Raw genomic sequence first — 72089 nt, forward strand, 5'->3', positions numbered from 1 at the left:
TCAAGAGGATTTTTTTCCAGTCTGACCCCTATTATTTTGCAGTCACTCTGTTCAAGGTCAAGGTCACAGGGGTCTGAGCATGGAAAACCATTTCTTATCAATAATTTGAGAACCACTTGACCAAGAATGTTCAAACTTCATAGGATGGTTGGACATGTAGAATAACTAACCCTAACCCTTCTTGATTTTGGGGTGACTGTATTTAAGGTATGGAAATCAATTTCCTGGCAGTAACTTGAGAACCATTTGACCTAAAACCTTCAAACTTCATAGGGTGGTAGGACTTACAGAGTAAATGACCTCTATTGTTTTTGGGGTCACTCAATCAAAGGTCAACATCACAGGGGCTATCTCTCTGTCACACTTAATTCTTTCAATAACTGGAGAACTGTTTGACCTAGAACCTTAAAGTTTCATAGGGTGATAGGGCCTGTAATATTTTAGGGTAGTAGATCAAAGGTCAATGTCACAGGGGCCTGAACATGGAAAGCTGTTGCTTATAAAAAACTAGAGAACTACCTTATTGCCTGGGCAGGTAAAAGTGGAGTGTGGGCAAGCAAAAAATTATACTCAGTTGCCCATGGCATCACAAGTGAAATGTTTGAAAGATCCCCAAAAATTACCCTATGGGCAAGTGCTCAACAGAGTTAAGCCGATCCCTGAGGTAGAATTTTCTTACTACATAATTTCATGTTTACAAAATAACTTTCTTAAATTATGGAAAAAATACTATGCAGAGATCAATATTTTTGATACAGTGTAAATAATCTGCAGAACTCGTAATGAAATTTAACGGATGCACGTCTTTAAAATTATTTTAGACGTGATCCAACCAAGAAAAATACAGAATGAAGAAAATTGTCTAAATTGAATTATAAAATACAAGAATAAGCCTATCAATGATTTTGATAAAAAAACCAATAGATTTAAAAAGAATAAAAACCGTTGACCAATCAGAAACGATGACACATAAGACGATTAACTTGATTTACAGACGCGAAAAAAGTGCTGTTCTCAATAATTAACCGATTTTATGAATACAGAAAATCGCCTAAATTAAATGATCACCTTTTTTTCTTTTTTCTTTTTATATAAGAAAAGGCCAAAATTTTTGATGATAATAAATATTTATTAGGTTACATATAGATCACGTTTTAACAATAACACAACATACATATATGAACTAACCAAATTTTATGAGTCAGAGTAGTACAATTCTCATATAAAAGGTTAGTTATCATTCACTACTGACTACTGTCAACTACAAAATAAACTTATTCAGTATAAGAAAACTGAATATCTACATAAATAAGACAGTAATCATTATAAATATTCAACTAAACGCCAACCCACAGGCCCAGCATAAAAACTTAATACATTATACATTTACATAAATAAACCAAGCAATTGCTACATATAACAAAACTTCAAAGAAACATATATGTAACCATCTACAGATACTATATCTACAGATACTATATATACTGTATTGATAATTGTAAATTTACATCTAACTTCCTATAAAACTGAACTCCTAATAAGAATGTCTGTCCTTTATGAGACTGTTAACAAAATATTCCATAAATTTTAATGCACAAAAACAACCATATTACTACTACAATAACCAACCTTTTTCTAGGGAAACGTTACATACCATTTCCTCTAAAATTATGTTATTCCAAAGTATGATATACTACTTTGTAAACTGAATCAACTTCCTTTGAATAAATTTATACAAAGTGAAGTTATTGCACTTAATGCATTCCATTTTTATTAAAAGGTATTTGTTCTTATAATTACGACAACTACTAAGGTTTACTTCTAATCACAATGATTCTTTGAATAAATATATAAAAGTAAAGTAAATGTGTTCAGTTTCAATCTAAAGGTATTCATACCTTTAAAGTAAGTATAAAGAAACTACTATGATTCACCGCAATGAAAACAATGTCTTTTCTTGTATGAAATGAATTAAATAAATAATTCCCTAAATAACAAGTCTATAATACAACTGTCCTTTTTCTAGGGAAACGTCACATACCATTTCTTCTAGAAAAACCTTATTCCAAAGTATAAGATACTACTTTGTGAATAGATAGACTTCCTTTGATAAATTATCTGAAGTGAAGTACATGTTGTTAGATCAATAAATTTTTAAACAAACAAGTCTATAATACCACTGTCCTTTTCTAGGGAAATGTCATATACCATTTCCTCTAAAAACCCCTTATTCCAAAGTATAAGATAGTACTTTGTGAATAGATAAACTTCCTTTGATAAATTATCTAAAGTGAAGTATATACTGTCAATCACTATTTGTAAAGGAATATAATCCCTTAAATAACACATAAATGTAAAAAAAAATTTTTAAGACATTCGAGTCTTAGACTGTTAGTGTACTGTCCCTTTTCTAGGGAAATATTGCTTACTACTTCCTCTAGAAATATCATATTCCAAAGTATAACATACTACTTTGTGAATATATCCATCTTCCTTTGATATATTATATACAAAGTGAAGTGAAACTCAGTTAAGCAGTAATAAAAAAAAATTATTTTCTATGATGAGAATAGAACAACTTACAGAATACACAGATACACAATTATAACTGAATAACAATTCTAACAAGACCATATTACAACCTTCCATTCATATAGTGTTTACATATGTGCTACTGTGTTTATAAAAAATTGCTTTAGCCTTCTAGTACCCTCTAAATTTAGATGTAAGCCGCCATCTTTGATGGCGTAAAGCTCTCTACGAGGCTGATTGGCTTTGAGAAAGGGACGAAAAGATTTTAGAAACTTAATCTTCCTATCCTTACAAATGGCTTCAAGAGATAAATTTATCTCTTTGACTTTCGGTCCTGTTTCTGAGAAATCTACTGGTCTAGGCAAGATAGAGGACAAGTATATTGTGACAGAACTATCTGTGAAGGTCTTGACAACTGAGCATACAATTGTAAAGTGTAAGTTTCAGCTGGAAGATACTGTAAATGAAAGTATAAACAAAAAAGTATAAAAGACTCCCATTGAATTTTTAAATTCTTCCGTGAACCAGATGCATATGCAGACAAATTTGAAACTTTGAGGTCCTGCTTTAATTCCTTAAACTGTTTATCTGAAATTAAATATCAAAATGTTACCAAATATTTAAAAATTTAAACATTTTTTCTGATATAAAACATTCATATACCTCCTGTTCATGTGTTAATTTTTTAAATTCATCCTGGTAATGAATATCTAAATGCCACCTAGAAAGACAATCTGCTAGCCTGTTCTCATTACTAGATAAATGAATTGTTCTTATCTCACATTCATGAATAGCACACAAATAGCTAACCTCTCTTAAGCCATCTTGAAAAGTCTCTGACCTTGACCTACCTGTATTTAAAACTTGGCACACTGATTGATTGTCGCAATACACTAAAATTCTTTTTCCTTTAAATTCTTGTCCCCATAATCGAAGAGCTATTATAATAGTAACCATTTCTAACACACCTATATCTAAGTTTTTGCATTTTACAGCTTCTGGAAATTCTGAATGAAAGTAAGCTCCTTGGAAATAACCTCCACATCCAGTTAAACAACTGTCTGTGGAAAAAATACCATCTGGTTTTGACCAATCTTTATATAACATAATAGATATTCCATTGTAACTCACAAGGAACCTATCCCACCAATTCAAGTCCTTTTTAACATAATCTGGGATATCAACTTCCACTGTAGGATTTAATCCATGTATGGCTCTTAACCAGTTTAATAACCTATTTATGAAAATGCGTCCTGGTCTTACACAAGCGGCCACAAAATTTAATTTTCCAATGAGAGACTGTAATTCTTTTAAAGAAGCTTTAGTTTTATTTAACCAAAAAACGACTAACTTCTTAATTTCGTTTAACCTTTCATTGGTTAATTCCATTGTCATGGAGTTAGAGTTAAACAAAATGCCTAGAAATATCATTATTTCTGATGGTGGACAAGCTTTATCAATTGATTCTGACAAACCAGCCTTATAAAACCTGCCTTAAGCAATGAAAAGCAAACCATGCTTTGTCATTTTTCTCTACGCCTGCTAAGTCATCTAAATAATTTAAAATTGCAATTCCTATTTTAAACATCATAAAAGCTACAGCATTAGTTACTCTTTGACAGATAGCTGCAGCATTTCTTAAACCCATTGACAAAACGGTATCACAGAAGATATGTTTTTTCCAACGATAAGCTACTAGATTATAATCACCTGGACAAATACAAATTTGTCTATAAGCTTTCCTCAAGTCTAATTTAAACATCAAACAATGTTTACCTTTAGCTTTTATCAAATGAATAAAATCATCAACTTTTGGGAAAATTAATTCAATATCTTCTCCTAAATAACAATCTTTTTTAATTGAATCATTAACTGCATTACCCTTAGGGAAACTAAGGTCCAGAATAATCCGTCTTTCTAACGTATCTTTTTTAGGAACAGAATTTAACGGAGAAATCTTTAACGGACTGCTAAAAGGATTTTTCTTAAAAGGACCAATAATACAGTGACTTTGCTTTTCTTTTTCCAAATAACTATTAATTTCTGAAGGGAAGCTTTCTGCTCCTTTATGATTTTTACATTTCCATAACTCTGTTTTTTCAAAAGAAGATATATTGCCTTGAAAATCTAATGGAAAACCATACTTAAGTAATTCTATAACTAATATATCTTTATAACCAGATAACATTCTGTTCCAAAATTCTGTGTCTATTTTTTCATTCACTACTACTTTACAACTTAAAAAATTTGGTTGACCTGAATTTTTAACCTTTTCATGCAATTCTATTTTACTGAGAGAGTCTTTATCATGACTGATTTTTGTGACTTTACAAATATCACATTTTACTGAATGATGACAAAAACAAGTATTTATTTCGACTTCTTTGTCACTAATGATTTTTTCAATGTTTCTCAAACAATATTTTGGCAGAAACAAATTTTCCAGATGTTCCTTGGACGTACTAGCTTCTGATAATTTTGAAAAACCATTTTTAAGTCACTTTTGGGCATGTGGACATGCACTTGAGCATTCTGGATGTTCAAGTTTTTTGTTGTCTTTCAACCAGCATGTTGCACAAACATGTTGTGCCCATCGTTGTTTCCCCTTTACAACCATCATGTGCGAATTGGATTTGTGTAGACATTTATTTTTCTGATATAAAGGGCAAAACCAAACTTTTTCATTAGAAATTTCTTCTCTTTTTGATTTTAAACCAAATTTGTTTGATGGTAAAGATTTTTTGACTGAAGCCCTCGCTAAAATATTTGTTTCTACATAATTGAAATCGCTGCCCCATTTTTTGTGTCCCAATTCAATTTCTCTCAAAATAGCTGCATACAGCGATTTTATGGTACTGAAATCATAAGTACCGCTTAAATACATGAGCCGTTTTAAAAGTTCTACACGTGCTTTTCTTTCTTTTTCTTTTGTAGAAGAGCTGGATATAATTTCTAGTTCTCCCGCTACAAATAGATTCATTTCTAGAGTATCAAAACTTAACTTTGCATTTACATGTTCAAATCTTAAATAAGCATGTGGATATTTTTGTCTGTATTTTACCTGATCTGACGACTTTGCCGAAATGCCAGATTTATTTTTATGTTTTTTATGTTTTCTTCTGGATTCTTTAGAACTAGAGCTATCAGAGCTTGATGTTTCGTCACTACTAGACTCATCTTCATAATGATTATTTTTGCTAGAGCTTTTCTTACTTTTCTTTTTATTTTTCTTTAACTTCTTTTCTTTACTCACTTTTTCAGAATCTTGTTTATCTGATTCAGACCCCGAACCATCGGAACTGCTGTCTGACTCTGAATTTGATTCTGAAACTAATCCAGTCTCCTTCAATTTTTTACTTGCTTCCGAACGCAATTTTTTGTCATTTCTCAAGTCTTTCAAAGAAACTTTACTGTCTTCAAACTGAATTAAAGTTTTTATTCTCACCTCGTAATTCTGCTACTGACTTTTTCTTCTGCTCAATCCTTTTCTGCAATTTTGTAATTTCTGCATCCTTCCTCAACTCCTCCTCTTCTTGATCCAACGATTGTAACTGGCTTTGCAGAAGAGCCAAAGTCTCATCCTTCTTATTTTTCACTGGGCTGAAAACGGCGGTAGAAATGCCGGTAGCGCCATCTTGGTTGTCCGAATTTTCGGAAGGATTTCCAGTGTCATCATCTCCGAATCCTATCTCGTTGACCTTACCGTAGTCATGGCGTGTTGTTGGTCTACCAGACTTCCTATTTTCAGACCCCGACATATTGAAATAAAATTTTGAAAACTACGAAATGTTCCAATAACAAATAATTAATACTTTGTATTGTCCAAATAAATTTCGAAATTCCTTTCGTTTCTACATGACTGTAAGTTGTATAAATTATAAAAAATTTTGCCAACGAAAATACTTCTGTATTAAAAACTTTTCAAAATTATTTTAGACGTGATCCAACCAAGAAAAATACAGAATGAAGAAAATTGTCTAAATTGAATTATAAAATACAAGAATAAGCCTATCAATGATTTTGATAAAAAAACCAATAGATTTAAAAAGAATAAAAACCGTTGACCAATCAGAAACGATGACACATAAGACGATTAACTTGATTTACAGACGCGAAAAAAGTGCTGTTCTCAATAATTAACCGATTTTATGAATACAGAAAATCGCCTAAATGAAATTTAACGGATGCACGTCTTTAAATTCAGATAGGACATATTGTTATTCTGAGAAGGAAACAGTCTTGACATTGTACCAAGGAGTAGTCAAGAAGAAAGATTTTAAAAAATATATATACACACAGTGCTTACAGCTGCTATATACAGAAGAATTTCCATTATAGACCTCATTACAGATACATCAATATTGATGAACACAGAACATCAGACCTCTACCACTGGCATCCTGTACCTTCACCAGAACAGACCAGATACCTCACAAGACAGAAAGTGTGTGTCCAGCAAAGCATTCAATGGTTGAAGCTCTAATATCAGGTAACTTATAAAGCATTTTGTTAGATCTCCAGCACGTAATCAGGCAATCTAATGTATGTCTGCACTGCCAAAAAGCTTGGTCATCTCTCCTTCCTGCATTATGCTGAATGGAAACATTCTGCTGCTGAAATGCCAAGCAGGAAGGTGGTTCTGGATCAGACTGATGTGAAACCTCCAGAGCTTTTGTCAGTGTATGCAAATATATTGCACTGGTCGCAAAGGCAGATTCACTTGCTGCCAGCAGGCTAAAGGTTATAACACAAATGGAATTTAAAGGTGGATAATCAGATTTTGGCCATGTAACGGATTTGTTCGAAACTTTAGCATCTGATCATTTACACTCATTTATGTTCACTTAACACTTAATACAAATTAGATTTTCACTGGAGGTATTTTTAAAATTTCATTTTCCTATCCTGGTTGCCCAACCAAGATAGAGTTATTTTATCATAAGTATAAATTTGATAAACATACTTTGCCTAAGGAAATGTATAAATATTAGACATATTGTAATATATTTGTAAAATATTTGCATTAAAAATTATGTATTTAGATGGAATTCATTAGAAACGCAAGTTTGAAAAATTATTATTACCTCCCTTTGCCTATCTTGGTTGCGCAACCAAGATAGATTGGAAATAAACGAATTCAGAAACTACACACAGCTTTTAAACTTGCATTTTGGTTCAGATTGTTCAATAGTTGATATGTCTATCAAATGCAAATGTAAAACTAGACATTGTATCGAAATAAAAAGAAATACCCAGCTTTTTATATACTTTCATATTAAAGGGGAGTAATTACAAAATTTTATAAAAATAATAAAATATACATTTCAAATAGGAATCTAACTCTATTTAATCGGTCTTTTTATTCCTTAAATAATTCTCTACCAGAATATACAAAAAGTAAAAAATGTCATTAAATGTTGTTTAAATGTGATTGACCACCTTTAAGGGTAAGTAACTGCTGAAGTGTCAAGTGTCACATATACATGTATACTACACTTGGGAAAATAAAAATAAAATGGAATGAAAGGAAATTTGTTTGTTTCATGTGAAAATGTTGTATCTGATGTTCTCTTGATGAAAGATATTTTGAACTTACACACTGAAACAGTCAAATTTCCTGTAAATACTTTTTCAAAACATTTGATAAATTATGTTGCTACTATAACCTAACGTGAAGAAAGTGGGGGTTTTATAAATTGTATTTTCAGGTTGTAATGGTTTTAGTACAGACACAGAAGAGAGAAGGTGGCTGGAAAACTGCAATTCAGGTATGAGCTGTTACAGTTTGAAGGATTAATATGATAGAAAAGTGATTGTAATTTGTTCTGTTTGAGTCTGCTACAGTTTTGTTAGTTCCCTACTAATTCCTAGACAGATTATTAGGATCACAGGCACTTTTCCATCCATCAATTATCAGCCACACTGGGTCAAGTCCCATAACTCTGTCACGTATTTTGGGCAAATTATGCCCCCTTTTCTTTTGGACTTAGAAAATCCTTGTTAAAGTTTTACATGCAAGTTACTATCTCCAAAACTAATGCAGATATTGAATTGAAACTTCCCATGTGTCTTCAGGTCTATAAAACTATTTGATAGCATCCAGTCCCATAACTCTGACCTGCATTTTGGGCAAATTATGCCCCTTTTGGACTTCAAGTACATACAGCTATTACTTAAAGGCATATATATTTGAAACTTACTTTTTATTTTTATGGAGCAATTACTAACCTCACTGGATCAAGTCCCATAACTCTGACATGTATTTTGGGCAAATTATGCCCACTTTCAGACTTAGAAAATCCTTGTTTAAGTTTTACATGCAAGTTACTATCTCCAAAACTAATGCAGATATTGAATTTAAACTTCACGTGAACGAAAAGAAGAAGAAGAAGAATTTAAACTTCACATGTGTCTTTGGGGTTATAGAACTGGCTGATAGCATCAAATCCCATAACTCTGACCTGCACTTTGGCCAAATTATGCCCCGTATGAACATAAAACTTCCTGTTAAGTTTTGCATGCAGTTACTATCTCCAAAACTAATGCAGATACTGGATTGAAACTCTATAGATATTTTAACTTTGGAGTAACATTTTCCTGCTTCTGGGACAACAATTCGAATAGTTGAGCATTGGCTGTCTTATGGACAGCTCTTGTTGTCTTTACTTTTAAAGCTACATACAAACACTGATTGACTTAAAAACGTATTTAACACTATTACGATTATTGTGAATCTGGGTCATTTTCAAATACATAATATTAGACCATTTACCGTCATTTTCAAATAGACCATTAGCGTCGTATAACTAAAAAATCTTAACAGAGGTGAATATCTAAAGTCTTGATCCAGAGCTTCTGTTAGCTGTCTTTGCCTTGTGTTTCCAGTACATCCAACATGTCATCAAATTTCTGTCATTTTCATTGAATGTTAGAAAATTAAAAACATTCAAAATGAAGTAAAACTAAAGAAAAAATACTTAACCACATTTTACTGTTGCATAGATTTGGATCAAATGGTGAATAATCAGACTTTTTAATAAACTGTTTTTTTGCATAGAAATTATTCAAGTGAACACTTAAAAGTCAATATTTTGTTACAAAAAATATACTTTTGTCTTATTTTCAGAGGGATGAAAATCTGATCTGATAATTTGTTGTGAAACGGGTAAAATTCATATGGAACTCTGAAGAAGACAAATACCAGAAACTTAGGTAAGTTGATTTTTTCATGACTTCAGAATATGAATTTTTCAGAGAAATATAGTGTTTCAGAAAATTTTTCACTGCAGTGCAATTTTCCTATTTGGTGTTCTAAACTAATTAAAAGTGACATCATTACACATATGACGTAATGCATGTTGCTGAAAGACACACATCTGTAATTATGCAGCTCTATTAGTTAATTTTGAAACGGTGTTTACAAAGTATATTTTTGGAAAGTCTAGCATACTGTTGAGCTGTTACAACATGTTGCTGTAAATCCTGAGAATATAATCTGACTGCAAACAATGGTTGTAACTAGTTTCCCAGCAACAAACGTATTTTGTTCTTGTCTATTGCTAAATCTGGATTTAAATATAGATTATTATTATCCAGTTATAGATTTACTCCTCTGTTCTTGTATTTCAGAGGGTTAGAAGTTAACAGTACATGTTCATATTTCCATGAGGCGAAAGGTTTGAGCTGCGAACACCAAAGCAAAAGGTATTATTCCTCAATGTCAGTTTTTATTTTGTTCTAAAGTAGTAATAATAATAATAACGACTTTATTTTACGTGGATAACATATTTGGTGTTTAACCAATTTTCAATATGGTCCACATTATCAAACAAAAAATACAAAATTAATTACAAAATTTACAAATCAGAGAACAGTAATGATTGATAAATATACAGCTATACAGCTGAGAAACAAACCTGAAAAGAAAGTTTGATAATGAACAAATGTAGCATAAAACACAAGAAGATAATAAAAGAAACCGCGAAGGCATGCATATATACATATATATTACAAACTTAAGAAAATTTTGCTTAAACCATAAAATTACATATTAAAATAGGTGGTCCCAGCCTGAGAGTACTTCCATTGAAGGTATGAGTTTTTGAGTTTTTGAAGTGTATCTGAATTTCGAATATATGCTGGAATAGCATTCCAGATTACAGGTCCAGAGTATGATAGGGATTTGTGAAAGAATTCCATGGCGTGGTTAGCATTATCTCTGGATCTAAGTTCAAGCTCACATGAATTTTGCAGGTACTGAAATTTAGGTTCTCCATAGTTTCTTCAAAGAACGACACCAAGCCAATTTCAATCATGCCTCCCAAGAATGTTCCTTTGATTGTCACATTTAAGATTCCTTCAAATTTAAGTCGGCCTTTGAGAAGTTTTGTTGCCATGGCAACCAAAAGGAAAGGTTTTAAAATCTTTTTTTGCCCAAAAACTGCTGGTACGATTTAGAAATAAGTCCTCAGAAATGTTCCTTGGGTGACCCACTACTAAATTCCTTCAAGCTCCCACCCACATTACCCCCCAGTCTCCCAAACCATCCAAACCCAAACAGAGCTTAAGATAGAAATGCATTTAAAAGACTTCTTCTCATGTACTGCTTGACAGATTTTTACCATCATGATAGGGTCCTCTCCCACATTTGTTCAAATGGGGGATGAGGTGCTAGGCCCTTTTTAGGGGACCACTAAAGCTAAAAATAGAAATATCTTTTCATTAACGGCCTGATGACCCTTCATCAAAACTTGGTCTGTAGCATCTTTATAAGTTCCTCTTCAAGTTTGTTCAAATAGGGTCCATATCTCCTTTAGGGTCGCCAGAGCTAAAAATAGAAAAGTGTTTAAATGATTTCTTCTCCTCAACTGTTTGGTGGATCTTCATGAAACTTGGTTTGTAGCATCATTATAGATCTTCTTCCAATTTTATTGAAATGGTGGCACTTGGCCCCTTTTAGGGGCTACTGGTTTATACAAAACACATTTATTACCATTTATGATTCAGTAAGTCATACATGTATTCAAGGTTAGCAACCAGGGTCAGCTGTGGCTCTGTTATTTTTTAGCTCACCTGTCACAAAGTGATAGCGCGTTGTCCATCGTCCGTGCGTCCGTCCGTCCGTAAACTTTTGCTTGTGACCACACTAGAGGTCACATTTTTCATGGGATCTTTATGAAAGTTGGTCAGAATGTTCATCTTGATGATATCTAGGTCAGGTTTGAAACTGGGTCACGTGCCCTCAGAAAATAGGTCATTAGGTCTAAAAATAGAAAAATCTTGTGACCTCTCTAGAGGCCATATATTTCATGAGATCTTCATGAAAATTGGTCAGAATGTTCACCTTGATGATATCTAGATCAAGTTTGAAACTGGGTCACGTGCCATCAAAAACTAGGTCAGTAGGTCTAAAAATAGAAAAACATTGTGACCTCTCTAGAGGCCATATATTTCACAAGATCTTCATGAAAATTGGTCAGAACGTTCACCTTGATGATATCTAGGTCAAGTTCGAAAGTGGGTCACGTGCCCTCAAAAACTAGGTCAGTAGGTCAAATAATAGAAAAACCTTGTGACCTCTCTAAAGGCCATATATTTTACAAGATCTTCATGAAAATTGGTCAGAACGTTCACCTTGACGATATCTAGGTCAAGTTCGAAAGTGGGTCACGTGCCCTCAAAAACTAGGTCAGTAGATCAAATAATAGAAAAACCTTGTGACCTCTCTAAAGGCCGTATTTTTCATGGGATCTGTATGAAAGTTGGTCTGAATGTTCATCTTGATGATATCTAGGTCAAGTTTGAAAGTGGGTCACATGCGGTCAAAAACTAGGTCAGTAGTTCTAATAATAGAAAAACCTTGTGACCTCTCTAGAGGCCATATATTTCATGAGATCTTCATGAAAATTGGTCAGAATGTTTACCTTGAAGATATCTAGGTCAAGTTCGAAAGTGGGTCACATGCATGCCATCAAAAACTAGGTCAGTAGGTCAAATAATAGAAAAACCTTGTGACCTCTCTAGAGGCCATATTTTTCATGGGATCTGTATGAAAGTTGGTCTGAATGTTCATCTTGATGATATCTAGGTTAAGTTCGAAAGTGGGTCACGTGCCTTTAAAAACTAGGTCAGTAGGTCAAATAATAGAAAAACCTTGTGACCTCTCTAAAGGCCATATTTTTCATGGGATCTGTATTAAAGTTGGTCTGAATGTTCATCTTGATGATATCTAGGTCAGGTTCGAAACAGGGTCATGTGCTGTCAAAAACTAGGTCAGTAGGTCTAAAAATAGAAAAACCTTGTGACCTTTCTAGAGGCCATACTTGTGAATGGATCTCCATAAAAATTGGTCAGAATGTTCATCTTGATGATATCTAGGTCAAGTTCGAAAGTGGGTCATGTGCCATCAAAAAGTAGGTCAGTAGGTCAAATAATGCAAAAACGTGACCTCTGTAGAGGCCATATTTTTCACGGGATCTGTATGAAAGTTGGTCTGAATGTTTATCTTGATATATAGGTCAAGTTTGAAACTGGGTCAACTGCGATCAACAACTAGGTCAGTAGGTCTTGAAATAGAAAAACCTTGTGACCTCTCTAGAGGCCATATTTTTCATGAGATCTTCATGAAAATCAGTGAGAATGTTCACCTTGATGATATCTAGGTAAAATTCAAAACAGGGTCACGTACCTTTGAAAACTAGGTCAATAGGTCAAATAATAGAAAAACCTTGTGACCTCTCTAGAGACCATATTTTTCAATGGATCTTCATGAAAATTGGTCAGAATTTTTATCTTGATAATATCTAGGTCAAGTTCAAAACTGGGTCACATGAGCTCAAAAACTAGGTCACTATGTCAAATAATAGAAAAAACGACGTCATACTCAAAACTGGGTCATGTGGGAAGAGGTGAGCGATTCAGGACCATCGTGGTCCTCTTGTTTACTTTTAGTTTATTATGTTTATAATAATAATAATAATAATAATAATAATAATAACTTTATTTTATGAGGCTACACATTTGGATTATCTAATATTCAATTTAGGCCTCAAGATATCGGTACTTGATATGTTACAGTATTTACAAAGGATGTACAATGTGGTAACACAACCTTGACATTGTCTATAATTACCATATTATCATTCCCTGTACCCACATTATCCTTGTACATCTAGAACTTTTTAGGCTTTAATAAACACTGAAAAAATGTCTTTTTGAAGTGAAATGTATGAAGTTCAGCTGTAATGGTAATGAGATGCAGGTCTTTGTCCTACATGGTGAGGGAATCGGTGCATGGCATTTTTGGAAAACATGTAATAGGTAAGTAGATCATTAAATTTTGTATTTAGAATCATTTTTCACTAATCCAGCTGCATTAAGAAAAAAGTAAACTTAAAAAAAAACAAACAAGTAAAACTTTATATAAAACCCGTTTTACAATTGAAGGGAGGTAACTCAATTTTGAAAAAGAACACTAAAATTCCCTTGCTAGTTTGATATGTTAGTAAACTAGTTTTTAGCTTGGCAATAGAGCTGTTTCACTGACCTGTCCATCAATTTATGTGACAGCTTCTGTGTCCATATCTTTGATTTAGTTAAGATTTTATATGTAAGCTGATGTCACTTTTGGGAATTGATAATACTTTGTCAAGTTGTTCACTCTGATAATCTGACATGCGGTACTCAGGTAACATAACTCCCTTTTGTCTTTAATAAGTGCAGATCTATGTATAGTGAGGTTATATGTTTGATCCCCAGGCTTTTTGTATGTTCTCTATGACAATTTGATAAAAGACATTGTGTCTGAAGTCATTCTTACTTCACCTCTTATTATGTGGGGAAGTTGTCCATTTTCTTTTAGAGAACAGATTTGTACTGGTACAGAAAGCCTAACTGCCTGCTGTTACATAACTGAAATACTGTTGAAGAAATGCCTTAAACCCAAAACAAACACACAAACACATACATGTAAGTAACTTATGCTTCAGTTTTTAGCTCAACTATACGAAGTATAAAGAGAGCTATCCCACTTGACCTGGTGTCGGTGTCTTTCAGCGTCCCCACCTTGGTTAAAGCTTTTTTACACTTCCTCTTTTCATCATATCTCTGTAATTACTTAATGGATTTGATTCAAACTTTAAATAGTTATTCGTCATTGTCACCCACATCATCTGACATAGGGCCATAACTCTTGCCTCAATATTTCATGATTTTCACTTAATTTTTCAGGTTAAAGGTTTGATGCACTTTCACTTTATCTCTGTTATTACTGAATGGATTTGATTCAAACTTGAAATAGTTGTTCAACATCATCACTCACATTATATGACACAAGCTGCATAACTCAGGCACAAATTTATCATGAATTATTCCCCCTTTTTACTTAGAATTGCTGGTTAAAGTTTTGATGCATTTTCACTCTATCTCTGTCATTACTGAAAGGATTTGATTCAAACTTAAAATAATTGTTTAATGTCATCACCTACATCATATGACACAAGGTGCATAACTCTGTTACCAATTTTTGAGTCGGCTAAAGGCTGAAAGCCTTTTGACGAGTCCTTGCTATCCAACGATTCTCTAAATGGACCGAATAACATGTGAAGGGATGTAGTTCCATTAGATTTCTCAAATTTCAAACAGTTCACTGCATGAATGAAGTTAAGTTGTGTCAATTCCCTTTGCTATGACCAATATACGATGTAATCTGTCATATTTATGACTTGTAATTGTGCAATTCTCGAATGTAACTCATTAAGCATAAATGTGCATTTTAAGAATTGCTCAGGCTTACAAAGCTTGGGTAACATCCAGCGAAAGACAAAAAATAGTTCCAGCAGGGCTCCAGATTAGATGCGTATTAGCGTAAATTACGTATAGAAATAATGCAAATACGCATGTCTAATAATTTCTAAGCGTATAAAAACGTATATAAAATTACAGAAACGCACACAATGCTTTTTTAAAAACAAAATCTGAATCGTCTGGATGCGTTAGGTAACATAGCCGATCAGCCTTAATTCTCCCACATTGAATGTAAACACGCATCATATGATTTCTATAAACTTTGCGTGGGTTGAATTTTGCAGTCAGTAAACGGATAAATTATCGGAAGAAGAAGCTCTTACTGGTTTGTTTAGTTACTACTGATATTAAAAATGGTTTTAATTCTTATTTTTCGAGAAATAAACAAATCGGCGAAACATTAAATTGTATTTTCTTGTAGTTTTTGAAATCGAAAGTAGATCGTCTATGTTTGGCGAAATGAAACAACTTTTTTATGAAAAGATTTAAATAAGAGGTAATTTAACCGTAAACTTCAATGTCAGATACTGCCAATTGCTGCTAAATGTCTTCGTATCATCACAATTTGTAAAATATATTGTTCAAACTGGAGAAAAGTGTAATCGTATCCGGATATAATATTTGGGGTAAATATCGAGCTGTGTTATGAAATTTTAAGAAAAAAACTAAAAACAAACTGAAACTGGTAGACTATACTGTCAGTACATCAATCATTAGCCGACTCAGGCCATTCAGGCCTTTGATTTATGAATTATGCCCCCTTTTTCCTAAGAATTTCAGGTTAAAGTTGTGCTGAACTTTCACTCTATCTTTGTTATTACTGAATGGATTTGATTCATACTTAATGTAATTGTTCAGCATCATCACCCACATCATATGACACAAGGTGCGTAACTCTGGCACTAATTATTATGAAATTGGTGCCAGAGTAATGCACCTGGTGTCGTATGATGTGGGTTTATCGTACTAAGCCGGAAGCCACAGCTTAGTCAGAAGATTTTGTAAATGGAGCAAAATTTTTCATAATTGTAATATTTCTCGAGTATTTTGTTGAAGGCAGTGAAAATAACGTATTATCATGAACATCATCTTGAAGAAAAATATTTATTGTATAAAAGAACACCAAAATTCTTGGGGAAAGTTGTTAAAATAGTAAACATGAGATGATTTTTCAATGTAGTTGTGCGAGATATTTCTGGTGAACATTTATATCTTGTGTATTTTTAAGCTAGTGAGAGATTATTATACAGTTGAATATTGTTACCTCGATATCGGTTAGCTCGATACTCCGGTTAGCACAATGTGTTTCAGTTGGTCCCGATTTTCCCCTATTTATCTTAATGTAATTATTTATCATTTCCTCGATATGATTAGCTCAATATTTTGTTTAGCTCGATGAGATTTTTCAGTCCCGTCAACTTACCTGTACAGTACTGTTTTTACACCAGGATGTGTCGATATCACTGCTTGTCAAAAAATATCCATGCTATTTGTAAGGTGTGAAAATCAACCTATTGTTGTCTGGCGTGGTATCAATCATATACAAGTTAGTTTGTATGTATGCTTTGTTTGTTATTGAATCTTTAATCCAATTTAAATGTCAGGAAGTTTGCATTTAATTCTCAATAATTAAGTGTTATAAAACACCGAGCAAGCAGGACAGCTGTTTTCAAATATAACAACTAATTTGGATGAAATATTTTCTGTTTGACGGAGTAAAATCTGCCATTTAATTAGGACTAAGTAACAATATTTAACTGGCAAAGTTTCATTGTTTAAACACAGTCAAAATAACTACTTACTCAACTAGGAACATTATCGCTGCATTCAGACTTGTTTAGGGAAGGAATAAAATGCTAATGTTTAAATGTATATTTTGAAAAATTAAAAGTTGTATGTATTTAATTAAATGTTTTATTTGTAAATAAAATTAAAATCATATTTATGTTTTATATTATTTCTTTCCCCTTTCAAGCCCTCTGAAAAAAAAGCATTGGATATAATGACAATATAGACGTCTGACACAAGTACAAAGTAGTCCCAGATAGTCGATATCGTTACGTCGAACTTTGGATATGTCGATGCAATTTTTACAGTCCCTTGAATATCACGGTAACGGTATTCGATTGTATTTTCAAATTAGTTCAAATAAGTTTAGGTCTGGATATACAATGATGATGATAAAAATATACACAGGTGTGTAGTAGTTTGGGCTGGAGGGGCTGGGGGTTCCAGACCCCAAGTGTCTGTGATATTTATGATATAAAATGATAATCCAGTAAGTCTTCAGCTGTATTATAATAATTGTATTAAATGTATTTTTGTTAGCTCCCCTGTCACATAGTGACATGGTGAGCTTTCATGATCACCCTATGTCTGTTTTTCTTGTCTGCACGGTACTGGTTTCATTTATGATTTCATTTTAACCAAACTTGCACACAATTTGTATCACTATAAGATCTTGGTTTCTTTCTTGAACTGGCCAGATCCCATTATGGGTTCCAAAATTAGCTACTTTGACCTTGTCTGCACAATAGCAGCTTTATTTATGATATGATTTTTATCAAACTTGCACACAACTTGTATCACCATAAGATCTTGGCTCCTTTTTTGAAATGGCCAGCTTCTGTTATGGGTTCTAGACTTATAGCCCTGGAAAGGGCCAGAATTAGCTATTTTGACCTTTTCTGCACAATTGCAACGTCATTAAGATTTCATTTAACCAAACTTGCAAAAATTTGTATCATTTATAAGATCTTGGTTCCTTTCTTGAACTGGCCAGATTCCATTTTTGGTTCCAGATTATGGCCCCTGAAAGGGCCAGAATTAGCTATTTTCCCTTTTGTCTCCCAAAAATAGCAGCTTATGATTTGAATTTAATCAAACTTGCACAAAACTTGTGTCACCATTAGCTCTTGGTTGCTTTCTTGAACTGGCCAGATCCCATACAGGGTTCCAGAGTTATGGCCCCTGAAAAGGCCAGAATTAGCTATTTTGACTTGTCTGCGCAATACCGGCTTCATTTATGATTTGAGTAAACCAAACTTGCACACAACATGTATCACCATAAGATCTCGACTCCTTTTTATACGCCCGAAGGGACGTATTATGTTATCGCTTCAGTGTCCGTCTGTCTGTCTGTTGTTAGCATTTTCCCTTCCGCTCTGTAACTCTTAAACCCCTTAAAGGATTTCAAAGAAACCTGACACAAATGTTCATCTCATCGAAACGATGTATAGAGCACATGTTTCAGATGGCTCCCTTCAAGGTCAAGGTCACACTTAGGGGTCAATCATAATTCTTTTGATTGATCTTGACTATGATTTTTGTCGAGCCCGCTTGCGGATGCAAAGACATAGTTGTCCAAATGGCGGTTTGGTGTATGTGCGTGCGTCTGTGGGTCCGTCTGGATTTGTTTGTGTGGACCATAACTTTGACATGCATGGAGCAATCTTGTTTATATTTGGCATGAATGTTAACCTCAGTGAGACAGAGTGTCGTGGCAAACCCCAGGTTCCTATCTCAAAGGTCAAGGTCACACTTACAGGTCAAAGGCCAAATTAAAAAATGACTTTGTCCGGAGCATTTTTTCTTTGTGCATGGAGGGATTTTGATGTAAGTTGGCACAATTGTTCACCATCATGGGATGGAGTGTCGTGAGCAAGAACCAGGTCCCTAGGTCTAAGATCAAGGTCACATTTAAGAGGTCAAAGGATACAAGAATGACAACTTTGTCCAGAGCATTTCTTCTTCATGCATGAAGGGATTTTGATGTAACTTGGCACAAATGTTCACCACCATGAGACAGAGGGTCATGTGCAAGAACCAGGTCCCTAGGTCTAAGGTCAAGGTCACACTTAGAGGTCAAAAGTCAGATACAAGAATGACTTTGTCTGGAGCATTTCTTTTTGATGCATAGAGGGATTTTGATGTAACTTGGCACAATCATTCATCATCATGAGACGGAGTGTCATGCGCAAGATCCTAGAATTACTTCCCACTTTGTTGTTACTATAAATAGCTTATATTCGTAACTTTTTTATTACTGGTTGTAGGGGAAAATCAAGACCTCTTTTCTGTAGTACAACATGGATGTTACAGCCAATTTTCAGACTTAGAATTTTTTTTTAAAGATTAACGTCCCTTAGTTGTTACTTTAGGTAATTTATATTGTAACTTTTTGCAATCTTCTTTTTATTTGGCATAAATGTTTGCCTCAGTGAAACAGGGAGTGTCATGTGCAACTCGCAGTCCTTTTGACAGCTGGCGGGCTCGACATGTTGCCCGTGGGCATCTAGTTTTACCTTCTTCTCCTTAAGTGCAATGATAATAGGTGAGCGATATAGGGCCATTATGGCCCTCTTGTTGTTTTTTTTTCAGCAGAAAAGTTGATGCCATTGCAAAACTGACCTGGCAAGACCTATATGTAGGACTATATGCAGCCCAAATACCCAAACCTATTCACCTGGATTGAATTGCTGTTAACTCTCCTTTCTAGCTCTGTGGATGCAGAGCTAGGATTCTCAAGGTATTTCAGTGTTTAAAGTTTATCCTTTTTTAGTCATTATTAGTTGAAAAAATCCTAGTCTTCTATTTTTTAGGATTAAAATTACAAAAAAAATGACTGGAGGTCTTTGCTTAGTTGTAGCTCTCTGAGTGATTTGATGTTATTCCACTCAGAGACTGAGTCTGTTGAGAAGTTTGGTCCATTGGATTCAATATTATTATGGAATTCCAGTGGTAGTAGGGCTAGGAGACCATTCTACAATGATAAGCAAGATGGCCCTAGGTCGCTCACCTGAGAAACACACCATAACAGTGTAAACATGTTTGACCTAGTGATTTCATGAAAAAAAAATATTCTGATCAATTATCATTAAAATTGGAGCAAAAATCTTCAGTATAAATAAGTATTTTCTTTGATTCAACCTGTGACCTAATTTTTGACCCCAGAGTATGAGACCCATATTTGAACTTTACCTAGATTTCATCAAGACTATCATTCTGACCAAATTTCATGAAGATCAATTGAAAAATACGGCCTCTATCGCATACACAATGTTTTCCTTTGATTTGACCTAGTGACCTAGTTATTGACCCCAGATGACCCGTTTTCATACTCGGCCTAGATGTCATCAAGGTTATCATTCTGACCAAAATTCATGAAGATTAATGGAAAAATACAGCCTCTATCGCATACACAAGGTTTTTCTTTGATTTGACCTGGTGACCTAGTTTTTGACCCCAGATGACCCATTTTCGATCTCTGTCTACATTTCATCAAGGTAATCATTCTGACCAAAATTCATGAAGATTAATTGAAAAATACAGCCTCTATCGCATACACAAGGTTTTTCTTTGATTTGACCTAGGGACCTAGTTTTTGATCCCAGATGACTCATTTTCAAACTCTGCCTAGATTTCATCAAGACTATCATTCTGACCAAAATTCATGAAGATTAATTAAAAAATACAGCCTCTATCGCATACACAAGGTTTTTCTTTGATTTGACCTAGTGACCTAGTTTTTAACCCCAGATGACCGGCTTTCAAACTCGGCCTAGATTTCATCAAGGTAATCATTCTGACCAAATTTCATGAAGATCAGTTGAAAAAAAAAACAGTCTCTATCGCATACACAAGGTTTTTCTTTGATTTGACCTAGTGACCTAGTTTTTGACCCCAGATGATCCATTTTCGAACTCGGCCTAGATTTCATCAAGGTTATCATTCTGACCAATTTTCGTGAAGATCAGTTGAAAAATACAGCCTCTATCGCATACAGAAGCTAAATGTTGACAGACAGACGATAGACGCTGGACGCTGGACATCGAGCGATCAGAAAAACTCTAAAAGTAAAGGTAAAGAAATTTACACTGTTCTCATGCAGCCACTGAATATTGTATGTAATTTTCTGACACAATGGAATAACCATCTAATAATTAATACTGTCCTTTTATTACAGCCTGTCAAATTCACCAATCACAGTCTCAGTATAGACACAGATGATGTGTTTCTAATTGCTAAAGAACTTGACGTGGCTAGGGAAGGTGTATGTGATGATGATGGTGACAATGACGACAATGCCGCTGATGATGAGGACTACATGCACAGACAAGACCTCATTGCTGTCAAAACAGAGCTTATAGACTTATGATGGACCTTGTTGAATAATAATAACTAAAAATATGTAATAATAATTGAGTTAAGTTGAATAATATGACAGAAGTTTACTTAAATTGCTCAACAGGCAGTAGAACCACCTGAAATCTTGTTGGACCAGTAGTTTGCAAAAGTTGCCGGTCCTTTGGGCCACCACATAAAAAAAGTTATTGTCTAGCCCTGAACGTGTCGACAACTGAGCTTAACCGGCTGAACAGTTTATGGCACCATTACCTAGTATTTGTTGTAGTGTGCCAATGAGAGCATTTGTCCATTCAGCATTGGATTATGTAGGACCTTTCATTACTGTCCAAGGTCAAGGAAAACAGCCTGAAATTTATGTCTGTTTACTTGTCTGAACACATGGGCTGTTCATCTTGAAATCTCATTTGGAATAGATACTGATGCATTTCTAAATTTATTTTATCAATTTGCTGGTCGTACAGTTCTGTCGAATAATGGAACAAACTTTGTCGATAGTGAAAAGGAACGCAGATAATTAGTAAACGTGCTGAATCATGATCAAATAAAAGAAAAGACAGCAAATAAAGGAGTTCAGTGGCATTTCATTCCTAGATTAGCACCATATTGGGGAGGTGTACATGAAATCATGAGTCATTAATTCCATGTTACAGAATGCAACAGTGTCAGATAAGGAACTTATGACCGCATTTGTAGGAGCAGAATCTCTTATCAATTTGAGACCTCTTATTTATCAGTCAGCTAACCCTGCTGATTGCATACCTCTTACTCCAAATCATTTCCAGCTTGGACAAATAGGAGGAGAGTGCGCTCCTGAGAGCCTTGATACAAATGATTTCAATCCTAGAAATAGTGCAATTTCAAGAGTTAGTCCGAAACTTCTGAAGCTGTTGGATTCGTGAATGGTTGCCAAACCTATGCACCTCCAAGAAATGGAACTGAGTTTGACCAGATCTGAAAGTTGGAGATGTCCTTATCATGGTATAGCCTGGCACGCCTCAAGCACATTGGCCTTTAGATCATGTTACACGTGTTTATACAAGTCACGATGGTCATGTGAGAGCAGCAAACATTTTAGTAAATGGTAAAGAATTCACACAGCCCATTACAAAGTTATGCCCATTAGAAATTAACAGCAGTGATTAACAGTAATGTGTTATGCAGAAATGTTGCATTTTTTATGACAAAAGTGTAAATATTTCACATGTGGAGGGCATAATAATCCTTCAAAAATAATTTCGCGTGTGGAGGGCATAATAATCCCTCAAAAATAATTTCGCATGTGGAGGGCATAATCCCTCAAAAATAATGTCGCATGTGGAGGGCATAATAATCCCTCAAAAATAATTTCGCATGTGAAGGGCATAATCCCTCAAAAATAATGTCGCTTGTGGAGGGCATAATAATCCCTCAAAAATAATGTCGCATGTGGAGGGCATAATAATCCCTCAAAAATAATGTCGCATGTGGAGGGCATAATAATCCCTCTAAAATAATGTCGCATGTGGAGGGCATAATAATCCCTCAAAAATGATTCTGCGTGTGGAGGCCATAATAATCCCTCAATATATTTTAAAATAAAGAAATATCTGAAACATTATATTATAATCTTGGGCAAAGAGAAAGACATTTTTCTCTTTCAGGAAAATAGAAGATGCACTGTATAAAAAGATGAAGAAGATTGTATTATCATTACTATGTATTGTAATTTTTGACATGTATATATTTTCAGACATATAATTGAATTCTTGTATCACATAAGGCAATTTTTCAAAATGTTTGAAATCAATGATACAAAATTAAAAACATGAATACTTTTATTATTTGAACGCATTGTATTAAATTGTGTTATACCAAAAGGTCATAAATTTTGTCAAAATTAATGTTATAGCTAATAGTCAATCTTTACATGGTATACATTATAGTACTGAAAACTGGAAAAAGTAACAGTGTTGCTGTATCATATCAATGTTAAAGTGAGTTACTAGAAAGTACATGTACATTTCAAGTTGCTGTTGAAAGTACTGGTTTAACAAGGAAAATACTAGGAAGTTGTTTTCATGAAACTCGTGTATAGTATTTAAAATCGTGTTGATATATTATATTTTGTTTAAAATTTGGATTTCAGTAAACATGTATAGTTCAATTTAAGGATAGTAATACAAGAAAAAGAATCGTATAGTTCGTAGGAAAGTTGTTTAAAGGTCTATTATAGATGAAATATAGAATTTGTAGTGCATATCAAATTTGTGCAAATTAGTTCGTATCTTACATTTTGTATTACACTTAAAGCCTAACTAAGAGAAATGAGTTATAGGTACATTTTGTTTGTTTGAAAAACACTTTTCTGTTTAAAAGAAAGATCTTTTTTTTTTAATTTTTGATCTGTAAGAGGTTATTTCTAGAGATTTAAGTTAATAGATAACAAAGTAAAAAAATTCAACATTTCATATAAATAGAAAAATAGATTATTTTTTTGTTTGAAGATGTTATTTTCATATCAGTTTTTGTACATTGAAGTGAAATTCTAGTTGGTACAATATTCTTAGACTTGTGGAAAGTATTCGACCTCGTCATCCATTCGGTACTGCTGCAAAAACTTAAAATATATAACATTAGTAAGGAAACACTAGATTGGTTTAAATCAAACTTAAGTACAGTGTAATAGATTTCAAAAATTATGTATTTCTGGAAATATATCTGAATCAAAGCCAATAATTCTGGTGTCCCTCAAGGCTCTTTGCTTGGCCCTCTGCTTTTTATTTTATATATCAGTGATCTGCCCCAACATCTGAAAGACTGTTTCACTGATATTTTTGCAGATGATACAACCTTAATCGTTATACTATAATGCAATACGTGAATTGCGGACAATGGAGTGTTTTCTATATATAAGGAATCATTAATTATTTCAGTAAACTTCGAAGGGAATGAAAAAAAAAGTAACATGCCAGCTGTATAAAATTGTCGCACCTGTTAACAGAATAAAAAAAAAAGATGAAACAATAACTATTTGGCTTGAAATAAGACCATTCAAACAAAAACCTTTTTTAGGTTATGTTTATAGACCACCATCTCCTTTAATATCTTGGACTCATGAGTATGAAAAATCTCTTGAAAAGTTAGTCTGTGAAGAAAAAGAAACACTTATCCTAGGTGATTTTAATATTAATCTCTTGGACAACAACTCTCTTGTGAAAAATTGGATAAATTTGAAAGTCTCTTTCAATATGGTACAATGGGTTAAAACTTCTGCAAGACTTACACACTCAAGTACAACTCTGATAGATCATGTATACACAAATTTGCCTTGTAAGATAAAACATGTTCTTGTACCAGAGCTCTCAGCTCTGCAGTTAGTTACCACTTTCCAGTATGTTTAACTAGGAAAACTTCCTCAAATTCTGATGATCCCATGCATAAAATTATATCATACAGGAAAGTCAAAAATTTTAATTAAGACTCTTTTCTAAGTGATTTACAATGCCAGCCTTGGAGTACAATCAACATATATGACGACCCAAATGATGCCCTTGATTATTATACAAGCTTTTTTCCTAAAGACTCTTGATTACCTTGCACCAATGAAAACTAAACGTGTAAAATATACTAATCAACCAAACTGGTTTTCAAAAGAAATTCAATTAGCAATCAAACAAAGAGATAATTTTAAACATACAGAAAACAATATCCAATACAAACATTGGCGTACTAAAGTCAAGAAAATGATACATAAAGAAAAAAGATCATTTTTTACAGATACCATTAATAATAACTATAAAAAAGATGCTAAGCTGCTGTGGAAAAACTTGAAAGATTTAACTGGAGATTCTTCCAAGACCCAGACCAATTTTATAAATGATGAATCTGGACAACCAATATCTGATCCAGAAAGGACTGCAAATACTTTTAATGAATATTTCCTAAATGTATTTCAATCTGTGGAACAGAATTTAAATCAAAGTACAAATTGTTCTCAACAAACAAACAACTCTGTACCTAAATATGAAATACCACTGATCACCGAAAAATTTGTGGAAACTCAATTGCTCAATATTGAATCCAAAAAGTCCACAGGATTGGATGGATTAAGTGCTAAATTTTTGAAACTATCAGCTAATGTTATAGGAAGGCCTATAATTCAAGTACTAAATCTTAGTATTAGAAATAAAATATTTCCTGACCAGCTTAAGATTGCAAAAATAACACCTACATATAAAAAAGGTTCTAAAAGTGATAAGAATAACTATAGGCCAATTTCAGTTCTCCCTGTTCTCTCTAAAATAATTGAACGGCATATCTCAGGTAGTCTAAGACACTTCTTAGAAGAAAATGATTTCCTGTTCAAATATTAATCAGGATTTAGAGCAAACCATTCTTGTGAAACTGCCTTGACAGTGATTATTGACAGGTGGATAAGTGCTATAAATTCAAAACAAGTAACAGGAACAGTATTTCTGGACTTAATGAAAAACTGCTTGAAAAGTTAGAAATTTTTAATCTTAGTGACTCTGCATTTATACTTTGGTTTAAATCTTACCTGTCAGACAGGTACCAAAGGGTCAGTGTCTCAGGTAAGTTATCTGAACTAGGTCATATACAGTCTGGAGTGCCTCAGGGATCAGTCCTTGGGCCTCTGCTATTTGTGTTATATATAAATGACCTTCCATCTGAACTAAAAGACATATTTACAGACATATTTGTTGATGATACTACAATAACGGCAACAAGTAAAGCACACACTGATGTACAAAATTCTCTTCAAACTGCACTGAACAAAATTCTCACTTGGTGCCAAAATAGCTCCATGTCTTTAAATGCTAAAAAGACAAAAGCATTGACAATTCAGACCACTAACAAATCCAGAGTGAATAATATTTTTAGCTCATCTGATTTTTTGAAAAAAAAAAAGATGAGTTATTGTTATCACATGAGCGGTGTCAGCGTCAGCGTTGCCTGGTTAAGTTTTATGTTTAGGTCAGCTTTTCTCCTAAACTATCAAAGCTATTGCTTTGAAACTTGCAACTCTTGTTCACCATCATAAGCTGACCCTGTACAGCAAGAAACATAACTCATCCTGCTTTTTGCAAAATTTATGGCCCCTTTTGTACTTAGAAAATATCAGATTTCTTGGTTAAGTTTTATGTTTAGGTCAACTTTTCTCCTAAACTGTCAAAGCTATTGCTTTGAAACTTGCAACACTTGTTCACCATCATAAGCTGACCCGTACATCAAGAAACATAACTTCATCCTGCTTTTTTCAAGAATTATTGCCCCTTTTGGACTTGGAAAATCAGATTTCTTGGTTGAGTATTATGTTTAAGTCAGCTTTTCTCATAAACTATCAAAAAAGCAATACATGTACTAGTTTACAAGTCTCTGAATAATATATGTCCTGCTAACTTATTTCAAATATTTCCTTATTAAAAAAATACATATATGCATGGTTTGGTAGAAAATAATGGTTTTGCATTAGATAAGCAACATGTTTTATTAGATAGCATCTTAATATTACTAACTAAGGTCAGATATCTATATGTCACACTAAGTGGTCATTTGTAATAAACACAACATATGCATATCACAGAGGTGTTAATTGTGGCCGGAAATAACAATGTTTATGACGGTTTACTTTAAAAATTCATGTTCATCATATTTCGATATTTCAATAAATTGAAATTACTCAATCATAAGAATTCTTACTACATTCACAAGTGGATTTATTAAAATTTAATTTATAAACATGGAAGATGATTTTACAAAAATATAGTGTTAATGAATGACAGTAACCAGGAATAACAATTTGGATTTTTTCTGTTCTGTAAATACATTTTTGTTTTAATTTAAACACTTCCCATTTGGTATAAATACATTTTTTCCGAGTTATTTTATTTTTCCTAAATATTCTTTTTAAAAAACTGGATGTGTCACAAACTGAACAGAATGATATACCGGTAATAACATGATCCATTCATAATAATAATAATAATAATGATAACGACTTTATTTCATGAGGCTAACACATTTGGATTATCCAATCTTCCATGTGGGCCGCCAGATCCTTGATATGTTACAATATTTACAAAGGATGTATATACAATGACAAATACAGTAACACAGAACAATATTGAAAGGTATTAAGAAAGATATAACATAGAATAGAACTATTTCAAAGACAACTCTACAGTAAAGCAGTTTTATTAAATTCCACCAGAGAACTTCCAAGTCAAATACATCTTCTTAAATGAAGTTAAGTTTTCTGCTGTTCGCACATGAATTGGAATATTGTTCCAAATCTTCGGCCCAGCATATGCCAGGGACTTCATAAAGATTTCAAGTTTGGGCTTAGGTAAATACAGTAGTTTGTTTGTTGTTGATCTAAGGCTCATGGTGAGCTTTTGTGACCGCTCGATGTCCGTCGTGCGTCGTGTGGCCATCAACAATTTCTAAAATAATCTTCTTCTTGAAAACCACTGGGCAGAATTACACCAAACTTCACAGGAATGATCCTTGGGTGCCCTTTCAAAATTATTCAAAGAATTAAATTCCATGCAGAACTCTTGCTGCCATGGCAACCGAAAGGAAAAACTTAAAAAGTCTTCTTGTCCAAAACCACAGGGCCTAAGGGCTTTGATATCTGGTGTGTATAATCATCTAGTGGTCCTCTACCAAAATTGTTCAAATTATCCCCCCAGGGTCAAATATGGCTCCGCCCCGGGGGTCACATGGTTTATATAGACTTATATAGGGAAAACTTTGAAAATCTTCTTGTACAAAACCACATGTCCTAGGGCTTTGATATTTGGTATGTAGCATCATCTAGTGGTTCTCTACCAAGATTGTTCAAATTATCCCCCTAGTGTCAAATATGACCCCGCCCCTTGGGTCACATGGTTTATTTAGACTTATATAGGGAAAACTTTGAAAATCTTGTACAAAATCACACGGCCTAGGGCTTTGATATATGTAGCATCATCTAGTGGTCCTCTACCAAGATTGTTCAAATTATCCCTCTAGGGTCAAATATGGCCCTGCCCCGGGGGTCCCAAGTTTAACATAGACTTATATATGAAAAAAGTTTAAAAATCTTCTTGTCTGAAACCACAACACTTAGACCTTTGATATTTCGTTTGTAGCATTGTCTTATAGTCCTCAACCAAAATTGTTCAAATTGTACCCTTTGGGTGAAAAGAGGCCCTGCCCTGGGGGTCCAAAGATTTATATAGACTTATATAGGAAAAAAAACTTCTTGTCTGAAACCATACGACCTATGCTTTTGATATTTGGTATGATGCATTGTCAAGTAGTCCTCTACCAAAATTGTTCAAATTATGCCCATGGGGTTAAAAGATGCCCCGCCCTGGGGTCACTTAGTTACTATGTGAGTTATATAGGAAAAAAATACTTAAAAAATCATTTGATCCTATTTCAAAGACTGTTAGATAATAATTACCTGATGACCCCAAGTAATATGATGTCACTTGACTGTGACCTTGACCTACTTGCTTGTTTTTTAAGATACAGCCTTAAAATTTTGATGACATACAGTTTTGCACACCGATCTTAAAACTGAATATCATTGACCATGAATGTGACCTACTGACTTTCTTAATATTTTATCATCAGTTTGATCTTTGAAACATGTAGCTCATATTACTCAGGTGAGCGATCCAGGGTCATCATGACCCTCTTCTTATTGTTTGAGTTGCAAAATTGAAACTGGTTTCACCTAGTAATCAAATCGGGTCCAGTTAACTGAGGAACCATCCCATTCCTATTTTAAATCTGGCGCTGATTTCAAGTTTGCTCTCCTACTTTTTTCTTGTCCGATTATGTGGAAAGTTACAGGAAACATAATGGTGAAAATACCATGGCGAATTTGGCAACTATTAAAGGAAGTGTCTAGCTGTCAAGTATCAGGATGCCCAGCCAGGGAATTTTCTAGCCATCCAGTAATAAATTTCTTGAGCCACGCCATGAGAAAACCAACTTAGTTCGTTTGCAACCACCACTTATCCAGACCATCCTGCGAATATCCGCCCTGAGTCTGGTCAGGATTCATGCTGGTCAGAAAGCCACTATGTTGGTTTTCTCATGACATGGCTCTCTTAATGAATAAACTTACTGATACCTGCTATTTACTAAAGATAATTTGATACTTAATGTGCAAACAAAATTTTGATTTGAAACAAGATTTTAGAAAAGCATTGGTTCCTGAGTAAACATTAAGTGAACATGTGTTAATTCCAGACTAAGCAAAAATATAAAAGAAACAATAAGCTTCTGAACAACAGAAATGAGTTGTTGTTGAGCTTGCTTGCAATGAGCTGGACCTAGTCCATCATTTTGGCGGGTAGGTGTGTGTCTGTGCATCTGGACGTCCGTCCGATTTTGTCCGGATCATAACTTTTACATGCATCTTGTTTATATTTAGCATGAATGTTTATACCTAAGTGAGAAGATGTGACATGCATAAACTCCATGTTCCTATCTCAAAGGTCAAGGTCACAGTTGGGGTTCATATTTCAAATTGAAGTTCTTCTTCATGCATGGTTGGATTTTGAAGTAACTTGGCATGAATGTTCACCTATGAATTTGCAGGTGGCACTGCAGTTAAGTGCTTTTGCTTTATGTTCCTGATTGCCAAAAACTGACTAGAGTGTCCAATTTGTATGTTCTTACAGCTCAGTTTTAGTGATTTTTACCAGTGTGACTGAAGCATTTGTAGTTTTACAAAAGAACTAAAAGTTTAAAAAATGCTGCACAACATACCTTAAAGTATTTATGAAGAAATGATATTCTCATCCTATTTCAAAATAATTACATAGGTAATTTCATAAACTTGGATTTGGTTGAAGAATTTCATTTTAGATTAATCTCATGATTTTTAATTACTTGAAACAAAGTAGATGGAGGAAAATACATGTAGGCATAACTATACGTTTTCACTTTGTCATTATAATGTGAATACATTTGTTTTGAATTCTTCTGATATTGTATTTTCAAGTTTACATTATTTTGCTGAATCCCCTCCATATTTCAATGTAAGAATGCTTCTTACACCATGTAGGAAGAGGTCTGGGTTCAAGTCCCAGTGGAGAGTATTATACTACTGGGTATAAAAAAGTTGTAGACTGGACAAAAACATACCTCCTTTGCATAAAAAGTGACTTAAAAGGAAATGTAAAAAATATAGTGTAAGCCCCACCCCTAATATACCAAACTCAAAAGCTATACAATATACATAGCTTTAATATGTTTGTATTGTTATATTCAACAATGATATTGTTTACAGACAATAAATAAATATTGAATTGATTTCACAAAAGGTACGTTTAACTTAATACCTGTTGTGCGATCTTTGAATTTTCAGTTCAGTTTCTCAATTGCCATTCAAGATACTGCTGTGATACGTCATAGGATAGTGAAATGTAATTACTGAATGTAAAAGGCATGCACATGCATTCCTACATCAAAAGTAAAGTTCACATATATGGTTAAATGTCAGACTTTGTGTACATTTGTACACTAGAAAAGGTTCCCCTGCTATTTACACTGTCAGGAAAAGTCATCCAGTTTAATTGAGTGAACAGTTCTTCAGATGGAGCATCAGTTGATTTATCAAGAATAATACGTGCAGCCCTTTTTAGCTCACCTGAACACAAAGTGCTCAAGGTGAGCTTTTGTGATCGCCCTGTGTCCGTCGTCAGTCGTCCGTCCGTTGTCCGTCGTCGTCAACAATTTGACTTTTAACACTCTAGAGGTCACAGTTTTAGCCTAATCTTAATGAAACTTGGTCAGAATGTTACCCTCAATAAAATCTTGGACAAGTTTGATATTGGGTCATCTGGGGTCAAAAACTAGGTCACCAGGTCAAATCAAAGGAAAAGCTTGTTAACACACTAGAGGTCACAATTTTGGCCCAATCTTAATGAAACTTGGTCAGAATGTTACCCTCAATAAAATCTTGGACGAGTTTGATATTGGGTCATCTGGGGTTAAAAACTAGGTCACCATGTCAAATCAAAAGAAAAGCTTGTTAACACACTAGAGGTCACAATTTTGACCCAATCTTCCTGAAACTTGGTCAGAATGTTACCCTACATAAAATCTTGGACGAATTTGATAATAGTTTTCTTGAGTGCAGATTTAGACAGTATTTGATACGCATTAAAAGATATGAAAGGGAGTTGCATATCTTAAGTGTTTGGTCAACATGTTTTTTCCAGTTCAAGTTCTCGTCTACATGTACGCCTAATAATTTTTCTTCAGTTGAGTGACTCAAAGCCTGATTGCTTAAGAAAATTGCAGATTCATTAGTCTGATTTAAATTGTTTTGTACATGATGTGATTTAGATGAAGAGAGATACCTTTCTTTAGTTTTCTGAACATTTGGAATCATTGCATTTTGTTTGCACCATGTTTCAGTAATATTAATTTGTGACTGAAGTGAATACTTGATTTCAGTGATTGTTTTGCCAAAAGCTGATGTTGTATCATCAGAAACATATCACTTTGTGCTGGATTATTTATGTAAATTATGAAAAGTAAAGGCCCAGGGTAACCTGAACGTCAGCGCGTTCTGGCATCAACGTCATTCAGCAACGCCAAAATGGCAGGCGAGGGAGTCGGATCTGTTATTGCTTTTAGATGAACTTATACAGGATATAAATAATGAATTGGTCACATATCAGTTTGTTGAAAGCATGAAATATGATAATACGAAATCGAAAACAAAATTGGACCTTAAAAATGTAGAGGTATTTCTAAAAAGTGTCAGAGAAAAGCGGCAGATTCAAATAAACTTACACTAGCTGTGAATTGTGAGTAATTGAGAATTTAATATACAACTTGGCTGCATTATTGAATCACTTTTAGAGAACTGCTAATTTATTTAGTAACACCTTGTCACGTTTAACTGTGCTGTGCTTTTACAGCCTTTGATAAAAAATGTTTGCTAATAAACACCAAAGACTATTAAAATGAAGCAAAACCCTAATGAACTCCATTGGCTTCCTGTGCAGTGTAGGGTAGAATACAAAATTCTGACACATACATATAAGGTGCTCAAAGATCAGGCACCAGCTTATGTAGTGAACATGTTAGAAATATATACGCCATCCAGAAATCTGAGATTGCAGAATAATGCATCAAGACTAGTTGTGCCCAAATATCGAACTGTGATTTGGTGACAGGAGCTTTGAGACAACAGCTGCAAGGTTATAGAATGTGCTCCTATCAGGCATAAGAGACTGTAAAACCTTGCACAGTTGAAAAAAACCCGCTAAAGACGCATTATTTCAAACAATTCTTTGGAAACTAATCTCACTAATTACTTGGTAGAATAATGTAGGTACTTTGCTGGCTAATCAAGAACTCGATCAATAAATTTAGTGCGACATGTTAATATAAAGTGTTTTGTTTGTTTGATGTTGTCGCAGACTTAGCGATTGTATAAAATATATTGTTTAAATTTTCCGGCGGACCCTATTCTTTTATTTAAGTTCTCCGTCGGCACTTATATTCGTGGATTACATTTAACATGTATTTTATGTTTTTCATGCCTTCCTTTTGTTTTTAAATAGTATTCTTGGCAGGAAAGCCTTATATAAATAAATAGAATGACTTGTGTCAACTGAAAAGGACTCGAAATAAGTTGGATGTAATTACAGAAGGTTGTGTTCATGATAAAATAAATAGGTAAAATTAAATGGAATAACTTTGATAATAAGGTTTTACTTTTATTTTATATCCAATGTGTGGATAAATAAGGTATAATAAAAAATAAAATCAGAATATCCACGACAGATGTACAATGGGTGTTCTCCGGACCGTTTAGATGGGGATTGACCCGATCATCTGCGACGGTTTGCATGCTCTGGTGCATTTCACAGGCATCATATTTGTTAATTCTGTCTGTTCAGAAATGTAGGATATCTTTTGTTCTATTTTGCTCTTACGTACCTGTGTCTTTGAAGGTCAGTTGAATGTTTATGCTATTGTTTTTTGTTTGCTTGTTTGTTTGTTTTTGATCTGCTTACCTGTATTTTGAAACGCTATCTTATAACCGTAATATAATTTTAAATTCATTAGTTCATTCTATAATTGTTCAATTACCTTTTTAGCTCACCTGAGCAAGAAGTGCTCAAGGTGAGCTATTGTGATTGCCGTGTCCGTCATCCGTTGTTTGTCGGCGTCAACAATTTGACTGTTAACACTCTAGAGGTCACAATTTTGGCCCAATCTTAATGAAACTTGGTCAGAATGTTACCCTTTAAAAAATCTTGGACAAGTTTGATATTGGGTTATCTGGGGTCAAAAACTAGGTCACCAGGTCAGATCAAAGGAATAGCTTGTTAACACCCTTGAGGTCACAATTTTGGCCCAATCTTAATGAAACTTGGTCAGAATGTTACCCTCAATAAAATCTTGGACGAATTTGATATTGGGTCATCTGGGATCAAAAACTAGGTCACCAGGTCAAAACAAAGGAAAAGCTTGTTAACACTCTAGAGGTTACAATTTTGGCCCAGTCTTAATGAAACTTGGTGAGAATGTTACACTCAATAAAATCTTAAAGTAGTTTGATATTGAATTATTTGGGGTCAAAAACTAGGCCACCAGGTCAAATCAAAGGAAAAGCTTGTTAACATTGTAGAGGCCACATTTAAGAAGGTATCTCCATGAAACTTAGTCAGAATGTTAACCTTGATGCTCTTTAGGCCCAGTTTGAATCTTGGTCATGTAGGGTCAAAAACTAGGTCACCAGGTCAAATCAAAGGAAAAGCTAGTTAACACTCTAGAGGTCACATTTATGACCATATCTTAATAAAACTTGGTCAGAATGTTCATCTTGATGATCTTTAGGTCAAGGTTAAATCTGGGTCAGGTGGGGTCAAAAACTAGGTCACTTGGTCAAATCAAAGGAAAAGCTTGTTAACACTCTAGAGGCCACATTTATGACTTTTTTTCATGAAACTTAGTCAGAATGTTAATCTTGATGATTTTTAGGTCAAGTTCGAATCTGGGTCTTGTGGGGTCAAAAACTAGGTCACTGGGTTAAATCAAAGGAAAAGTTAGTTAGCACTTTAGAGGCCATATTTATGACTGTATCTTAATGAAACTTGGTCAGAATGTTAATCTTGATGATCTTTAGGCCAGATGGGGTCAGAACTAGGTCACCAGGTCAATTTAAGGGAAAAGCTAGTTAACACTGTGTAAGCCACATTTATGACCATATCTTAATGAAACTTGGTCAGAATGTTAATGTTGATGATCTGTGGGTCAAGTTTAAATCTGGGACAGGTGGGGTCAAAAACTAGGTCACCAGGTCAAATCAAAGGAAAAGCTTGTTAAATCTCTAGAGGCCACATTTATGACCATATCTTAATGAAACTTGGTCAGAATGTTAATCTTGATGATCTTTAGGTCAAGTTTGAATCTGGGTCATGTGGGGTCAAAAACTAGGTCACCAGGTGAAATCAAAGGAAAATCTAGTTAACACCCTAGAGGCCACATTTATGACCATATCTTAATGGAACTTGGTCAGAATGTTAGTCTTGATGATCTTTAAGTCAATAGGTCAGGTGAGCGATACAGGGCCTTCATGGCCCTCTTGTTTATTGAAAGCTATAAAGATGTTTCTATATAAAGCACTAAAAATTTGTATGCATTTTAACATGAAAAGAGTGCTAAATAAATTTGGTATATAATAATGATGATGATAATAATAAAAATATGAAATCAATTACATCCACTTTGTGTATCCAGTGCTTACAAAATTATTCACGGCTATTTTGGGTGCTAGCCAATTTTGGTCTTTTTGGGTGAGCGAACTTGTGATTTCCCTTATTGCTGGCTCATTTTATTGTCATTGTCTGAAGATTGAAGATGTTACTCTATACAACCATTACCATAGCCGTAAGGTTACTCAAACACAAATCTAATCAGTACCATTCTGTGAATTCCTGAGGAACGCGATTATATGCGCTGTCTGGTCAAAACAGGGCATTGAGACCAAAAGCAGATGCAGCTTAATTTTGTCATGCTGAGGGCAAATTTGTACTTATGTATCAAGGTACTGCACTCTTACTCAAATGTGTTAAAGCTATGGAGTGTTGGTCCATTGAGGCTTACAACTTACGTATACACCAATCTAATTAAAGGCACTCAGATAAGTTCAGTTTATAATATTTTCACAGATATCGGGATATTAGGGGATTCCATCATCTTCTACATCCAAGCTTAGAAATAAAGAAGCGGAACACAGAAGATCATAATGTTGGTTGGCAGTAAGGTGTATGTCTCGGAATAATTCCTTCATTCAAGTTGATGCAATGTTCTGCTTAATGAAGAGTCCTGTTATTATATTCATACACCTTGGTGGTAATGATTTAGTATTCAAGTCCCTAGCAGTGTTACAGAACATTATTAAATGTGAAATGCAATATCTTCGTGAGACCATGTGTGACAGTGTTATCATGGGAAGTTCAGCATTCCTAATGCTGGAGGAAAAAGGTGACACAGACAACAAGTCGAGATTGTGAAAACATTTTAGGTGTGGATATAGATTTAAAAACGCCATGTAGTTCACCTGTTGGAGGTTTTAGAAGTAGCACATAAAAATCTTCCATTACAGTATAAATCTATATATGAGCCGTGCCATGTGAAAACCAACATAGTGGGTGTGCGACCAGCATGGATCCAGACCAGCCTGCCAATCCGCACAGTCTGGTCAGGCTCCATGCTGTTCGCTTTTAAAGCCTATTGGAATTGGAGAAACTGTTAGTGAACAGCATGGATCCTGACCAGACTGCGCGGATGCGCAGGCTGGTCTGGATCCATGCTGGTTGCAAAGCCACTATGTTGGTTTTCTCATGGCGCGGCTCATATATGTCCAAATCAATAAATATTCTGTAAAGTGTTCATTTTGTACAGTAATTACATTTTCTGATTCAAGGCTACGAGTTTTTTTCGTCAGTACAAACTATAACTGTACCTTCAATAACTTTTTAACAAAGATACACATATAAGACCAAAAGCCGAGTGAAGATAATTTATATGGCCACCGACTGGGTGTTATCGTTTGAAAATTTTTGTATGAGAAACACACATACCACTGCAAAATGTGTCCTCTGTTACGTCGAAAAGTAAACAAAGGACACCATTTTGAACTGCAACCAGTATTTTTCTCACCTAAAAGCAGCAATTTGCAAAATACGTTGACCCCCAACCCTGAACCTGGGTTATCGCACAATTCCTAGTGTAACATTTTTATTGCAACCATTTCTTCTATTATTAAACTGTTACTGTCTTTTGTTTTGCTTTTCTTAGTCATAAAATAAACAAAAATACAATGGCAAAGTAAAGGGAGACATATTAATTCATTCAAACCTAGTGCTATATTGAAATGTGGTCAAAGACATGAAAACAGGTAAAGGAAATTTAATGCAAAACCGCAGAGAAGGTCAGAGGCGTAATATAAGAAAACAAAATTAGATGAACCAAGATACTGAAATAACGCCCCCCCCCATACAAACCCCTCTCCTAACTATAATGTAGGGATAATACACGATGTACTGCATTCAGCAGCTTGAATGTATGTGACATAGACATATATCCATGTACAATGTCACAACATATCTAAACGATTTCTCATTCGTTAATACACAAAACAAACGTGTGCTGTCGCTATCATTTCATGAAAGCCCCGCTCCCGATATGATATGGCGCTGATGTTAAAAATGAATGAATGGATAGTGGGGGAAGAAGCGAGTAAGTACAATGTTTGAGGTAGCGTGTTTTGGGTTGTTAACTGATGCAGCAAAACATACTAATGATAAGTTGGCGTTTTTTTGCGTTTTTTTTTTTTTTGCTACTAAGAGGTCATTCTTGAAGAAACAAAACACAGATACTAGATTTCTGTCTGCTCAATGGTATATGTCCATCCCTGGAAAAGCATTTCAAAGATTATAAAATTGTGTATTAACAGCATGTGAATTGGCTTGTTTTTACTAACATATTTTTTCCCCAGTTGATACATGGGCAGATCCAGTAAAAAAGTAGTCTTTATACAATCGCTGCCAATATTAATTCGAAAATGATGTGTTATTCAGCCAAGATATTATTAATAAATTTATTTTAATGAGATGTCGCAAAGTGTTCAGATATTCAGGCAGCATTAAATTGTTAGTACCGGTACATAACTGAAATCTGACACGCACTGTCGTACTGTCTACCCATGCAGAGGCAAGTTCGATACTACAATGACAAAATGCAATATTGCAACATCACGATGCCACAGCACGATAACACAATGCAATATTGCAACAACACGATGCCACAGCATGATAACACAATGCAACATCACGATGCCACAGCACGATAACACAATGCAACATCGCGATAACACAATGCAACATCGCAACAGCACGATGCCACAGCACGATAAAACAATGCAACATCACAGCACGATAACACAATACAACATCACGATGCCAAAGCACGATAACACAATGCAACATCACGATGCCACAGCACGATAACACAATGCAACATCACGATAACACAATGCAACATCACGATAACACAATGCAACATCACGATAACACAGCACGATAACACAATGCAACATCACGATAACACAATGCAATATCACGATGCCACAGCACGATAACACAATGCAACATCACGATAACACAATGCAACAGCACGATAACACAATGCAACATCACAGCACGATAACACAATGCAACATCACAGCACGATAACACAATGCAACATAGCAACAACATGATGCCACAGCACGATAACACAATGCAACATAGCAACAACATGATAACACAATGTGACTGGACAACTACACCATGCAACTGCACGTAAACACAATTTAATGCAATAGCACGGCAATACAATGCGATAGGATATTAACATCGTGTTAAGACATCAATTTTTCAAGCTGTCGCATCGTGTTGTCATGCTGTCACATTGTGTTGTAGTGCTGTCGCAGTAGGCAGACCCTCATTCATATCGCGCAATAGCCTTGTAGTGTCGAGGTTGACTACGACATTCAGGTAGTGCTGCACGATCGGATAAATATTTTTACTACAATATAATACTTGATTAAACTCTGATCTTTCAAAACTTCTGAACATACCTAGAAAATTTAGCACATGAAAAATGTAGGGTCGCTTGCTCCACTTTTTTTTGAAAAATTTGGACCTCACACAATTTTTCACAATAAGAGACTATGGGAAACTCGCATTTTCCGTAACATTTTCGTGAATAGAAATTTTTCTACAAAGTAGATTTTAATGAAAATTCTCACAGTTGTAAATAAACATATGTCCTTGAATGTGGTGAAAATAAATGTATAGGTCCGTGTGCTTATCTTTATAATATTTGACCATTATTAAAGTGAGCCGCACTTTTCAAGTTAATTTTAAGACATTATTTTGAATTATCTAACATGTCAGATGTTTTGATTAAGAAAGATAGTATTGGTGCCTTTGTAATAAATTTACTGACAAGCTGTTATTAATTCATAAAGTGATTTTCATTTCCATACGCCGAATCCAGGCTTTATTTTGCGTTTTCCAGATAACTGTCGTTTCGCCATCACTTCTGGTTAACCAAACGTGCAGAACTTCCTTAATACCATGTCATCGCAGTAACAGTAACATAATAGATAGGTGCAACAGTTCAGCAAAAGTCATTTGTGTCTAGGAAACTGCGGGAATATGTAACTTATCTAAAGTTACGTTTATTTTACGCCAAAATCCCTTCCGGGTAATAAAAGTAAAAGTGGTAAAGCAAACGGTCGGCTTTTTTTGTAAACTAATGATATAGAATATACGATAAAGAAAACTGAATATAAACGTTAAACCCTTCAGTTAGGCCGTAGGATAAATTATTTTTCAAAATGATAAAAAAAAACTATTTGATGTACTTCATTGAGCATAAATCAATCACACTCATTACTTGATTTCTTTGTTGTAAGTTTACTCCGAAAGTCTGCGTTGAACACATGGATTATTTTATAATTGCCCCTGTACGTGTGAATATTACCCTGACACATTTACATATTACCCTTGTACATTAGAGTATTGCCTTGTACATGACAGCTTTGCCCTTGCACGTATGAATATTGTCCTAGTACATAAGAAAATAACTCTTTTTTTTATATGAATATTGCCCTTGTGAATATCACACTTGTTCAGACAAATATTACCCGTGCTGGATATGTGTGGATACAAGGAGTAACCAATCGTTGGAAAGTGTGTAATCATAACACAACTCAAAACTCAGTAACATATTTAATAAATTTCATATATCTATGCAATTTTAATCCATTACTCACACAATTTTGATTTATCATTTATCAAAATATGTGTCACACTGAACCTTAGTATACACTACTTCATGCATTAAAAAGGTTAATTACATAAAATATGAAACAGAATATTCAAGTATGGACATATACATGTATTTCATGAACTATAATATTTTCATGAAACTAATTTTGCACAGCCGTGCATATATCACAATTATAAGATAAAACCAATTTGTACGCTATCGACAAACTGAAAGACTTCAATTGATCATAATCATGTTGTTGTTTGTTTTGTCAGATTGGTCATTACTTGCACTATCTGTAAGCTTAGGCTGGGTAGCCAAATTATAGAACAGAAGAACAGAACAGAACAGAAAGTTTATTAACGAGTACACTACAGGTACATTGTTAAACATGATTTACATAATACAATTTTAGAGGTCACGCATACAATGAAATTGGCTAATATTATGACAACACATATGGAAAACTTTTGCAATATAAAATAGAGACATAATTCCATCAAAGCAATACAAATGTGCTGAGCTGAAAAAGAAGAAATATTTAGAAGTTATTAACTTAATCCTTAATTCATCATACAAAGTGGAGAATGAACAGAATTAAAGCGAAAATGAGATATGTTTTCCAATTTAAACTCTGTGAGATGCTTAATCATATAGGAAATATAAAAGTTCTCTTAAGATATATTTACTCTATTTGCTAACTGGTAATCTACAGGTGAGTAGATAGTTCATTTCGACTATTATTTGCTTTTACAATAAATTTACATAAATTAAGTAAAATGGACTTGTTTTCGGACTGTAACAATAGCGTAAACTTGAGCATGCTAGGGCGGGTATAATAATAACGTTTAATAAGCTGACTTCTTAACTGCTCATATGCTTTACACTTCAAAATGAAGTGGTACTCGTCTTCGACATCGTTTAAATCGCAAAACTGACATATTCTTTCATGACGTTCTAGACGGTTTCTACCATACCTCCCAGACTCAATACGGAGCCTGTGAGCAGATACACGAAGTCGCGTCAAAGCAGACCTGAAAGTTTTACTTTGAAATAGTTTGAGGTATTTTTCAAAGCAGAAATCTTCTTTAATATAAAAATATAAATGTGTTAACACGCTATTATTTCTTATGTCAGTACGCCACTGCTGCAAGTAACAATCTATTAATCTTTGCTTGAATATCGGTAAAAATAAATTTATTTCAACACTTTGGGGGAAATCCCATACTTCAGCAAATCCTAGATTATGCAAAAACGTTTTTACCTTACTGGCCCAGTTATTAACACCGTTATCACATTTACTACAGGCATTCAGATATATATTTTTCAATATGATATTATCGGTGGTGATCAGTTTGAACCAGTACTTAATTATTTGTATATATCTAGTTACGAATAACGGGTACCTCCCTAATTCCCCGTATACAGCAGCATTACTTGTACTTAGCTTAACACCTAATATGGCTTTGCAGAATTTTAGGTGTACTCGTTCTATCTCCTTTGATTTAGTAAAACCCCAGACCGGACATGCGTAATTTAGAATGGATCCTACAAAGGAGTCAAATAATTGCAGTGATATTGACGGGTTAAGGTCATATTTGTTGATATTTCTTAAAAGAATATTTAAGGCTTTTAGCGCTTTACCGACAACATACTGGTTGTTAAGATTAAAAGATCCCGTATAATTGAACACCACGCCTAAGTAATTGAAATCGTTTACTATTTCGAGTGGCTCATTATTGTAATGCCATATTTCATTTTGTTTGACCGGGCCCCTTCTACGAAAGACTACAACTTTAGTTTTACTTGTATTAACCTGAAGTCCCCAGTACTGACAATACTCATATAACTTATTCAAACTTGTCTGTAAATCTTCTACCGAATTACCAAAAATAACCATGTCATCGGCGAATAAAAGTATAATAACACACATGTCATATAGAGATAACCCTGATGTATTGGTGCCCTGTAAAAACAGTTCAAGATCTTCCAGGAATAGGGCAAACAACACCGGCGAATTATTTAGACCTTGCCTTAAGCCAATCGATATATTGAAAAAATCAGAATATAAATCGCAGTGCTTTACACACGATTTGACTATAGAATACATTGCTTTAAACATTTTCAACACTTTTCCATCTAGTCCTAAATGATATAATTTAAACCAAAGCGCTTGTCGATAGACAGAGTCGAATGCCTTTTGTAGATCTACGAACACGCATGGTAAACGGAAACCTTGTGAAAGGGTATGCTCGATTAGATTATGTAACGCAAAAATAGCGTCGACTGTGCTGCAACCTTTACGAAAGCCAAACTGGGAATCCGACAATATATTGTATTTTTCAAACCATTTTTCAACTCGTGTTGTTAAAATTCCGGTGAACAACTTTCCCAGGTTACTCAACAGTGTAATACCCCTGTAGTTATTCGTGTTGTTTTTATCCCCTTTCTTGTGGATAGGTATAATAAACCCCTCAGCCCATATATCCGGGAAATACCGAGCATCTAAAATTTTATTAATAAGATCCGTAATATGCCCTCCCAGTATATCAACAGATTCGATCAAGTATTCATTCAGGAGGTTATCATTGGGGCACGGAGACTTGTTACGCTTAAGCCGCTTAATAGCTGCAACTACCTCGGTTTGTGTAATAGGCAAATTAAGTTCCACGAAGGCGGGGTCGGTTATGTTAATATCATTGTCATTGAATTCCTCAACTTCATTTATGACAGCAGTCGGAAAATTACTAAATAAATCAGAAAAATATGTTTTAAACTCTTCAACTGATATATTTGTATCGTCTTTTTGGCTTTTAGCTTTAAAATATTTCCAAAAATCACGCGGTTTACTTTTTCTTAGTTCAGTTAGTTCCCTACTTTTCCTTAATTTGTAGGCACGCTTTTTCTTGCGCACAGTATACTTATAATGCTTACGCTGGTTACATACTTGTATTCTATTTTGTTCGGACAAGCAACTATTATACTGCTTTAACGCATTTTTATACATGTTTTTTAGCATGACGCACTCTTCATCATACCACGCGTTAGATTTACACGTTTTCATATTAGAAGTTTCATTACTTCTTATACTTTATGTCTTCATTGTTTATTGTACCAGGATTATAGTACTGGAGTCAAAGTAGATCGTATTTTCTAACTTTTATGTGATAAAAGAGTTCTCAAATTTTGTTTTGATTAAAATGCATTTAGTTATAGAACTCGTTGATTAAACAGTATTATGTTTGCGAAGTGCTCTAATGCTATCATTCAACTTAACTCGTCCAATAACAACTACTGAAACTGCACTTATTTGGAAACATTTCCATCATTAACATAGACAAAGCAAATATAATGGGAAAACAATTTTTATCGTTAAAAAAGCAATATTCATAAGACGACAATCTTTTATTACAGTATATACAACAGAACGTATGAAATTATATAACTTTTTTTATTATTTACCTATAATAATTCTGTCAAATATATCGCTTATATTTCACAAGTAAATATAAACAGCCAGAAAAAAATTCTGTATAGTACCTTTTGTATTATATGTTGCTGCAGTACTTTCATTTAACATGCATGATCTGACAGTTGATAAACAAGAGGGCCATTATAGCCATGTATCGCTCACCTATTATCATTGCACTTAGGACAAGAAGGTAAAAATATAATCAGGATCAATCAAAAGAATCATGAGAACATAGAGGTAACATTTTCTTAGAGTTACTTTAAATAAAATCATTTTGAACACAGGCCAGTAGTTTCATACATGAAGTCCAAAGGACAGGAAGATCAAAGGGAAGAAATTTAACCAAAATAAAAAAAAAAATCATCTTACAAGGTACAGATATGTCAAAATACACCTAAAAATTGGAGGTTCCATCAATGTTGTACCACAGAAAAGTTGCCTGGCTTTTTCCCTACGGACAATAATAAACAAGAGGGTCATGAATCATGATGACCCTGGATCGCTCACCGGAGTAATATGAGCTACATGTTTCAAGTGTCAAACTGATGATAAAATATTAAGAAAATCAGTAGGTCACATTCATGGTCAATGAAATTCAGTGTCACGATTTGTGTGCAAAACTGTATATTTACAAAATTTCAAGGCTTTATCTTAAAAAACAAGAAAGTAGGTCAAGGTAACAGTCAAGTGACATCATATTACTTGGGGTCATCAGGTAATTATAATTAAACGGTCTTGGAAATAGGATCAGATGATTTTTAAGTATTTTTCCTATGTAACTCACATGATAACTAAGTGACCCCAGGGCGGGGCCGCTTTTAACCCCAGGGGCATAATTTGAATAATTTTGGTAGAGGACTACTAGACAATGCATTATACCAAATATCAAAAGCCTAGGTCGTATTGTTTTAGACAAGAAGATTTTTAAAGTTTTTCCTATATAAGTCTATATAAATCTTGGGACCCCCAGGGCCTCTTCACCCAAGGGGTACAATTTGAACAATGGACCATAAAACAATGCTACAAACCATATATTAAAGGCCTAAGTGTTGTGGTTTCAGACAAGAAGATTTTTAAACTTTTTTTCCTACATAAGTCTATGTAAAACTTGGGACCCCTGGGATGGGGTCATATTTGACCCTAGGGGAATAATTTGAACAATCTTGGTAGAGGACCACTAGATGATGCTACATACCAAATATCAAAGCCCTAGGCCATGTGGTTTTGTACAAGAAGATTTTCAAAGTTTTCCCTATATAAGTCTATATAAACCATGTGACCTCTGGGGCGGGACCATATTTGACCCTAGGGGGATAATTTGAACAATTTTGGTAGAAGACCATTAGATGATGTACATACCAGATACCAAAGCCCTAGGCCCTGTGGTTTTAGACCAGATTTTTTTCAAGTTTTTCGTTTCAGTGGCCATGGCAACCAGAGTTCTGCATGGAATTCAATTTTTTGAAAGGGGGGCATCCAAGGATCATTCCTGTGAAGTTTGGTGTAATTCTGCCCAGTGCTTTTCAAGAAGAATTTTTTTTTTAGAAATTCTTGACAGACTACGCACAACGGACATCAAGCGGTCACAATAGCTCACCTTGTCACTTCGTGACAGGTGAGCTAAAAAGGTACTAAATAAGCTATTTATAGTAACATAAAAGGGAAGTGAATAAAACAAGAGGACAATGATGGTCCTGAATCGCTCACCTGTCCCCACATGAACTGAGTATGACGTCGTTTATTCTGACCAATTTTCATGAAGATCCATTGAAAAATATGGCCTCTAGAGAGGTCACAAGGTTGTTCTATATTTGACATAATGACCTAGTTTTTGAAGGCATGTGACCCAGTTTTGTACTTGTCCTAGATATCATCAAGGTGAACATTCTCACCAATTTTCATGAAGATCTCATGAAAAATGGCCTCCAGAGAGGTCACAAGGTTTTTCTATTTTTAGATCTACTGACCTAGTTTTTGACCGCACGTGACCCAGTTTCGAACTTGACATAGATATCATCAAGGTGAACATTCTCACCAATTTTCATGCAGATCCATTGAAAAATATGGCCTCTAGAGAGGTCAAAAGGTCTTCTATGCTTAGACCTAGTGACCTAGTTTTTGACCGCAGTTGACCCGGTTTCAAACTTGACCTAGATATCATCAAGATGAACATTCAGACCAACTTTCATACAGATCCCATGAAAAATATGGCCTTTAGAGTGGTCACAAGGTTTTTCTATTATTTGACCTACTGACCTAGTTTTTGACTGCATGGGACCCAGTTTCAAACTTGACCTAGATATTATCAAGCTGACATTCTCACCAATTTTCATGCAGATCCCATGAAAAATATGGCCTCTACAGAGGTCACAAGGTTTTTCTATTATTTGACCTACTGACCTAGTTTTTGACCGCACGTGACCCAGATATCATCAAGATGAACATTCTGACAAATTTTCATGCAGATCCCATGAAAAATATGGCTTCTACAGAGGTCACAAGGTTTTTTCTATTATTTGACCTACTGACCTAGTTTTGAACCGGACGTGACCCAGTTTCAAACTTGACCTAGATATCATCAAGTTGAACATTCTGGCCAATTTTCATGCAGGTGCCATGAAAAATATGACCTCTAGAGAGGTCACAAGGATTTTCTATTATTTGACCTACTGACCTAGTTTTTGACCACAGTTGACCCCGTTTCAAAACTTGACCTAGATATCATCAAGATGAACATTTTGACCAATTTTCATACAGATCCCATGAAAAATACGGCCTCTAGAGAGGTCACAAGGTTTTTCTATTATTTTACTTACTGACCTAGTTTTTGACCGCATGTGACCCAGTTTCAAACTTGACCTTGATATCATCAAGATGAACATTCTGACTAATTTTCATACAGATCCAATGAAAAATATGGCCTCTAGAGAGGTCACAAGGTTTTTTTATTATTTAACCTACTGACCTAGTTTTTTATTGCACGTGACCCAGTTTCGAATGTGACATAGATATCATCAAGGTTAACATTCTGACCAATTTTCATGAAGATCCATTGAAAAATATGGCCTCTAGAGAGGTCACAAGAATTCTCTATTTTTAGACCTACTGACCTAGTTTTGGACCGCATGTGACCCAGTTTCAAACTTGACCTAGATATCATCAAGGTAAACATTCTGACCAATTTTCATAAAGATGCCATGAAAAATGTGACCTCTAGAGTGGTCACAAGCAAAAGTTTACGGACGACGGACGCCACACGATCACAAAAGTTCACCTTGTCACTTTGTGACAGGTGAGCTAAAAACATTGTAAGTGAACAAAAAAAGGATCTGCCAAATAAAACCAGAGCACTGTATTGCAACGCAAATGCAGAGCAATTTACTCACAAAACAAAGTCATATGACCTTTGACCCCTAAGTGTGACCTTGACCTTGAAGTGAGCTATCCGACACGTCGTTTTAATGAGGTGAACATTAGTTTCAGGTTATTTTGAAATCCTTCAAGGGGTTCAAGAGTTACAGAGCAAATTGCTAACCAACCGACAGACAGACAGACGGATACCGAGGTGATAACATAAAACATCCATTCGGGCGTATAAAAAAGAAATCGAGATCTTATGGTGATACAGTTGTGTGCAAGTTTGGTTAAAACCATAAATGAAGCTGCTATTGTGGAGACAAGGTCAAATTAGGTAATTCTGGTCCTTTCAGGGACCATAACTCTGGAACCCATCATGGAATCTGGCCGGTTCAAGAAAGGAACAAAAATCTTATGGTGACACAAGTTTTGTGCAAGTTTGATCAAAGTCAAATCATAAATGAAGCTGCTAGGTACCATAACTCTGGAACCCATTATGGAATTTAGCCAGTTCAAAAAAGGAATCAAGATCTTATGGTGATACAAGTTGTGAGCAAGCTTGGTAAAATCAAATCATAAATGATAGAAAAGGGTAGACACATAGAAATTCCAAGAAATTATAGGATGTGTATTTTGTGAGGCAGAAGTTTGGAGGATGAATACTACTTTTGTATTGATATGTCTGTACTATCTTGATATTAGACAAAAATATATGCAAGCAAAATACTACGAGGATCCAAATATACACAAGTTTAATATTTTGATGTCTAGCAGAAAACAAAACTGTTGTAAGAAACTTGGCAATGTATGTACATTATGCATTGAAGCAGGGAAAATTGTGTATGGGCCGGTGACCTTTGGTCTTTCTGAAAATAAACCTTCTAAACCTTAAATCATAAACAAAGCTGCTATTGTGCGGACAAGGTCAAAATAGCTAATTTTGGCCCTTTCAGGGGCCATAACTCTAGAACCCATAATGGGATCTGGCCAGCTCAATAAAGGAACCAAGATCTTATGGTGATACAAGTTGTGTGCAAGTTTTGTTAAAATAAAATCATATTGTAATATGCTTGTCTCTCTTGCGCTAGAATGACGTCAAGTTAACGTGCGATGACGTCAAAGTTTTTGTTGCGGCCAAGAAAGAGCGCTTCTATATTTTATCTAATGTTTGAGATTAAGGACATATTAGAATCAAAATAATTTAAAGCACAAGCGTGCTTTAACACTATTTATACACTCGGGTGGTAATACCTCGTTCAAGTAATTTCACTCCGGCTGGGCCCTCGTGAAATTATTACGCCTGACGTATAACCACCCATCGTGCATAAATAGTGTTAAAGCACTCTTTTGCTATAAATTATTTCTTAAATGAAACCACTATCAGATAGAAAATTGTTGACAGATGGACGGAGGAAGGGTGATCAGAAAAGCTCACCTTGTCACTATGTGACAGGTGAGCTAAACATAGCGCATAAAAAATTTCGATCAGTCTTATTTTAACGTCAATGTACATTGAAGATTTCGTCCGATAACACAAGAAACAAAAGGTTGGATATATAAAATAAAATGGTCATTAGCAGCTTGATCTGATATTTTGTATTCGGTTGTATTCTGCTCGAGCTGAGTTTTCAAGGTTGGATCACAATCGGCACGAAATCAAGAGAAGTAAAATGGTCAAAACAAACACTATACAAAACATGTATACCTAATAAAGCAAACCCGCAGGTAAAAATAAACTTTACTATTTCTCTTGAAATAGATATAATAACAAGGGGGCCATGATGGCCCCTATATATTGCTCTCCAGAGTTGATCTGGCCTAATGACCTAGCTTTTTACTCCACATGAGCCAGTTTTGAACTTAACCTAGAAATCATCAAGACAAACATTCTGACCGAGTTTCATAAAGATTGGGCTACAAATGTGGCGTCTACAGTGTTCACAAGCTTTTCCTTTGATCTTGCCTAATGACCTAGTTTTTGATTCAACATGACCTAATTTCGAACTTGACCTAGAAATTATCAAGACTTGCATTCTGACCAAATTTCATAAAGATTGGGTCACAAATGTGGCCTCTAGAGTGTTCACAAGCTTTTCCTTTTATCTGGCCTGCTGACCTAGTTTTAGACCCAACATGACCCAGATTCGAACTTATACTAGATATTATCAAGACAAACATTCTGCCTAAAGTTCATAAAGATTGGGTCACAACTTGGGCCAAGTTACATAAAAATTCTTCCATGTATGAAAAAGAAATGCTTCGGACAAAGTTATCATTCTTGTATCCTTTGACCTACAAGTGTGACCTTAATCTTAGGCCTAGGGACCTGGTTCTTATGCATGACACTCCATCTCTTTATGGTAAACAATTGTGCCAAAGGGCATCAAAAGCTCTCCATGCATGAAGAAGAAATGCTCCGGAGAAAGTCATTATTGAATTTTGCTTTGATCTTTAAGTGTGACCTTGACCTTACACCTGGATCTTGCACATAACACTACGTCTCATGATTCTTAACATTTGTACCAACTCACATTAAAATCCCTCGATGCATGAAGAAAATAATTTCCAGACAAAGTTTGTAGACGCCTCATGCCCGCCCACCAGGGGAATTTCAATATGTCCCGTTTTTCAAAAAGTGTATAAAAAGGATTGCTCAAATTTGGTGAAGATCAGATAAAAACTGTTTGGCTTAGACGGTGGACAAGGCTAAATTCGCATTTTTTTTTTGAGTTAATCAAGGGCCATAATCCAAGAGTGCCTGGAGCGATTTGGGTGGTTATCGAACTTGGCCGAACTATTATGCCCACAAACATTGTCAGCAAGTTTGGTAAAGGTCGGATGCAAACTGTTCGACTTAAAAAGTGGACATGCTTTTTGATGCCGCCCGCCTGCTGAGGGTATTCACATAAAACGTTCCTCTGGCATATAAAAATAAAGACTGTTTTTACAGTTATAATCAAATGCACTTCAAAAATGTGTGTAGAAATTTAATAAATCCGCCATTTTGTTTTTGCTGCAATGGAAACAAAGTGGCCACCATTTTGACCAAATATTCAAATGCTGATAACTTTCTCAATTTTTAATTGTTTCATTTATTATGATGATTTAAGAAATCCCAGAAAATAAATTCAGCATCAAAACAACATTGTCTTTACGCTAACTTTATTGGGGACATAATTCATGAAATATTGGTGCAAGAGTTATGTCCCTTGTGTCATATGATGTGAGTAAAGTAGAGGAAGAACTATTTTTTGTTTGAATCAAATCCTTTCTGTAATTACAGAGATATATTGATAATGCATCAAAATTAACCTAACATTCTAAGTAAAAGGGGCATAATTCAAGAAACAAGAGCTGTCCGTAAGACAGCCAAGCTCGACTATTCGAAATATTGTCACAGAAGCAGGAAATTATTACCCAAAATGTTAAATATCAAAAGAGTTTTAAGTTCGAAAGGGGACATAATTTGACCAAAATGCAGGTCAGAGTTATGGGACTTGATGCTATCAACTAGTTTTATAACCCCGAAGAAACATGTTAAGTTTCAATTCAACATCTGCATTAGTTTTGGGGATAGTAACTTGCATCTAAAACTTTAACCAGAAATTTCTAAGTCCAAAAGGGGACATAATTTGCTCAAAATACATGTTAGAGTTATGGAACTTGACCCAGTGAGGTTGGTAATTGACCTAGAAAAAGAATAAATAAGTTTCAAAGCTATATGCCTTTAAATGATAGCTGTATGTACTTGCATGCAAAAACTTAACCAAGGTGTGACGCCGACGCCAGGGTGCGTAGAATAGCAAGACTATTCTTTGAATAGTCGAGCTAAAAATGCTGCTAGAATTATGGACATTGTGTCATATGATGTGGGTGAATAATGTGGAACAAATATCTTATGTTTGAATCAAATCTGTTTAGTCATAATTGAGATAGACTGAAATTATATAAATAATGGTATATGAGCCATATGATGTAGGTGATGTAGAATAACTATCTCAAGTTTGAAACAAATCCATCAAGTAATTAAATGCGTCAAATTTTTAACCAAGGTGTTGACATGGAAGGACATCGACGCCTTGTAACAATGTTAACATTAAAAGAGCAGTAAACTACCATGTCCTATGTTCACAAGCAAACATACAAATAATAAAAATAATTGGCAGAACTCGAAAAAGTTTTTGCATAATACAAATTACCTCAGTCGAACAGACCATAGATGTACCATATTCTGTCAAATATTATATATCAGTAAAAATAATATATACATGATGATTGCTATAATTCAGAACTTAGGAAACGATTATCTTCCTACTGTTTAATCAAAGACTTTTTTCACAATCATCTGAAACCAAAACGATTCACTGTATTATGGTTTTTAAAAATTTTTTATTAAAAGTCCGCTACAGACATTACAAGATTTTCCGAAAAAAAAAAGTTATTCCTAGTATAATTACAAATGCCGTCTTCTCGAAACCATTTTCTACAGAGAGACTATTAGAAGACGTCCTCATGAAAATACTGAATTTTGTAGTATAGTGCTACAGACTATGCATGCAAACAAATCGTGATTTTGATTACAATATGAAAACATGCCTTTTTTATTATTTTTTTTTATATATTTTTTGTCAATTAAAGTTTAAACTATTCCATACAAAATCTATAACTCCTTAGAAGTATATATAGTATGTCAAACTCAGAAAAATTCATTTGCAAGAGTATATGCCATAAAACAGCCATTTCCAGGCAATTTTAAACTAAATACTGTGAAATCATTAATATTCGTGGGGGACTAATTTTCGTGGATTTCGTGGTTGCGTCAATCCACGAAATTTAATCCCAACGAACAAGTAAAAGTCCCATTCATTTTATGTTCAAAAGTTGAAATCCACAAATTCATATCCCCACAAATTTGCCATTTTGACCAAAACCACGAAATTTAATGCCCACGAAATTAAATGATTTTACAGTATCTTGAAATAACTCTTAAACATTGTTAGAAATTAACAACAAAATGAAGCCAAATAAAACCTTTTTTTTCAAATAAAGTTGACTTATGACAGGGGCAGTGACTATTTGAAATCCTTAATCACATAATACTAGCTTACATACAAAACTTTACTTACATTAACATTTCTTAGTAGAAAAATGGGTTCAAAAGTGATATGTTTACACAAGTGAATTCCAGACATTTCTTTACCTATAAATTTAAGCAAAACAGTATGGTTTGTATCTGCTAATGAAAATTAATTATTTAATGCAGTTTTTCTCACAAATATTTGGATATAATACAATTACATGTAGTCCTGTTCAATTGCCAAAAACAAGCCGCTGAAGTGGTCATGCCAAGTATGTTATGGTGTGTACAGCCTATGCACCGGAAGTGCATCTATGCTCGTGAAGTTTTAGCGGTGATTTTCTTTTTTTGTTCTTCTGCTGGAAACAAGCTGCCATATCACGTATTTTTGGTTCTGTATGTGTAGCCTAGCAACCAGAAGTTCATCTTTGATTTTGAAGTATTACCAGCAATCTTTTCTCTTAAGTATAAACGGAAACTGAACCTGAAAAAAAAATTGAAAATCATATACATTGAAATTTAGGATTATTTGAATGCTTCTCTTAATGCGAATATTCACCATGTAAAAACAATTACGCTACACACACGCCAAAGGTTGAACAATATTTGGAGACGCTCAGATGAACCACGGGAACCAGCTACAGGAACTGTATTCATGGAAACGAACAACACCTGATGTCGGCCTAGACGAGTTACCGGGATGTGCCAGACGAACATCAAGTTGATACAATTACTACGACTATGTACTAACTAGTAGACTGGTAACCTGGTGCAGAAATACGATTATATATTCATTAGTTAGTTAAATGTGCGAAAAATATTAGTCTCAGAGACTTTAAATAATGATACAGATGTGCATTAACTAAAACAATTTAAAGCAGTCTTAGACTTTACTGAATTAAATTAGTAATTTTCTTAAGAATGTGAAAATCAATTTCGTTGGTAGTAACTCAAATGAACAGAAACAATTGTGTTTCGAGTTTTATTTTTTTTAATTTAAAGAATCAATCTTAAATGGAATATCTAAAACAATGAACACGAGGCCACTTGTTCAAACAAGGGAACGTAAGGCCTACTGGGGAATAGTTCGAAATTGGATCTTACTTTTTTAGTGTGTTTAGAGCATTTCATTGTAGGGATAACGCATGTTTTTTCGTGTTATAACATCTACAAAATCCCGAGGAATGGTCTGCAATTGGCAGTTGTAATGAAAGCATATATGAGCCGCGCCATGAGAAAACCAACAAAGTGGCTTTGCAACCAGCATGGATCCAGCGCATCCGTGCAGTCTGGTCAGGATCCATGCTTTAGAGAAACAGCAGAGAGCATGGATCCTGACCAGACTGCACAAATGCACAGGTTGGTCTGGATCCATGCTGGTCGCAAAGCCACTATGTTGATTTTTTTCTCATGGCGCGGCTCATATATGGAAAAACAAATGGCATTTATATGATTACCTAACCATAATGAACACCGGGTTCAAAGACAGTGACATTTACATCACATCCTGTTATGTATTATTTTGTATCATCTTTCCTGTCAATACATGTTTAAACCAAAGACCGTGTATTTCAATCCATTGTTGAAGACATAAGGGATACAAAAATATTATTTTAAGAAGATATAGAATAAAATGCTAGGACTACATAATTAAACAATATTTCAGTCTCCAGTTCAACAGACATCGCCGTTCAATAAAAATGACCAATTCTGAAGCAGAGAGAAATATGTTTGATTCAGACTTTAAGTAAGCTGTACCAATGCAAGAACATATTTGACAAGAATTGTCGGAGAACTGTAACGCTTTATTTCTAAAGAATGTTTGAAATTAGCTGTACTAAATTAACACAAACGTCGACCAAGCATACATGGTGATAAAATAATCCAGTCAAAATCCTGTTAGAAGATTTGTTTTGTTAAAGAACTGCTCATATGATTGTCCTATGTTACATCAAAATCCCTCCATGCATGAAGAAGACATGCTCAGGATAGTCATTCTTGTATCTTAAACTTTGGCCTCTAAGTGTGACACTGACCTAAGACCTGGTCCTTACACAGTTCACTCTCTCTCATGATGGTGAACAATTTTGCCTATTACATAAAAATCCTTCCATGCACTGAAAGAAATGCTTAAGACAAAGTTTGTGGACTAAACCAGGCCGCCCACCCATCCGCCAAGGGGGTTCCCATACTCAGACATGCGCATAGAATTAGAAATTAGCTCTGTTAATTAGTAAAAACTTAGGGGTATAATTTTTAAGAATGTAAATCAGAGTTATGGACCTGCGCACTACACATCAGTTCATGACAATGTACAAGTGTGTGACGTTTCAAAACCATTCCCATCAGTGCGTACTGAGATTCCAGCTTACATTAACCGTTTAAATCTAAGTTGAAAAAGGGGGCATAATATTGTTAACAAGAGGGTCATGATGACCCTGGATCGCTCACCTGAACAATATGAGCTACATATTTACATGTCAAACTGATGATTGTTAATTTTTTTTTGGAAGATCTTTCGATGTACAATCAAGTAACCCCTGGGGCGGGGTCAATTTGACCCCCGGGGGTTGGGGGGGGGGGGAGTCACGATTTGAACAAATTTCGTAGAAGTACATGTCAAATATCTAAGATCTAGGCCTTATGGTTTATTTTTAGAAATTTTTGGAAAATTTCCTAGGTAAAATCAAGTCACCCCTGGGGCGGGGTACACTTTGACCCCGGGTCATGATTTGAACAAATTTTGTAGAAGTCTACTGGGCAATGCTACATGTGAAATATCTAAGCTCTAGGCCTTCTGGTTTATTTTTAGAAAATTTTTGAATATTTTCCTATGTAAAATCAAGTGACCCCTGGGGTGGGGTCAATTTTGATCCCGGGGGTCATGATTTGAACAAATTTTGTAGAAGTCCACTAGGCAATGCTACATGTGAAATATCTAAGCTCTAGGCCATCTGGTTTTTTTTTTGAAATTTTTTGAAGATTTTCCTATAAATTTTTGAAGATTTTCCTATGTGAAATCAAGCGACCACTGGAGCTGGGTCAATTTTGACCCTGGGGTCATGATTTGAACAACTTTAGTAGAGGTCCACTAGGCAATGCTACATGTCAAATACCTAAGCTCTAGGCTTCTGGTTTTTGAGAAGAAATTTTTTTAAGATTTTCCTATGTAAAATCAAGTGACCCCTGGGGGTGTGAATTTTGACCCAGGGGTCATGATTTGAACAAATTTGGTAGAGGTCCATTAGATTTACCCTTTTTAGGCTTTATTAGTATGTAATTTTATGTATTTCTACATTTTTTACATTTATTCATTTAAATGTTGCCGCTTCAAAACATTAACCAGTGATATGGCTATTTGTACCTCAACAATTTGGTCCTACCCCAAAATACTATTGGTAACCAACAAAATTTTTGCAGCAACAAAATAAATGTTAAAGTAATAGTAAATTAAACAGATATGGACATATAAGGTTAATCCTACTTACCAGTTTCCCCACATAACCCATTGACCTAAAAATCATCAAGACAAACATTCTGACCAAGTTTCATAAAGATTGAGTATGGCCTCTAAAGTGTTCACAAGCTTTTCCTTTGATTTGACCAGCTGACCTAGTTTTGACCCCACATAACCCTGATTCGAATTTGACCTAGAAATCATCAAGACAAACATTCTGACTAAGTTTCATAAAGATTGAATCACAACTGTGACCTCCAGAGTGTTCCCAAGCTTTTCTTTTGATCTTGCCTACTGACCTAGTTTTTGACTCCACATGGCCCAGATTCGAACTTGACCTAGAAATTACCAAGTCAAATATTCTGATCAAGTTTCATAAATATTGGGTCACAACTGTGGCCTCTAGTGTTCACAAGTTTTTCCTTTGATCTGGCCTACTGACCTAGTTTAGACCCCACATGACCCAGTTTCAAACTTGACCTAGAAATCATCAAGATTAACATTCTGACCAAGTTTCATAAAGATTGGGTCACAAATGTGGCCTCTAGAGTGTTCACAAGGCAAATGTTGACGCAAGACGGATGCCGACGAACGCCGGACAATAGCTGACCTTTAGCACTTTGTGTTCTGGTGAACTAAAAACGCATGTCAGAGTACCCCATCCGTTTATAAAAAGCTTTTAAAAGTATATTTAATATCTGGTTTCTATCCAAAATGAATAAATATGAAAGAATTCTATTTAATACATTATGTTTTGTTACTTTTATGTCATTAAGTCCAATTGCCACTCATATGAATGAAATTTAGCCTTATACTGGACCATTTTCAGTGTAAGTGGCAGCCATTTTGGAAGCATCTTTGATTTTCGCTTTCAGATAGTACATTCTTTTAGCCTAAATGTAGCATGATTGTAATATACTATGCACACAGAGCAATCAAAGCTAACAGGTAAAGTTTAATAAATAGTTTAAAAATATAAAATGTACTGGTGTACGCATTTATATCTAAAAAGCGTGCAAAATTACCCCACCCACTTATGAAAGCTTATGGATTCAAGTATTTAACCTCTTTTCTTATGTCATGTAACTATTTTTATTACCTGAAGGTTACAGTTGATTTCCATGCACAAATCTATTCAAATTTCATAAACAGACCTTTGTTCTGCTGTTAAAAATGCCACCCCATACCCTAAATTTAACCATTTTATGGGAACATTTTGTCTATTTTTTTGGCAATATTAATGGAAAATTCACGAAATTTACCAATAAATGGTCATATCAATGTGTATTCTTGCATATTTAAGACATAAAAATTAATTAAAATCATTATGTGCAATATAGGGATCCACAAAATTGCAAAAAATGATATTTTTAATTTTTGGCGGCCATCTTGGACGCCATCTTGGATTTCTCAGAATGCCACCACTTATGCCAATTTATGCCGGTAGTTTCTGAAACTTCAGTCTATTACGAACATTTTGGTATATAACTTATCTTGTTGTACAGGGGGGTCCAGATAACTTTAAAAATAGAGCCCTTTTGACTCGATTGTCACCCTACTATTATGATATGATGTCTGCACAAAATATTGTATGTTATGTTGTTCTATTTTGATGTGATTATGTTTGTATGTATATAGATTTGTAATTATTGATAGCTCTCCTTGTTGGATGTAATAAAGAATCTATCTATAACTTTAAATCAATGACATAACATTATTTATAAATATTGACCTAGAAGCTTAATGCTGATTACTGTATGACAATATAGATAAAAATGAAAAGTTGTGATTATCAAAATGTCATACTGTTACATCCATTAAAACTAAGAAGTATGATAATATGTACAAATCACAAGCAACGTAATTTTAACAATTTAAAAATTAAGTACTGGTTGATCTTCCATAGAAAGTTTTTAAATTTCAGAAAATTTCATGGGATATACAAATGAATAAAATATGTTTAAAAGTGTACTCAGAGATTTCACTTATTGAAAAGGATTGTTATTATTTTAAGATATTTATATATGATTGTTATTGTACAGTTTGGTGTACAGGCGGTACGCGATCATTCAATTAAATTACCGTTCAGGACTAGAACTGTTTTACATCTAAAAAATACAGCGACAAGTAAATTCTGAAAGATGCAAAAACCACACTGCAGGAGTAAAGATATTTAAAACGACAAAAAATCTTGCCCCGTCTTACGTTTAAATGACCCTGTGTTTTTGACGTTTCATCCTGGTGTTGTTGTTTTTTTAAAGATAAATTTCTGAAGTCTTATTGATAGAATTTCTGACTGCTTATATAGGGCGTATTTAAAAAGATAAGACTGCTGAAGTCTTATTGATAGAATTCTAGACTCTTGTTGGCTTTTGTAAGGAAAAATGAAAAATGTGCTATTTCGTTTTATTTCAATCTGACTAAAGTACATCTCCTATTACGCTACGCATAGGATCTGACAACGAGCTATTCATGGCCTCGTTCTGACAACCCTTCCGCTAGCCAATCAAAAGCTACCTTACAATATCCTGCAAGCTTTAAAAGCCGTGGGTTTTGATATCAACAATTTTTATGTTGAAGGATGTCAGATAGCCGGTTAGCTCAGTCGGTAGGGCACTTGCTTTGTAAATGAGAGGTCCCGGTTCGAGCCCTGGATTAACTGCAAATTTTTCTTACTCTTTGACATTCGAACAAGTTGTCTGGTTGGTTCAAACAAAAATAGATTTGCGAAAATAAAAATAGCAATATTGGAAATCCAAAATATACAGAAGACGAATGTGAATGGGTCGTTCTCAGATCTTCGTTTAGAAGATCAAGTACTTTAGTCAGATTGGTTTTATTTAAATTTACACTTTTATTTTTGAAATATGGCATGCAAGAATAAAATCTATTTCTACTTGTCATTTGTCAGGGAATATCCGAGTTCACACGGTAACTTAGCACTGCCTCATATATACGGTTACCCTCGAGCGGGATATTCCCATCTGAATCTACGACTAGTGCACACCTTTTAGCTCAACTATTCGGAGAATAGGGTTGGGGTGCTATTGTTCTCGCCCCGGCGTCGGCTTTCTTGGTTTTTCAGCAACCTTTCTTTTTCTGTCATATGTTTGTTACTATTGCTTATACCGGTATCTTACTCTAACTTCACATGAACATTGTTCAGCAAACAAGCAAAGTATGAGCAGGGGCTAGGCCCATTATACATGTGGCAGGAATGGTTAATTCTGTATTTAAAGATAATAAACTATGCTTATTTTGATTTAATATAAAGCAATAACTTCTATTTCCTTAAGTGAAAAGTTGACAGTACTTGCTGAAATTTGATTTATCACAAAATTCACTTGTTTTACAGCACAGATTTATATGTATAATTACTGAAACATTTACATTTTACACTGACCACTTTATTTAAATGTGGGCTGTTCAATTATTATCTTGGCCTATCTCTAGTTAATCCCTCAATCTGACTAAAGTACATCTCCTATTACGCTACGCATAGGATCTGACAACGAGCTATTCATGGCCTCGTTCTGACAACCCTTCCGCTAGCCAATCAAAAGCTACCTTACAATATCCTGCAAGCTTTAAAAGCCGTGGGTTTTGATATCAACAATTTTTATGTTGAAGGATGTCAGATAGCCGGTTAGCTCAGTCGGTAGGGCACTTGCTTTGTAAATGAGAGGTCCCGGGTTCGAGCCCTGGATTAACTGCAAATTTTTCTTACTCTTTGACATTCGAACAAGTTGTCTGGTTGGTTCAAACAAAAATAGATTTGCGAAAATAAAAATAGCAATATTGGAAATCCAAAATATACAGAAGACGAATGTGAATGGGTCGTTCTCAGATCTTCGTTTAGAAGATCAAGTACTTTAGTCAGATTGGTTAATCCCTCTACTGTTACAGTACCTTTATCGGTTCAATTTGTACTATATAAATACTTTATATATACCCCTTGTGTGTAACTGAATATATGAGCATGAAATTCTCATGCTTTTGGGCTATGCCAGGGTATATATAGAGCAATATTTTTCATTTAAGTTTGCTAGTTCACAGACACTCGCAAGATAACTTCTACCTTTTGTCAGAGCCTAGCCACCTCTAGAAATAAATAAGGGACATTTTTATTTTTCGATCTGGGTGTTCTAAATTCAAAAAGCTAAAACTTTCCCCACTATTTTGGCCATGTTACTCTTGGGTTTTTACACTATAAATTTTGCTAGCCATATACATGTATTGTTAGTTACATCAGGTCTATACTTTTGATAAAATGCTGTGATTTGGTACTGTAATGAATAAAAGCTGATTGAACCCAGTTGATCCTTTCTTGTATTTTTTCTTAGTATGCAGTAATATATAACAGAGAACCTGGGAGATAACAGGATTTAATTGAGTACTGACTGATCTGTTAAAGTGTTGACAGTCCTGTTACATACATAAGGTCATATTTAAGATTAAAGTTTTTCGGCAACCTTTGTTTTTCTGTGATATCTTTGTCACTATTTTCTTATATCTTACTGTAAGTTCACATAAACTTTGTCCATCATGAAAAGAAAGTATGTGCAGGGGCTGGGCCCATTATACCCAAGGTCAAGGTCACCAAGATGTTTTACTTGGAATTATTTTCATGTTAATATTTTTTCGAAAGCTTCGTTTATAGACATATATTTGGTACTTTAAGATATATTTACTCGAAATTAAAAATATTTCTTTATAATCATCATCTAAATGTGAGGTTACAATCCCCATAACTCTTATTGTATTTTTGACAGAATTATGCCCCTTTAAAAGTTTGTAGTTTTTTTCCCCCAATTTTCGCTTTCCGGATATAACTTTGGTACAATATAAGATTAAGACTTGAAATTTAAATGTATCTTTATCATTAACATTTGCATGTGTGGTAACAATCCCCATTACTGTGATTTGTATTTTTGACCATATTATGCCCCTTTCATACATTTTTTGACAAACTTCGTTTTCTGGACATGACTTTGGTACTATATAAGATAATGACTTGAAACTCAAAATATATTCTACCATCATCTGTATGTGTGGTAACAATCCGAATAACTCTCATTTTTGTTCTTGACAGAATTATGCCCCTTGCTGTATCTTTCTTTTAAAGTAGATGTCTCTTATATTCATTGAACTGTCAAACCGCCGAATAGTGGAGCGCGCTGTCTTACGGACAGCTCTTGTTTGAATTAATTGTCTTTACAACATGAATTTAAACACTGGTGGATGCGCTTCTGTTGGGGTGTTTGTGTGTGTGTGTGTGTCTCTGTGTGTGTTAGGGTTTAACGTCTTTTTCAACAATTTTTCAGTCATATAAAAGAGGGTGTCTACTTGTAGCAGTGAGCACAATGCCCAACTTTATAGTGCTGCCTCACTGGAATATCACGCCGTAGACACGTGACATGATACCCCACCCAGCCACATAATACAGACACCGGGCTGACCAGTCCTAGCACTACCCTCTTAATGCAGAGCGCCAAGCGAGGAAGCTACTAGTACCATTTTTTACGTCTTTGGTATGACGCGGCCGGGGATCGAACCCAAGACCTCCCGCACTCGAAGCGGACGCTCTACCACTAGGCTAACGAAGCATTCAATATCAGGTTTGTAAATGTTCAATATCCAGTTTGTAAATGTTCAATATCCCGTTTGTAAATGTACTATATCAGGTTTAAACTGTGACTTCAGCAGTCTAAGAGATTTTCTGTTCATTATAACATTGTAATTTACATGGATTCAAATTATGTATTTCAGACTGTGAAAAAGGATTCAGCACCTTAAACAGCATCAATAAAGACTGTAAAAAAGGTCCTTTGGAAGCACAGAATGTAACCAAGAAGAATAAAAGCAGACTGTTTGATTGAGTCTGTTCGTAGCTAGGGCCTCTCACAGCAACAAAATGTTGAACACTGTTCTGGCGGATCAAACTTAAACTTTGACACAGCTGTGTTACAGTGGCACTCTAAAATACTTATACAAACACTGATATCATATGTTAAGACGATTTGACGCTTAATATAAGATATATGGCATATAAACTCGAGTGAAACTAAGTATGTAGTGTAATAGACTTATTAACTTTGTTACCTTGCTGGTCAATGTTGTGTGTATCAAATTGTTAACTTTTGAAATGTTGTTTAGAGATATTTCCACAAAATTTCCTGTAAGGTTCTGAAATAGTAGTTAGTCAAGATCAAATTGGTTTTATATCGGGAAGATTTATTGCTAAAAATATTAGATTGATTCACAACATTTTATTCAAAACCAAACAATTAAATTCCTCAGCTGCTTTCAGCAAGCTTTATAAAGGAGGTGGGAGTATTGTGTGTGTGCGGGGGGGGGGGGGGGGGGGGGGGGGGGGGGGGGGGGGGGGAGAAGCGGGCACCAACGGAGTAGTCAAATTGCTCCAATGGTGTCGTTTGACTTAGCCAAGATAATCCTTTTAAGTCTCCGAAACTACTAGGGCTGTCGAGAAAGTGTTAATTGAAAGAATATCATCGGTCTTTGACCTGATGGCCTGGTTCGGACCTAAAAAGACTAAAGCCGTCAAAATAAAGTCCTGTTCTGTTCCAACAAAGAATCTTTTTGACAGTTGGTATCGGGTTATGAAGATATAACTTTTCGGACAGGTCTCAACTTGACCATTCGTAATGCATCTTTAGAAACTTTGAACATAAAGAATGAGAAAAGCAAATTGAGAGGCCTTTGTATTTAATTACATTTTGGTACAGAAAGTATAATTCATTTATATCCGGAAGCATACGCAGTGTTTGTCCACGCAATGTTTATGTTTGCCATTTGAACAGTTCGGACAGTCCCCGACGCCCGTGCACGATTGACCTGAAATGTATATGAAGACAATTAGTGCATGGTTTTATCTACAGCCGTGTCACATTCTGTCATCAAAAATGAGAACTAGCTGGTGCATTACTTTAATGTATCAAATCAGTATGGTAGGAACTTGAATCCTGTGCAAGGCGAATTTTCCCTATGCTCCATGACAAATTGGCAGAAGACGTCGGTTACTTTCGAAGAACAACTCTGACATTATTTTGCTGGCTAGTTGTTCACTGTAACTAAATTAGTGTTGAAAAGACGTAGAAACCACATGAAATGCTAAGATATATCGACTTTCCTTCTTATTTTGATCATGCTCTGTCTCCATTTCTTTTTAATTGACAAGTTCTATCAAACTTTGAATAGTGACGTTATTGGGGAATATTTCATGTACAATTTTGTTTTATTTCGCTGATATAATTGATCCTAAAGTTAATACAAGCTTATATCCCACGTTCAGTTTTTGGCGAAAATGATAAAAAGTATTTGTTCGTTACTGTGATGTTTCAGATTTTGACTTTGTCAGACTTTTATTACCTTTAATTTCTTTTTCTGTAAATATGCGTTTTTCTTTCGGAGAGCAAATGTTTGTAAGGCACAAAAATGTTAAAGGTGTACTTTTATTACTGAAGATATAATGCATCTCTTTACATGGTTTGATTTAAGGTATATGTACATAAAGCGCTCGTTTACAAAATATTAGGTTAGGCGTATAGTTAATATCAGTATTTGTCTCAAAATTTTGGAATTATTGGATAAAGTGACCTCCCATTCAGGCGACGAATTATGAAACATATTTTCGGAACAGTTAAACTTCTGGGTACAACCATCGACCATCAGAATGCTAGCTGGATGACTTCCTGTCATAAATTTTAAAGTTAGGACGAAACCTATCGCGATACTAAGTCATAATCAAAGTACTGATCGAAGGTGAAGGTGATTTATGTTGGTACGTGTATGAAAAGAATCCATTCCAAAAATGACACAAGCGCTTTGATATTTAGAAACCCAATACAGATAGGATTTGATTCGGCTAACCATACTTCGATTTAGTGATATATACAGGTATGCATTCAAACCCCTGTAAAATAAAAAGATGTTAAGTAAAGGCATGCAGCCGATAGCTATTCGTAGAAAATTACTGCGCCATTGGTACGTTGAACTATTTTACTGGGCATGAGTACTTGTAAGTTTGTGATCAAGTCAGCTGGTGACAGAGTAGGCCAAAGTTTCAGGTCTGTAACGATAATGACGTCAGAGGTGGTAAAATATTCCGCATTGAACTACACTGTACAGCGGATAGATACGAAAGAGTTGTGAGACAGTCTATTCCTGATTAAATTCTGCGCGGTTACATGGATAAATCACCTTCCAAAAATTCAGAATATGAAATGAGTAGAAACGTCTAATACCGCTTGTCAACGGACTTGAGGCACAAATGCATTGGTTTATTCTGGTGTCACAAAACACGTGCGTGTGGTGTTCACAATTAGTCACCCCGTGCTGGTAACATGCAGCTGTATTAGTGCAACTGTCCGCGTACACCGTACCTGTAATTATAATACCAGTATATGTAAACATCACTGAAAGAATTTCCTCTGAACAGGTCCAGTGATTTAATTAATAGTGTGATTACACATATTTTTGTATAGTTCAATTTTGAGGTCAGCGATGTCAATAAAACGGTCTTTGTTTTAGTCAGTTTGATTCAGTAAAATTTATATGAGAAAATGATTAATTTTAGCTACAGAACCATGTATTGCCTTGTGGCCATGACAGTGCAGATAAGTACACAAGTATTAGTAGTGTAATATCTGTATTTTCTGAGTGCAGGTTCGACATTCGATAGTCGCTCTTTTCTAGTATTTTATAACCGTCATGTGAATTCATATACATGTACATTTTTGAGAGATAAAGATGAAATGAAATAACTTGGAAGTCTGATCATATTGTTGTATCTTTTTTAAAGTAAGAGTAAAATATTTTACAGATAATACAATGTGTTGAATACAAATGTATGAATTTAAAATGTTATTAATGTATTTTGTCATTGTTATGTAACTGTAAATTCTGACTCGGAATCCGCTGTCAGCTTCAGTATCTACAGATACCTGTAATGAAGCATTGTGAAAACTTTGAATTGAAATGTATAAGACAATGATTTTGCAAAATATATTTATAGAATAGTTTTAAAATCTTAAAAATTAATTACACCAAAGTCATAAGATATAACTTTCCATACTGTTCGCTTCCAAAGCCTATTGTAATTAGAGAAACCGTCAGCGAACAGCATGGATCCCCACCAGACTGAGCGGATGCGCAGGCCGGTCTGGATCCATGCTGGTCGCAAACGCATTATGTTGGTTTTCTCATGGCGCGGCTCAAATAAGGTAATGTAGATCATCCTAATTTCACTAATCGACGATTCTAACATTAAACTCTTATGTGTGAAAATCAAACTGGTATTAAACTTTAATTGTATCTATCGTCTCCTTTTATGGCTGTTGCTAGGCCATGTACAAAATTAAAGACATTTTTCTTTTATTCTTGTTGTGAATGTATAATCTCTTTATCTGACAACTGCTTTCACTTGTTGTATTTAGAACTTAAGATTGCATGAAAAGTAAAGTGCTCCGAAAAATACACAACATAACTTAGATAAAAGATGTACAAGATGAGACCCAGCTTTTAAAGGTGGTCAATCACATTTAAACAACATTTAATGACATTTTTTACTTTTTGTATATTCTGGTAGAGAATTATTTAAGGAACAAAAAGACCGATTACACAGAGTTAGATTCCTATTTGAAATGTATATTTTATTATTTTTTATAAAATTTTGTAATTACTCCCCTTTAATATGAAAGTATATAAAAAGCTGGGTATTTCTTTTTATTTCGATACAATGTCTAGTTTTACATTTGCATTTGATAAACATATCAACTATTGAACAATCTGAACCAAAATGCAAGTTTAAAAGCTGTGTGTAGCTTTTGAATTCATTTATTTCCAATCTATCTTGGTTGCGCAACCAAGATAGGAAAATGAAATTTTAAAAATACCTCCAGTGAAAATCTAATTTGTATTAAGTGTTAAATGAACATAAATGAGTGTAAATGATCAGATGCTAAAGTTTCGAACAAATCCGTTACATTGCCAAAATCTGATTATCCACCTTTAATGTGAAATGTTATACATGTATATTGTAGAAAATGTATTTCTATTGTACCACAAGTAATACGTTTTGTAAAATTAGATTAAAGAAAAAAACTATGAACCCACACAAAAATATCTATAAAATGCTATCTTAAGACTACCGAGAATAAAAGAGACCGCACAAACTTGGCAAAGTCTTTTTACTGCTACTACAACGTTTCCAAAAATGAGCAGCCGGTGAAAAAGGTTATGACCTCACAGAAAGTGTAATTATTAAATCTTATGTCGCAACACTTGTTTACTTTTAGATTCCCTAAACTAAATTTCGAAAGTTTAACTCTTTCAGTAGCATGCTACAATTTCAGCAGCATTACATAATGTAACGATATGAATTTATCCAAATTTTACGACACAAAAAAGACAAAAGGTAAGGGTAGATTTTTCAGAAGCACTGAGCACCACTAACACAGCCTCGTCATTTTTCAAAAGTAAATCAGATTTATAATGAATGAAAACTGATAAAAACAAAAACGTAATGCAATATATATCTGACAATAGTTCATACGTTTAACTTAAGGATGTAGGAGCGAATTTTTTCTAACGTCAAGAATTTTTTCATACTCCTAGAGCTTGAAGAACATTAGTTTACAAGACAAACAAGAGAAGAAAAAACATAGGTCACCGAACTCGTTTTAATTTTATAGGGCATTTTCTTCACCCACTGTTTAAGCATTTCTGAAATTTTGTGAAATTTTTAAAATGGTGGTCCTTTATAAAACATATATTATCCCACTAAATGTTATAGGGATTTCAGGTCTTTCAGGTTAATATGAATGCAAGGTGATGTTAGTATTATATAAGCATAATTGTCACAAACAAATCTCTTTCATTTTAACATGTTGACATAATTACCCAACCCACTTTATTTTCAACGGAAAAAAAACATATTTAGATTTAAAACAAATTCTGACGTTATGATTTTCAAAATATTTTGCAGCATCAATGACACACTTAAATGCTTCAAAATGGAACGAAAAAAGTTGGGGTCACCATGCATCTAATGGATTTATTAGAAAAAAAAACTGTTAAAAACTGATGAATTTTGGTATTTTTTGTTGTTTTTGTTTTAATTTATATTTTCTAGATAATATAAAGTGGTATCTTGAAATATTTTATTTCAATTATAGCTTATCATTATATGTATCAGTCAGGAAAATATCAAAACCAGACCTGATCTACTTTAATAGATATTTGAAATTACCTACCCCTACCCCATTGTAAATCTTACGTCAATATTTGGCAAATATCAGCCAAAAACAAGGGTGAAAAATTTTTTTTTCGCAAAAAGTAGAATCTGTTTGGTTAAATGGTACATTATTAGCCATATTTTAACTATTTAGCATTAATTTTTGGCTAAACTTCTGTTAGAAAGCAATTTTCGAAGAAACATTTTTCAAAATGGCGGATATCCTGAAGAAAACGCTCGTACATCCTTAAGTCGAAGTGTTTATCACTGTTTAACATAATTTCTCTTCTTTAATATATCCGAAGCATCTATGTGTATTTGTGTGACATAATGGGGGATAATGAATACAATTTTATGATTAAATTTCTTCCATTTCATAAACATTTATTGACAAAAAAATATGATCTAAAAATTTTTAGATATACTGCCAAACATTGCTAAAACCATTGCCGATGAAAGGCCATTACTATATTATCTTCTGGTCGGTCAATAGCTATACATAGCTAATGATGTCTGTATATGTAACACCGACTTTAAATTTAATTTGTATTTTGTATCTTGTGTCTTCTAATAGAGGTCATTATTTTCTCTTGCGTTCACTCGTGTTGAGAAAATACCTGATAACAAAAACAAAATATTTCTTTATTTCTCAATGGTGTTTTACAATAATACAGACTAACAAGTTATTACTTACCTGCAATGACCAATATAACTAGAACTACAGAAAGATGCATGTTGATTTTTCTCTTCCGAACTATAGACTAAATCAGTTATTAATAAACTCCAGCTGACAACTTTATTTGACACTCACTAGGCTCTTGCGTCTGGAAGATTAATCTCTAAATATGGAAGATTTAAAATTTAAATGAATACAGTTAGTATATTATGTCTACGTATAGAATATAGCATCAAAATTGTACTAGTCTTATCTGAAAGCGTGTCTTATATTTCAGTTTAAAGATAGAGCTGTAAATATTCAGACGATTTTATCTAAAGTTCAAAGACCCACCACAACCTAGTGACTCCCCTCACATGAACTTCGTGAAAATCGTTCAAGTAATACTGGTATAATACAGCTATATTGCAAAACGACAGATGGACAATTTAGGCCCTCCCTGAATTAATGTGCTTTCCACAACTTTATCTGTAAGCTTATTCAGTCAATTTCTTTTCAATAGACGTTTAGTACGTAAATTTGAAAATGGTCAGGCAGTCCTTATCTGGCAGGCCCAAAACGGCAGTGACGACAAAGATCATTGCTGCTATAAGACGTCTGCTTGATGAAGGCGCCAGGTACACGCTATCAGAGGCAGCGTCTTTTCGTGGCATGTCAATGGGGAGAACTCATGAGATTGCATCCAAGCACTTGAGTTTGAGAAATAAGTGTGCCTGATGAGTGCCTTATGTTAACCGTTGAGCGAAAGTTCAATAGGGTCAAATGTGCTATAAATGTTCTACAATTTAGATGATGGTACAAAGTCACAGTTCCTAGATATTCATAGAGATACTTTTAGGAGTTACAGCGTCGTAACAACAGACAGTGGCTGTGAAAAGGTGACAATTAACCAGTAATTGCCAAGAGAACTAAAAGAGTAAAAAAGGTTTTATATTCCTTCTTCTTCACCTCAATGGGTATTGCTAGGGTGGCCGGTCACTGGAAAGTTTAGAGACATAGTCTGAAAGCTGTTAAACGGATATGAAAATAAAATGCGTCCAAGGATTGCTCTTCGTGGCCTCAGGTTGATCCATGACAACGCCGCAGCTCACAAAAGTGCCGACTTTCAAAGGTGCATGGGAGATGAAAAAGTGGTACCAAATTAATCATTCCGCTTATTCACCAGGTCTAAGTCCTGGTGACTTTTTTCTCTTTCCAAGGCTAAAAAGGGTGCTGGCTGGGCGCAAATATTTAATATTGAAAATTTTCAGTTACTTAAAGACCCGCCACGACCTAGTGACCTACTTTTTTCACCCACAAAAACTTCATGAAAATCATTTTTAAGATACAGGTAATATACAGCTATACTACAAGTTTTCAGGTGGACAATTTAGGCCTTTCCTGAATAAATGTGTTTTGACAACTTCATCTGCAAACTTATTCATTCTCTTTTCAGCATAGTTTCAAAAATATAGGTGAATTACTATCTTACACTGTAGAAACAAAATGTGATTGAATTTTAACTAAATACACTGATTTCTGTACATATTGCTACAGTAATTAAATAAAATGTTAAGATATTACACACATTGTCTTGGCCTAATATATGTCACTGTCTATTTGTAACTAGATACTTGCCATTTCTCATTTTCTTCATGCAAAGCATGTATAATTACCATCATGGAAATACAAAAGAACACACTTATTTTGTGGTGCCTCTTTAAAGACCCACCACGACCTAGTGACCTACTTTTTCGCCCATTAAATCTTCATGAAAATCATTCTTAAAGTACAGGTAATATATAGCTATTTCAGGTGGACAATTTAGGCCCTTCCTGAATAAACGTGTTTTCACAACTTTATCTGCAAACTTATTCAGTCAATCTCTTTTTAGCACAGTTTGAAGAATAGATGAATAACTGTCTTACACTGTAGAAACAAAATGTGATTGAAATATAACTAAATAAACTGATTTATTTACCTATTACTACATTAATTCAATAAAATGTAAAGACATTAAACACATTGTCTTGGTCTAATTTATGTCACTGTCCGTTTGAAACTAAATTCTTGTATATCTCATATTTTTCATTCAAATCATGTATAATTACCATCATGGAAATACAGTTATTTTATGGTGCCTCTTTAAGAACTTACAAAAGGCAGAATACTCTACAGCGCTCACCTCTTGGATTTCTGGACTGCGGAAGTGGTTGGAACTAAAGGGCGAATACTTTGAAGGGATAAAGTAAATTCGAAGTCTGCGCACAGATTGTGTACCATATTCAAGCAAGATTTTCATTATTTTTAGAATGGCCCCTGTGGTAAATATGACCTACCTATTGGTAAGAGAAGAACTTTACTGTTTTGCGTTTGCTTGCGCACCTCAGATTTGGGATTAGAAATGTCTAATGCTTTATGTTATAGCATATCTGTAGGTGTTGAGCATCTAGGAGTCAGAACAATCATACTGACATGCAGCTGCAGTTAAGAGGACATAGGCTGAGCATCTATGCGACAGGACTCGTATGTTGTTGATTCAAGGACGTCGTCTGATGGGAATTTCAACAAAAGGACCTGTCAAGTATATTAGCTAATTATCATTAGTTGAAGGTTTTTTGTTTGAAACATTGAGTGATTTGCCTGATCCCTGAAATTATTTAGCTCATATTTCAAATAATTTACGAATCATAGGTACACGAATCATTTTAGACGAAATAGCCGGAGAAAAATTATATTTGAGATATATAAGTCTCACCAGCTCTACGTTTTAGCAAAGGACATTCTACATAGTTTGTCAGTCAGTCTAAGATATAGTCACCTTGGCGACTGGACCCATTCCATTGCTCAAGATGCTAAAGGCATAGGCATAACTCGTATCCTGACACTGTGAACAAGCCTCTAAAAGATGCAACAATCTTTGAACGATCCGCTTTTAAGGATGCAAATATATGTGCAAGAACACTTAAAAGATTCAAAACCAGTGGACGAGTCTCTTTAAATGAATGCAACAGTCTGCGAACGAGCTGCTTTAAAAGGATGCAACATCTTTGAACAAGTCGCTTTATAGGGTGCAACAATCTGTCAACAAAGCGCTTAAAAGGATGCAACAATTTATGAACAAGCCGCTTAAAAGGAAGCAACAATCTGTGAACAAGCCGCTTAAAACAACCTGTGAACAAGTCGCTTAATAGGATGCAACTATATGTGAACAAGCCATTTAATAGGATGAGACAAAGGATGAAAAAATCTTTAAAGGATGCAACGATCTGTGCACACGCCTCTTAAAAAGATGCAACAAGATGTGCACGAGTCACTTTAAAAACAAAGACAAATATCAAACAGGGAATGCTACGTACCAAACACGCAGCCTCCCCAAAACGAAACCCACAGCACGCAGACGCGCACACCACAAGCACACACACACATACACATACACGCGCACACACACACAAAGTCAACACATAAGGACAAAACGAACAAACAAAGGAACACAGTGGGGCACCGCCTTGGAACGGACAGTGGCAAAAACACCACTGGGGAGCTTAAACCGGTTTATGGTGCGCACCCAACCTCACTCTTACCCCCACCATGTTCCAAAGACACGGGACAGTGTAGATAAAAGTTATCCCCTCCAGGTGAATCTCTAACACTCGTAATGGAAACAAAAAGGCATGGCATGTAAAACACAAAAATGCTCGTGTATAAATATATAAAAAGCAAACCTTTAGAACCAAAAACGTATTAAACCGCTTTAAAAGATGCAACAAGAAACGAACCGCTTTAAAGGGATGCATCAGTATGCGGAACGAGCCGCTTTGATATGATGCACCACTTTGTGAACGAGTCGCTTTGATATGATGCAACATTTTGTGAACGAGCCGCTTTGATATGATGCAACATTTTGTGAACGAGCCGATTTTAAGAATGCAATATGTGAACGAGACGCTTTAAAAGATGCACCAATCAGTGAACGAACCGCTTTTAACCCTTAGCCTGCTGGTGGCAAGTGATTCTGCATTTGCGACCAGTGCAGACCAAGATCAGCCTGCACATCTGTGCAGTCTGATCATGGTCTGCACTGTTCGCCATTCATTCAGTATCTTTTTGGTAAACACCCCTTTTAAGAGTTAATGGTACTGTCCAAATTGAAAGATGGACAAGTTCATTATAGAAATTTAGCAAGGTAAAGGTTAATTATGCAATAGTCTGTGAACGTGTCGTTTTCAGGACACAGTAAAGTCTAAAATAATACTATATGTTTAAAAAGACATATTTTTCATTTCAGTATACTTGCATATCATTTTTATATTGCAAGTAATGCCGACCCATCTTTTGCCTTCGTACTTTTCTTGGACTCTGTTAGCACGACCAAAATTGATTATGATCGAGACATGTCACGAGTTTCTTTATCTTTATGCCAAAATGTACCGAAAATAGTACCAAACTAGGACATGAACTGCCTTATCACCATTGTGTATTAATATATAAGTAAACGCATATCCAGCCGAATTCAGTAGGACCTGCAAACACACAGCAAACATGCGTCTCCTGGTAGTTCTATCGATTGTTGCTTTCACAGGTAAATAATTTCATTCCATATTGATTTATTTTTTATTTTTAAAGCTTCCTGTTTACAGTAAATGTGAAATATTTGAATTTCTTCAGTTACAAAAAAAAATATAATTGTACACCAGATAGCCCACCCGCTTAACTCAATAAGGAGAGCGTTGGTCTACGGATTGCGGAGTCGTGAGTTCTATTCCCGGGCGGGGCGTATGTTCTCCGTGACGATTTGATGAAAGACATTGTGTCTGAAATCATTCGTCATCCACCTCTGATTCATGTGGGGAAGTTGGCAGTTACTTGAGGAGAACAGGTTTATACTGGTACAGAATCCAGGAACACTGGTTAGGTTAACTGCCCGCCGTTACATAACTAAAATACTGTTGGAAAAAGGCGTGAAACCTAAAACAAACAAAC

General features: G+C 34.7%; 1 protein-coding gene and 1 long non-coding RNA gene across 2 annotated transcripts; one reads left to right on the top strand and one right to left on the bottom strand.

The window, feature by feature from the left end:
• Positions 1–2881: 2881 nt before the first annotated feature.
• On the bottom strand, positions 2882–6481 carry LOC128549391 (uncharacterized). Its single transcript, XM_053526026.1, has 2 exons — positions 5978–6481; positions 2882–3120 (listed from the first exon to the last, which is right to left on the bottom strand). Exons 1-2 carry the CDS (start codon positions 6288–6290, stop codon positions 2882–2884), a joined length of 552 nt encoding a protein of 183 aa, XP_053382001.1. The 5' UTR covers positions 6291–6481.
• Positions 6482–17270: 10789 nt separating this feature from the next.
• Positions 17271–35227, top strand: LOC123540430 (uncharacterized). Its single transcript, XR_008367950.1, has 3 exons — positions 17271–17448; positions 19717–19864; positions 21302–35227. It is a non-coding gene; the product is annotated as an uncharacterized LOC123540430 (long non-coding RNA).
• The last annotated feature ends 36862 nt before the right edge of the window (positions 35228–72089 follow it).

The sequence above is a fragment of the Mercenaria mercenaria genome, chromosome 16 (assembly GCF_021730395.1).
Source record: "Mercenaria mercenaria strain notata chromosome 16, MADL_Memer_1, whole genome shotgun sequence".
Taxonomy (NCBI): domain Eukaryota; kingdom Metazoa; phylum Mollusca; class Bivalvia; order Venerida; family Veneridae; genus Mercenaria; species Mercenaria mercenaria.

Coding starts and splice junctions, on each gene's coding strand:
- LOC128549391 (XM_053526026.1), bottom strand. CDS start 6,290: ATGTCGGGGTCTGAAAATAGGAAGTCTGGTAGACCAACAACACGCCAT. Junction 3,121..5,977: donor GTCAGTAGCAGAATTACGAG/GTGAGAATAAAA, acceptor ATTTAATTTCAG/ATAAACAGTTTAAGGAATTA.